The 72089-nt window shown below is 42.2% G+C and overlaps 1 protein-coding gene across 1 annotated transcript; it reads left to right on the top strand.

The window, feature by feature from the left end:
• Positions 1-30317: 30317 nt before the first annotated feature.
• Positions 30318-69963, top strand: LOC126335744 (uncharacterized). Its single transcript, XM_049999202.1, has 3 exons — positions 30318-30432; positions 69168-69490; positions 69640-69963. The coding sequence occupies exons 1-3, from the start codon at positions 30318-30320 to the stop codon at positions 69946-69948; spliced, it is 747 nt and encodes a 248-aa protein (XP_049855159.1). The 3' UTR covers positions 69949-69963.
• The last annotated feature ends 2126 nt before the right edge of the window (positions 69964-72089 follow it).

Raw genomic sequence — 72089 nt, 5'->3', positions numbered from 1 at the left:
GCTCTCCTCTTGCTGTATGGAGTATAGCTTGCAGTCCTTCAACTTTGAATGCATTTTATTGCTAAGCTTCAAAGCCATGTAATATGGAGTATTTTCTAAAAATGTTTATCTGTGGCAAGGTAACATATAATCTTGTTTTTTCCTTGTTTCATAAGCATGTGTAAATGAATTTCCCTCAAAAAGATGTGGGCTTTTTAACTCAAAGAGAAGTGTTTCATGTATAAACTTGGAAGGAATTGTCAGTAAGACAAGTCTTGCAAAGAAAGGTTTGCATGATTGTCTATTGTTTGTTCCAGTCACAGCTCTGATAATTTTTTCTGTTGCTTGTACACTCTCAGGAGGCTTCCTTTCTCAGCTCCCCAGAAAATTATGCCATATCTCACAACTGATATAAAATATGTATGATAAATAATTTTCCTAACAGCTAAGTCAGTTACTTAACCACTTCAGTAAGCAATCCACATTATCAGTCCATGACAAGTTTTTGTTTATGGTCACTCCCAGAAATTTAACAGATTCTGCAGTTATCAGTTCTCTGCTTCATAACTTAACTGTGTTACATATTGAACAGTTTGCTTGTTCCTGAAGTGTACAGTTTGTGTTTTTATTAGGTTTAGTTTCATAGCATTATTATTAATCCAATTTTCTAATTCTCGAAGTGTCTGTTTCGTTTTATGAGCTAACTCTTCGATGTTTTGACAGCAAACTACTGCTGTTGAGTCATCTGCATACAAAATTGTATCTGAAGTTAGCTTACCTGACATGTCATTTATAAAATATAGGAATAGTTATGGGCCTAGTATGGACCCCTGGGATACATCTGCTTGTATTTCCTTTCAACTAGAGCAAGCTTTCTTGCCCTTATGTTGTATAACTACCTTCTGTTCCCTATTTTTGAGATAAGACATGAACCATTTTAAAGATTTTTCTTGGAAGCCATAAGAAGCTAATTTGAAGAGCAACTGCTTTTGGTTTACCATACCAAATGTCTTACTGAGGTCATAGAAGATACCAGATATGCTCTCCATGCTATTGAGGCATTCGCTTATTTTAGAGATTAGTTCATTAATAGCATGCACAGTGCTTTGGCCCTTCCTAAATCCATACTGATTATTAAGAATAACGTTATGTTTTTTGTTATATTTTTCTAGTTGGTTACACACTACTCACTCAAATATTTTAGAAATAATTGGTAGTATTGATACTGGGCAAAAATTCCCTTTCTCCTCTTGTCTGCCCTTTTTGTGTGTAGGTCGAACTTCTGCATACTGCAGGCCTGTCAGGAAAGCAGCCCTCATCAAACGACTAATTTATTATGTGACAGCGTTAAGGTGCAATATTATCACATCCTGCCTTTGTTATTTTTGATGGAACTTCATCCCAGCAGACAGATTTGAGACTTTTTACGGATTTTATAATGTTAGACACTTCATAGCAGGATACAAGAGTGAATCTGAATTCTATGGGTCTGTGGATTTTACACTCCTGGAAATTGAAATAAGAACACCGTGAATTCATTGTCCCAGGAAGGGGAAACTTTATTGACACATTCCTGGGGTCAGATACATCACATGATCACACTGACAGAACCACAGGCACATAGACACAGGCAGGCCGGCCGCGGTGGTCTCGCGGTTCTAGGCGCGCAGTCCGGAACCGTGCGATTGCTACGGTCGCAGGTTCGAATCCTGCCTCGGGCATGGATGTGTGTGATGTCCTTAGGTTAGTTAGGTTTAAGTAGTTCTAAGTTCTAGGGGACTGATAACCACAGCAGTTGAGTCCCATAGTGCTCAGAGCCATTTGAACCATTTTTGAACATAGACACAGGCAACAGAGCATGCACAATGTCGGCACAAGTACAGTGTATATCCACCTTTCGCAGCAATGCAGGCTGCTATTCTCCCATGGAGACGATCGTAGAGATGCTGGATGTAGTCCTGTGGAACGACTTGCCATGCCATTTCCACCTGGCGCCTCAGTTGGACCAGCGTTCGTGCTGGACGTGCAGACCGCGTGAGACGACGCTTCATCCAGTCCCAAACATGCTCAATGGGGGACAGATCCGGAGATCTTGCTGGCCAGGGTAGTTGACTTACACCTTCTAGAGCACGTTGGGTGGCATGGGATACATGCGGATGTGCATTGTCCTGTTGGAACAGCAAGTTCCCTTGCTGGTCTAGGAATGGTAGAACGATGAGTTCGATGGCGGTTTGGATGTACTGTGCACTATTCAGTGTCCCCTCGACGATCACCAGAGGTGTACGGCCAGTGTAGGAGATCGCTCCCCACACCATGATGCCGGGTGTTGGCCCTGTGTGCCTCGGTCGTATGCAGTCCTGATTGTGGCGCTGACCTGCACGGCGCCAAACACGCATACGACCATCATTGGCACCAAGGCAGAAGCGACTCTCATCGCTGAAGACGACACGTCTCCATTCGTCCCTCCATTCACACCTGTCACGACACCACTGGAGGCGGGCTGCACGATGTTGGGGCATGAGCAGTAAACGGCCTAACGGTGTGCGGGACCATAGCCCAGCTTCATGGAGACGGTTGCGAATGGTCCTCGTCGATACCCCAGGAGCAACAGTGTCCCTAATTTGCTGGGAAGTGGCGGTGCGGTCCACTACGGCACTGCTTAGGATCCTACGGTCTTGGCGTGCATCCGTGCGTCGCTGCGGTCCGGTCCCAGGTCGACGGGCACGTGCCCCTTCCGCCGACCACTGGCGACAACATCGATGTACTGTGGAGACCTCACGCCCCACGTGTTGAGCAATTCGGCGGTACGTCCACCCGGCCTCCTGCATGCCCACTATACGCCCTCGCTCAAAGTCCGTCAACTGCACATACGGTTCACGTCCAAGCTGTCGCGGGATGCTACCAGTGTTAAAGACTGCGATGGAGCTCCGTATGCCACGGCAAACTGGCTGACACTGACGGCGGCGGTGCACAAATGCTGCGCAGCTAGCGCCATTCGACGGCCGACACCGCGGTTCCTGGTGTGTCCGCTGTGCCATGCGTGTGATCATTGCTTGTACAGCCCTCTCTTAGTGTCCGGAGCAAGTATGGTGGGTCTGACACACCGGTGTCAATGTGTTCTTTTTTCCATTTCCAGGAGTGTATAATGTTAGACACTTCATAACAGGATACATGAGTGAATCTGAATTCTATGGGTCTGTGGAGGAGGGAGATCATAAATTTTGTTAGAATTTATGAAACTATTGTTGAATTCTTCACAAATATGTCTGGAGTTTGTAATTATTTCCCCATCTATTTGTAATTAACGATTAAAACTTTTTTTTTCTCTTCCCCCAGAACCTCTTTCAGTCCTGACAATCTGCCATACAGCTTTTGATTTATTTTTGGCACCTGATATGTATTTAGTGTTTGCCATTTGTTTTGACTGCTTAACTACTCTACCAAATATTCTTTTGTATTTGTTTACATAGCTGACAACCTCTGCATCATGGTTGTTCTTTGCTTCCATGTGCAGTTTCCTCTTTCTCTCTTTCTTATTTATTTATTTATTTATTTATTTATTTTATTTTTTTTTTTACGTGCTGTTATGAAGGGGAAGCATTCATCGGAAACACTCATGAATTCTGATACCAAAACATTGTAGTTTGTGTTTACTGAGTACCACTGGCTGAACGACCAGGATGTTTCATTTAGTCTTGAGACAAATGTATTCACATTGTGTTGGCTGAAGTTCCTGACGTGTTTCACTGTTAAAGTTTTATCTAAATTTGGCAATGAGATAAAAAGGGCTGAATGGTCAGATACACCTAATTCTAAGATAAACTTTTCTGTAGCACCATAGTTGATGCTGCTCACTATATTATCTATACATGTAGCAGAAGATGCTGTTATTCTAGTGTACTCACTAAAGTTTAATGTTAAGCCATTTGTAGTTAACATGTCCTTCAGAGAAACAGCAAACCTGTCTTCAGCTCTTACATTTATGTTGAAGTCAGCATTAATGATGATCTTTTTACTTAACTGTTCTACCTGCAACCTACACAGCAAGGTTTCAAATTTGTCTAAAAATGTACATGTAACCGAATAGTCTGGACATGATATATATGATATATGGTAATAATTAATATGCATATTTCAATAGTTCAATGCACCAGCTTTCAAATAATAGTTCATCATTCAAGCTATTAAAAGTCTGCCTGACTTCAAAGCTTAGTGATTCTTTTACTAGAAAGCACGATCCTCCAAAACCATTTTTTCTACAAAAATAACCTGAAAGTGAGTTTATCAAGTTTATATTTCACTTTTAACCCAGTGCTCCTTTTAGCATATAACTTTTAGAGAACTTATGTTCTTCAGAAATACTTCTAGTTCACACAATTTGTTCATCATTCCTACTGATAGACCACATATGTTAAGATGCATTATGAAATTATTAATAACTAAATCAGAGAATCATTTTAATTGGTCATCAAATGTGGCACTTGGGTGGGTCTTTAATTCTAAATTTCATTCCATTAGTTTGTTTCTTGTGGACCAAATTCCATGGGAGTTGATACACTCTGTTAGTTTCGCTGTGAAGGATCACCCAGCACAATAACAGACTTATTTATACTTTCGTTAATGAGAGAGATCTCATCAAGAGAATTGCTTATGTTAGAAGCTAGCATCCTTATACTGTATTTGTTGAGATGCATTCCATTGTATGTAAAACAGTTTCTTTCATAGATACTAATGGCTATCACCTTAACATTCACAAACTTGGCACAGAAGTTTTTCATCTTCAGATTAGTAAGTCTAATTCCTTTGTTAATGCACAACCAATGTGGTAAGTCATACCTTAGTGGCAATGTTGTTATGATGACATTCGTTAAATGCAGGAACCACAGCACTTTAAACAGCCTCTTAATAAAGGCACAGGCTTCAGTCTTGTAGATGTTATTAGCACCCCTTATGAGCAGACACAGTTAGTCCTTGTGAAATCAGAACATTCTTCATTAACACTCTCTGTTATACTATTTAAATTTGCTCCAGTTTTTACGATGCCAGAAACTTGAACACTGCCATTCACATTGTTTGTCAATAATTCCAGAATGTTTCATGCATGACTGTCATCAAATAGTTTCACTTTCTTCTTTTGTAGCCATTTTTCCACTGCTGAGCCATTGTTTGACATACATTTAGCATATTACTTAGAAAAAACTGTTATTACATGATTCTGAGATGTCTTTCTCAGTTCTACATCTACATCTACATTTATACTCTGCAAACCACCAAACGGTGTGTGGCAGAGGGCACTTTACATGCCACTGTCATTACCTCCCTTTCCTGTTCCAGTCGCATATGGTTCGTGGGAAGAACGAATGTCTGAAGCCTCCGTGCATGCTCTAATCTCTCTAATTTTACAGTCATGATCTCCTCAGGAGCTATAAGTAGGGGGAAGCAATATATTTGATACCTCATCCAGAAACGCACCCTCTCGAAACCTGGCGAGCAAACTACACCACAATGCAGAGCATCTCTCTCACAGAGTCTGCCACTTGAGTTTGTTAAACATCTCCATAACGCTATCATGGTTTCCAAACAACCCTGTTATGAAATGCGCCACTCTTCTTTGGATATTTTATATCTCCTCCATCAACCCAATCTGGTACGGATCCCACACTGATGAGCAATACTCAAGTATAGGTCGAACGAGTGTTTTGTCTGCCACCTCCTTTGTTGATGGACTACATTTTCTAAGGACTCTCCCAATGAATCTCAACCTGGTACACGCCTTACCAACAATTAATTTTATATGATCATTCCACTTCAAATTGTTCTGCACGGATACTCCCAGATATTTTACAGAAGTAACAGCTACCAGTGTTTGTTCCGCTATCATATAATCATACAATAAAGGATCTTTCTTTCTATGTATTCGCAATACATTACATTTGTCTGTGTTAAGGGTCAGTTGCCACTCCCTGCACCAAGTGCCTATCCGCTGCAGATCTTCCTGCATTTTGCTACAATTTTCTAATGCTGCAACTTCTCTGTATACTACAGCATCATCCACGAAAAGCCACATGGAATTTCTGACACTGTCTACTAGGTCATTTATATATATTGTGAAAAGCAATGGTCCCATAACACCCCCCTGTGGCACGCCAGAGGTTACTTTAACGTCTGTAGACGTCTCTCCATTGATAACAACATGCTGTGTCCTGTTTGCTAAAAACTCTTCAATCCAGCCACACAGCTGGTCTGATATTCCGTAGGCTCTTACTTTGTTTATCAGGCAACAGTGCAGAACTGTATTGAATGCTTTCCGGAAGTCAAGAAAAATAGAATCTACCTGGGAGCCTGTATCTAATATTTTCTGGGTCTCATGAATAAATAAAGCGAGTTGGGTCTCACACGATCGCTGTTTCCGGAACCCATGTTGATTCCTACAGAGTAGATTCTGGGTTTCCAAAAACGACATGATACTCCAGCAAAAAACATGTTCTAAAATTCTACAACAGATCAACATCAGACATATAGGTCTATAGTTTTGCGCATCTGCTCGATGACCCTTCTTGAAGACTGGGGCTACCTGTGCTCTTTTCCAATCATTTGGAACCTTCCGTTCCTCTAGAGACGTGCGGTACATGGCTGTTAGAAGGGGGGCAATTTCTTTCGCGTACTCTGTGTAGAATCGAACTGGTATCCAGTCAGGTCCAGTGGACTTTCCTCTGTTGAGTGATTTCAGTTGCTTTTCTATTCCTTGGACACTTATTTTGATGTCAGCCATTTTTTCGTTTGTGCGAGGATTTAGAGAAGGAACTGCAGTGTGGTCTTCCTCTGTGAAACAGCTTTGGAAAAAGGTGTTTAGTATTTCAGCTTTACACATGTCATCCTCTGTTTCAATGCCATCATCATCCAGGAGTGTCTGGATATGCTGTTTCGAGCCACTTACTGATTTAACGTAAGACCAGACCTTTCTGTCAAGTCGGTACATAGAATTTTACTTTCGAATTCAATGAACGCTTCACGCATAGCCCTCCTTATGCTAACTTTGACATCGTTTAGCTTCTGTTTGTCTGAGAGGTTTTGGCTGCATTTAAACTTGGAGTGAAGCTCTCTTTGCTTTCGCAGTAGTTTCCTAACTTTGTTGTTGTACCACAGTGGGTTTTTCCCATCCCTCACAGTTTTACTTGGCATGTACCTGTCTAAAATGCTTTCTGTATGTGCCCGAGGCCATCTAACCTAAAAAAACGCCCAGCCCACACCACACAAACCCTGCTACCCATGTAGCTGCTTGTTGTGTGTAGTGGAATCCTGACCTATCCAGTGGAACCCGAAACCCCACCACCCTATGGTGCAAGGCGAGGAAACTGCAGCCCACACAGTCACAGAACTGTCTTAGGAATCTCCCTCACAGTGCCATCTTGCCACTCCAGTGAGCTTGTCATGCAGAGCACAGAAGAGATAAGAAGTAAATCCACACAAATATAACATAATAATCTAGTCTTGTCTGTCATGTTGTTGTTGTGGTCTTCAGTCCTGAGACTGGTTTGATGCAGCTCTCCATGCTACTCTATCCTGTGCAAGCTTCTTCATCTCCCAGAACCTACTGCAACCTATATACTTCTGAATCTGCTTAGTGTATTCATCTCTTGGTCTCCCTCTACGATTTTTACCCTCCACACTACCCTCCAATACTAAATTGGTGATCCCTTGATGCCTCAGAACATGTTCTACCAACTGACCCCTTCTTCTGGTCAAGTTGTGCCACAAACTTCTCTTCTCCCCAATCCTATTCAATACTTCCTCATTAGTTATGTGATCTACCCATCTAATCTTCAGCATTCTTCTGTAGCACCACATTTCGAAAGCTTCTATTCCCTTCTTGTCCAAACTATTTATCGTCCATGTTTCATTTCCATACATGGCTACACTCCATACAAATACTTTCAGAAATGACTTCCTGACACTTAAATCTATACTCGATGTTAACAAATTTCTCTTCTTCAGAAACGCTTTCCTTGCCATTGCCAGTCTACATTTTATATCCTCTCTACTTCAACCATCATCAGTTATTTTGCTCCCCAAATAGCAAAACTTCTTTACTACTTTAAGTGTCTCATTTCCTAATCTAATTCCCTCAGCATCACCCGACTTAATTCGACTACATTCCATTATCCTCGTTTTGCTTTCGTTGATGTTCATTTTATATCCTCCTTTCAAGACACTATCCGTTCCGCTCAACTGCTCTTCCAAGTCCTTTGCTGTCTCTTACAGAATTACTTTATGTCTAATCCCGATGTTTCATTAGTGAAGTTATAGTTTGACCTCTAGCATGTAGTATGTGACCAGATAAGAAGAAACACAGTTCCAACAAAAAATGTGAAAAACTATTCCACTTGCGACGGATTTTTTTATTTTATATTTTTAATCTTATAATACTCTACCGGCTTACGTTGCAGCCCACATACATTCTGAAGTGAAGCTTTTAATAGACATATGGGCGATCATGCACTAATTGTGATGCTACACACCTCCTGAGGAACTAAAATTTTTAATTTCTTAACAAATTTTTGTTTCTTTATATTTTTCTATTAATGATTTACTTTAACCGTTATTATTTGCCATTTCTGGTTCTGTATATATTTCATTCATCAATATCTAGGGCTGATGACCTACAATCAGTTAACTCTAGACATATACACGCCTGGAAATTGAAATAAGAACACCGTGAATTCATTGTCCCAGGAAGGGGAAACTTTATTGACACATTCCTGGGGTCAGATACATCACATGATCACACTGACAGAACCACAGGCACATAGACACAGGCAACAGAGCATGCACAATGTCGGCAATAGTACAGTGTATATCCACCTTTCGCAGCAATGCAGGCTGCTATTCTCCCATGGAGACGATCGTAGAGATGCTGGATGTAGTCCTGTGGAATGGCTTGCCATGCCATTTCCACCTGACGCCTCAGTTGGACCAGCGTTCGTGCTGGACGTGCAGACCACGTGAGATGACACTTCATCCAGTCCCAAACATGCTCAATGGGGGACAGATCCGGAGATCTTGCTGGCCAGGGTAGTTGACTTACACCTTCTAGAGCACATTGGGTGGCACGGGATACATGCGGACGTGCATTGTCCTGTTGGAACAGCAAGTTCCCTTGCTGGTCTAGGAATGGTAGAACGATGGGTTCGATGATGGTTTGGATGTACCTTGCACTATTCAGTGTCCCCTCGACGATCACCAGAGGTGTACGGCCAGTGTAGGAGATCGCTCCCCACACCATGATGCCGGGTGTTGGCCCTGTGTGCCTCGGTCGTATGCAGTCCTGATTGTGGCGCTGACCTGCACGGCGCCAAACACGCATACGACCATCATTGGCACCAAGGCAGAAGCGACTCTCATCGCTGAAGACAACACGTCTCCATTCGTCCCTCCATTCACGCCTGTCGCGACACCACTGGAGGCGGGCTGCACAATGTTGGGGCGTGAGCGGAAGACAGCCTAATGGTGTGCGGGACCGTAGCCCAGCTTCATGGAGACGGTTGCGAATGGTCCTGGCCGATACCCCAGGAGCAACACTGTCCCTAATTTGCTGGGAAGTGGCGGTGCGATCCCCTACGGCACTGCGTAGGATCCTACGGTCTTGGCGTGCATCCGTGCATTGCTGCGGTCCGGTCCCAGGTCGACGGGCACGTGCACCTTCCGCCGACCACTGGCGACAACATCGATGTACTGTGGAGACCTGACGCCCCACGTGTTGAGCAATTCGGCGGTACGTCCACCCGGCCTCCCGCATGCCCACTATACGCCCTCGCTCAAAGTCCGTCAACTGCACATACGGTTCACGTCCACGCTGTCGTGGCATGCTACCAATGTTAAAGACTGCGATGGAGCTCCGTATGCCATGGCAAACTGGCTGACACTGACGGCGGTGGTGCACAAATGCTGCGCAGCTAGCGCCATTCGACGGCCAACACCGCGGTTCCTGGCGTGTCTGCTGTGCCGTGCGTGTGATCATTGCTTGTACAGCCCTCTCGCAGTGTCCGGAGCAAGTATGGTGGGTCTGACACACCGGTGTCAATGTGTTCTTTTTTTCCATTTCCAGGAGTGTATGTTCGTGTTCAATCATCAGTACTAAAATAAAAAAGTTACAATCTTCATATGTTTCTCTCTCTCTCTCTCTCTCTCTCTCTCTCTCTCTCTCTCTCTCTCTCTCTCTTTCTCTCTCTCTCCCTCTCTCTTTCTCTCTCTTTTTTCAAGTTGCTGAAAAAGAAACAAACCTACAATACACTCTTTTTCATCACACGCACACTAACAACATAATCACTTTGGTGAGCGTCACCTCTGAACACCTACACTTTTCACCTTTGCTAGCACTCGTTGTCCGACTTGGTCCTGCTTTGGAGGTCCATATGAGTCTCGTGCTACTACAACCTTATGCCAGCGCACCTGACACAATAACCCTCTCAAAATTATTTTAATCATAGTTTTCATGACTCTTACTGAATAACTACTTTTCCAAGTCATCATGCAAAATTTTCTTTCCAATATTTCCATTTACAAATAGCCATTTTTTTAGTTAAAAGTGAACTAACTTTCCTACCAGCAGTACCAAAGTGGCACATTTACTATTGATTTTTCTTTAATTTTTTTCATCGCAATGAATCAAACAAGTTACTGTTACATATAAATATAAACAAATTATTTCTAACAAATAGTACACAAATACACTTCAAATTTCAGCCAGTGCTTATGGCTCTCCAAATCTGGTACACCATGTAACCTTACAAAACACAAAATTATTCATATATATACAATTTTTCTCCAGGAACTCTCCTGCAGTCCTGTGCAAGAAAAACAACATCTGAAAACACGTATAAACACTACACATTCCTTAAAAATACTAATCTTAAAATTGTTCTATTGACTTCTGGGGCACTTGAATGGTTCAAATTTATATATGGGTTCCTCTTGACTAAAGTCAACTTAGGGTTTCTCAAGCCAGCCTTTTGCTGCTCTGTTACAATAATCTCCAACTCAGATTTCACAAAATATTCAACATCAGGTTTCTCTAGCCATATTCAGTATTTGTTACATAGTCATATCCATACTACACTCACTCAGGTTAGTAATGGTTAATAACGTCTCAATTTATTCTGGGTTATGTCAAGTTCCTTCTCGCTTCTCTCATTTGTACATCCACCTGTTTTTAAGATTTGATCCCGTTTTTGTTTACTTACATTACCTCACTCCATTTACAAACATAGCCTCTCCTTTTTTTACCAACATTGAGCAGGCAACACCTTGCCTCTCACTCCTTTGTTTATTATTTTTTAGCAGGCAACACTTTTACTGCTCTGTTACACATTACCATCATTTTACATCCAGCCTTGCTGCTCTGTAATTATTTGCTCACATACATTCTTATTGAAACATTTTCTCATTACCTTACACAAATATTCTTCTTACAACATATTACCATTATTTTACAGACAGCCTTCCTGGTCTGTATCTTACCTTAACCTCCCTTACCAAAACAACCTCCTGAGGTTTTCACACCATTTATTCACATACTTAATGCTACGATTGAGCAGGCAACACCTAGCCTCTCACTCCTTTACTGACATTATGCAGGCCACATCCTGCCTCTCTTCCCAAAACAACCTCCTGGTACTCTCTCTAACGCTAGATAGTGAAGAAAGAAAGAAGATAGTAAAAAGTTCTGAATGAAATGAAGGGGAAGGTTGACAATACAAATGAAAGGAAACAATATTGTCATACGACTCAAGACCTAATGCTCGTCAAGCACTTAGCTCTGTAAAGAGTGCAAAGCCCTCTGAGGTTTTGTCATCTCTTTAATGCTCCCTGATAGTGAAGAAAGAAAGATGATAGTAAAAAGTTCTGAATGAAATAAGGGGAAGGTTGACAAAATGAAATGAAAGGAAATAGTATTGTCATATGACTCGAGACCTAGTGTTCGTCACACACTTAGTTCTGCAAAGAGTGCAAAGCCCTCTGAGGTAATTTCATCTCTGACGCTATCCAACTCAGATTGATCCACTTCTTTACCTCCACCGTACTCATTGTAGCCTTCCATCAGTTTTGTGGTCTTGCAAATACGGATTGGAAAGTCATTCATTTCTGTATTGTCACATGGTCTCTTACCTATGAAGGGTATTGTTATAAGGTCACCATTAATTCTAACCACTACATCATTTGTCCCAAAATTTACCCATCCTTCATGTTTACTAAGAAAATCAGCACCCACCAGCATGTCTATGCTTAGTCCACTTATTACTAAGAAGTTCTGCTTAATTACTACCCCCTTTACAACTATGTGTAGGAATACTTCTTGCTTTACCACCTTCTTGGTTTTTCCTGTTGCTACAATTATATTTAAGCCACTTACTGGCATCTTTACTACTTGTTTATTATCTGGGAGTCCATTCACAAAAATTTTTTACACAGCACATATCTCTGATCCTGTATCTATTAAACACTTTACCTTTTTATTTAATGCATTTAACTCTATTATTGGCTCTCCTAAGTACTCTTTTTTGATTTCAGTTTTTACTTTGTCTAATAAATGCTGAACCGTTTACCCTCTGTCAAAACCTGTCTTCTGGGTGGATATCACATTCACGCTTACAGGATCTCCCTCATGCTTAATATTATCCCTATTATTAGTGGCAGCTCCTACCTGTCTGTCACTAGTGCTAAATCGAAACATCTCTCTAGTGTTTCTCTTCCTTTACTCACCTCTGTTTCTGTGACCCTAACCCAGGTGTCATCAGCAATATATATATCCTCCACTTCTTCCTTCTTCTCTTCTTCTTCATGACACTCAACTACTTCAAATAATGTATTAAGCACATCTTTGACCTCTGCTTCATTTCTGTTTCCACCACTGTCAGACAGATCCTCATCTGTTTCGCTGTGCAGATTTACCTTCACCTCCTGATTCAAAACCTTATTATCAGCACTTACTTCTTTGACAAGCATGTTCTTTTTCTTATTGTCAATATTACTGTTCTCCATAAACTCTACTTTAATTAATTCTGCTGTCTCTTGTTGCTCCCCGTTATTTTTCCCTTCTTTTGTAGCAACTATATTAATGCTAGGTGGTTTCACTGGTGCCTTTCTCATGAATGGTTTTGCCAGCAGGTTTAACTGGGAGTCCCATTGACTACAAACACTAGCATAATCGTAGACAGCTACATGTTTTCCAACCACAGTGCGTCACCTCTAACTGACGTCCTTCACCAGCTGGTTGCGTCACCTCCTGATATCTGTCGGCCGTCTCCATACTGCCCCCGGTCACTGACCCAATTATCATATGTCCTGCCTCTCCCTCATGACCTACCTTGATATTCGCCTCCTCTCTGCACACTCATTCTGCTTATGTTTACATCAGTGCGATTGTCATTCTGCCTAACAGGAGGGCGATACTCTCTTCTCGCACTTTCCTCCTCTTTAAGTACTGATTCAATGCGTTCTAGATATTGTACAAATTTATCTACTTTGTCTCTAGGTGCAGATATTATTTTATTCTTCCAATTCCAAGGTAACTTATTTTCTACCCCCAAAATGATATGCTCCATTTCTACTTTATTATTAAGATAGGATAGAGTAGTTACCCACTTTTTTACAAATCTTTTTATTCCTTCTTTCTTGGAGTCGTATTTTTCCCCAGACCAGAAATGGTTAAGTACATCCATTTGCTTTCGCTTACCCCAGTACTCCTCAAAGAAAGCGTGTTTAAATTCCTGTAATTTAATATATTATTCTGAGGCCAAGTTCCCCCAGAATCTTGCCTCCCCCATTAAGTTTGAAGTAATAAATCCAATCTTCTGCTTATCACTCCACACTTTAGGCATGATATCCTCAAAGTCATTCCAAAACTCAGCTGGATGTACACCTTTATTGGGATCAAATTTGAGTAACAGTCGATGGGTGACATAAGCAATCTCAGTGGATTCTACTATTCCACTAGACATAGTGCTATTACTATTGTTAGTAACACACTGTTCTACTTTTGTTAGCCAACAGCCATGATCACACAATTGCTCATTCATACTTTCACTGAATTGATTAATATGAGTTTCTAAGCCAGTGACTTTATTTATTACCTGAGCCCCAAGCTTCTCACACTTATCTTTATTTTCCTTCAATTTACATTCTAAGGCAGCGTGATTTATTTCACTATAATTTTCTATCCCTTTGATATATTCACGAGCCTTGACTATTTCTGTATATACATGCACTTTAAATTGCTGGCGGTCATCAGTAACTTGTTCAATTTGTTTAGTTAATTCACTTTTTACTTGAACAATAGTTTGCATACATTCCTGTTTAACCTGATTTATTTCAATTTTTACATTATTACTAAGCACTGCCATGTCATGCTTCCAACAATCTCTTAGATCTGAAATTTTTGAATCCAGCTTAGATTCTATTTCCTCACCCATATTACTCATTTTGGCTCTAACCCACTCATTTTTGAATCTCAGAACCCATTTTTGTCATATGAGAACCTAATTTGGTCATATTAGCTTCCATCTCCTCACTTAATGAGATACCCATTTTCGTCATTTTAGCTTCCATCTCATCACTTAATGAGGTACCCATTTTCGTCATATTAGAATCCATTTTCATCAAATTAGCATCTAAACCATTCAATTTGACCAATAGAATCATTAACATACCTGCCACACTATCTTTCGCCCCATCATTTACTGATACAATGTCTCCATTAATATTAGCTACTGCCACAGGTAGATGTGAAACACTGGGATCTGATACATTTGGTTCCATCTCCAATCTATAATTAACACTTAATGACTCTGTCAAACTACTACTGAAATTGGTTTGGGACACATCCAAGCTAAAGTTCATGGGATCAAAAACCTCTTCCCCTTGTTCTTCCCCCTATCTACCCTCAGTTCGTCCTCTACATTTGTTTGCTTACACTCAGCCATTTTATTCAGTTTTTTTTTCACAATGCACTGGGCCGCCGTACCAGTTTACGAGCCACCACTCAGGTCAGCGCTGCCAATTGCTTCCACTTCCACTGTCGTCTCGTAGCTCGTAGTCTGCCAGATGTCGCCGTTATCAGCTACTTCAGTCGGCGCCATATAACCGCAAAATTCATCCGCCAAGCACATCAAACACACTCAAGTTCATGGGCCATCACTGTCTTTCTGTCTAAGTGGCAATAGTTCACCCTTAATATTTGTCCTTTCCCCAGTTCCTATTTATTCGCGAGCACTTTTTTATCAACCGGTTACACACACATTACTGCTTTCAATGAAATGTTTCATTATCTTTCCCGGCCAATGCACCAATTGTGATGGATCTTTTTTTTTTTTAAATCTTATGATACTCTACCGGCTTACATTGCAGCCTACATACATTCTGAAGTAAAGCTTTTAATAGACAAATGGGCGATCGCGCTCTAGTTGTGACGCCACACACTGAAGATGCTTTAAAGTGAAAGGCGACATATGTCTGAAGCAATAACATGTATAGCAGCAAGAAAAGGTATTTTATTTACAAAATAAATATTTCTGTACTTGCTGCAGATGATGGGCATACAAAAAAATCTCTTCTTTTTCTTTTTAAAAAGAAAAACATCCGATTAAATTTTCTCATTAAACAGGCAGTAGAATTACTATGAGATTACACATTAGCAGTAAACACCTTAAGTTAAAGCACCAAATACTCATATCCTCTTGAGAGGGAAGAGGGAAAACATGAGTGGACATGCATAAAGGTTGTCAGATGAGTAGAAGAAAACCAGAAGTACGAGAGTATGAAAATTTGGAAGAAATACTGCTGTGGCTAGATCCCTGACTGTGCCATGCTTATACTGCATACAGAAAACACAATCCCCTGAGGACTCAATTAAATTAGGCACAAGTATATCAAAACCACATTGAGATGTCATCATACTGTGCTCATAATTATTACTCACCCTTCCAACATAATATTCTGCTAAGTTCTCACAGTTATTTAAATATACCTCCTTTGAAGCTCCCTTCTTGTATTTTTCTGACACTTAACCAAAAGCCTTGTTCCTCCTGCCACCGAACTTCACTAATTCCCACTGTATCTAACTTTAACCTATCCATTTCCTTTTTTAAATTTTCTAACCTACCTGCCCAATTAAGGGATCTGACATTCCAAGCTCCGATCCGTAGAAGGACAGTTTTCTTTCTCCTGATAACAACATCCTCTTGAGTAGTCCCCGCCCAGAGATCCGAATGGGGGACTATTTTACCTCCAGAATATTTTACCCAAGAGGACGCCATCATCATTTAATCATACAGTAAAGCTGCATGCCCTCGGGAAAGATTACAGTCGTAGTTTCCCCTTGCTTTCAGCCGTTCACAGTACCAGCACAGCAAGGCCGTTTTGGTTAGTGTTACAAGGCCAAATCAGTCAATCATCCAGACTGTTGTGCCTGCAACTACTGACAAGGCTGCTGCCCCTCTTCAGAAACCACACATTTGTCTGGCCTCTCAACAGATACCCCTCCATTGTGGTTGCACCTATGGTATGGCTATCTGTATCTGTAGCTCTGAGCACGCAAGCCTCCCCACCAACGGCAAGGTCTGTGTTTCATGGGGGGAGGTTGAAAAAGATAGTATGGCCATATTCACTAATTTGACTAGAAATAGCTTTTAACAGTTCTGCACACATAGGATTTCTCACTTCTTCTGAACCACTCATACACTGATTTAATGCATCTTCGTCCACCCCACTGTTATCAAGAACTTTTATTATTTTAGCTTTCTTCATGACGAGATACTTAAATTGTAATTTTACATGCTCAAAAAGTACTTTTAAAAGTATTTCACTGTATGTAATAATAGAGACACAATACTTATCTCTACAAGCTCCAGTTCAGATCTGATATTGTTTTCAACAATGTGGTGTAATGTCCCTCCTATGATTGTTCAGAAATTTTCAATTTTCAATCACAATGCTCTATTCCAGATATCATCCACAATTTGGTTAATTTTGAAATTGAAAAATAAAATTGCTGAAAAACAGAATATTTGTTAATATTTTAGTTAAAAATCAAGCAACCCTAGCAGGCATACCCAAAAACAAACTACCTTTCCACAATGGTGTTACTGGCAATAATGGTAAATATTATGCATCTTGCATTTAAATGATATCATCACAATTTTTCAGAATAAAAATAGTCAGTTGAAATGTAGTTATAAAAAATATTCATCACTACTTACCTTTTATTTTGATAGCTTTAGTGGTTTAGGAGCTAAATTTCATTTATCAAAGCTTTTAGTGCCATGTGGTCTTGCCGTGTGGTGTTTTTGAAATCATTCCACCTGCCATGTACAGCAATGTTGTTGAAGCGATACTTGCTGGTGGCTGTATTCACAACCTGAGGCATGCAACATCAGAGACCTGGTCTTCTCTCAACTAGCATGGAGTAGTGCAGGAGTGACTAGCATTATCAGCTGCATCATGTCCTTGTGGTGACAGCTTTTCCTCCTTGCATTGCTGAGACATAAAGTCATGTATTTAGAGGTTGTTGTGACTGCTTTCCATGGAGCTATTATGGTCAGTACAGTGGAATTGCTTACTACTTAGTATTCTTCCATTTGGCTGAAGTGCTTCCTGTATGTTGCCCTGTCATTTGATATTGATTTATCATTTATCAAATGTCAGGTGTGTGGGACAGAATTCGTATCTTCTTCTGTCTATAGTAAGAGCTGACATTCTCATGGTTTGTGGTGAATGTAGTGTATGTTTGTGTTACTGACCAACCTAGAACATTGTGTTCTGAAAGTCATTGACTCCACTGGCAGTGGTTTAGCAAATGACATGTGATTAGTGATTAGGAGTACATGTTGTGTTCATTTAGTGTGCGTCCACATCTAGGCATAGTTTTTAATGTTGTGTCAGTCTCATATTTTGAACCCATGAGTGTGTATATTGCCAATAGGATTTGGCACCAAGTCTAGTGAAACTGTTTTGATTAGTTCCTGTAGTTTCCAGCCTGATGTGCCATTACTAATAGGACATTTATACGTGTGTCTGGAAGTGGAAGTGTTGCTGAATTGTTTTTCTCTGCTGTTGCAGTGCTTGGTAATGTATTATGAAATGTGAAGATACTGGCTAACCTTCATTATGTTCTATTGTCATCAGGTTAGGGTTTGTTACTTGCTGCAGGCACTGACAAGGTGTTGTCAGAGTTTGTTTGTAGTGAGCTTGGTTGGTGTTTGTGTTCCTGGTCTGACATGTAACACATGTTTGGGATTTGGTTATAGCTCCATTGTGAGTGGTCCCAATACAATATGTGAGCAGGGATTAGGTACACACATGTTGTTTGTATTTTGGTACTCCAACTACTTGAAAGATTAGTGGCTTACAGTTCGTATGTCTGGTATATTAGCTGTTGTTCTGAGATTCTTGTGATATTTAAAATATGATTCTGTATGTTCTGGCATAACCAGAAGCACTGGAATGTAGATGATGAAAGCAAGACCAGAGAAGGCGGTGAGGAAATGTCAGCTAATGGTGCTTGGAATTGGACTAAGCCGCACTAGGAGCATCCCCTACAAGAAGTGAATATAAGCACTGCTCCTGCCAGCCTCGGCTGCTCAGATCACCTTAGTGTACTGGCATTAGTGAAGTGTATTTGTAGAGTGTGCTAAAAGAACAATTAGTTGTGATCCTTATCAGTTACTTGTCTGGCTTTGACTATATTGAAGAATCCAACTGTTTGCACGTTACTTGCGACAATAATGTAACTCCAAAGATAAGTATTGTCAGCTGCTTTATAGAACTAAAACTACTAATGTTGTTTGTTTGAACTGTTGCATAGCATTCTGAAAATGCTGCATCTAGCAGGCACTCTATAAGCAATGAGTGGGCCAGATCCGACAACTGGCAACGAGGTGTTAGAAACAATCCCTGTGCCTGATGGCCACCATCTTTTTTGTGTATATTGTGCTGGCGCCTTAGTTCTCTCTTTTCTTTACTTTGCGGGGGTGTTCGCTTTGCTTTAACAGTTTCTTGTCATTTTTGCTAATCGTGTTTTCAGGTGGGCATTTCAGGATATTTCTTTTCTGTTGTACATATTTTTATCTATAGCCCACCAATCCTGTCCCGCCCCCTGCTCAGGTGCAAGAGCCACAAGCATTAGATGCCACACATGTAATGCAGATGTTTCAGTTCCAGACTCAACAAATCTCCATGTTACTCAACATGGTGCACCAGCTACTGGCCAACATTCCATGCCAGACAGAACAAGCACAACAACTGCTATACCCACTTCCCAACAATTTAGTGTACAAGATGAGGAATGGCTTAAGTCGTAAACCTACTTTGAATTGCATCTCATTGCCCTCTAGTCCCAGGTACTGTGAAACTTCCCTACATATTATCAATGATAGGAAGTGCAGTGTTCAGATTAATTCAAAACTCTTTCCTAATGCCACTTTGAGTGAACTTACTTGTGAACAGGTGTTACAGGCTCCAACAAACTATTATGGCCAATAAGTGAATGTTGTAGCAGCTAGATATCAAATTCTTTAACTGCAAAAAATGGCCAGAACAAACCTATCATGAATGGGTAACAGATTTTCAGTATATAAAAGGTAATGCAAATTGAAATGTGCTTGTGGTGCTTTATATTTAGATATTATGTTGTGAGATGTGATCATGTACAATGTATCTGATATCAAAATTAGAGAAAAAATTTTGAAACAGTTCAATCCATCATTTCAGCAGGTAGTGCAAATACTAGATCAGTATGATACTGGTGCCTTGTCGGCTCATGCATTTGAGCAGCCAGCTATTTGCCAGGCCAAGTCCTTTGTTTGTGATCGCTCCATTCCGCACTAGCAGCATGCACTAACCACACCAGGTAAACAACCTTCCATGCCACACTAGCTGTTCAGTAAACAGGTGGTTACACAGGTGAACAGAATTAAGTCTTCCTCTAGGTGTTACTCATGGCACGAACACCAAGACTGCCATTCCTGACAAGTTCGGTGTTATGCTTGTGGTAGGATAGGACATGTGCAATCCATACAGTGACTTTTACAGTGCTACAATCACATCCGTGTGAGAAAATTTTTGGTCTTGATTCTTTTGATTTGTTTGGCATTAACATTCAGGACAATGTGTTGTCAGTTTTGCATTCAATATAAAAGACAGTGTCACTAGCTTCCCAAAAGAATTCCCAGAAGTTTTTTCTGAAGGTTTAGGTAAAGCTAACTATTTTGTTTGTACATATTACTCTGAAAGACAAAGCCCAGTCGAAATTTTGCCAGGCCAGACCTGTTCTCATTGCTTTACAGGACAAAGTCACTGCTGAACTTAAAGAATTACAAGTTAGCGGAATTATTGTGCCCATATCAGCTAGTCAGTGGGCAAGTCCACTGGTTTTGCTCCCCAGATCATCAGGTCGCATTTGCCTCTGTGTTGACTTTAAGTCTACAGTCAACCAATGAACTGTCATTGATACTTATCCATTGCCATGCCCAGAGGATCTCAGGGACACTAATTTTCAAAAACTGATTTGCACAACGCATATCTTCAAATACCACTCTATGAAGAATCTCAAAAAGTGTGTGTATTGAACACTTATTTGGGCCTCTTTAAATATATGTGTTTGCCTTTTGGCAGTGCTTCCACACCTACCATTTTCCAGTGGCTGACTGCACAAGTGCCAAGTTGTTAAAACTATTTGGACGACATTTTAGTAGCAGCTCATACACCTGAAGAACATATTACAAATTTATGTGCTTTGTTTCATGTGTTATGTGATTCAGGACTAAAGTGTAGACTGGACAAGTATGATTTTTTTTAAAAACGAATTTGAATTACCTTGGTCATGTAATAAAAAGTCCAGGTGTACATCCCCTGCAGCCACAGCTTACGGGCCATGTTTTTTTTTGGGGGGGGGGGGGGGGGGGTGCACAAGACCAGAGAAGGTAGTGAGGAAACGTTGGCCATTGTTGTGCAGAATTGGACCACGCTGCACCAGGAGCTTGCCCTACAAGAAGTGAATATAAGCACCACTCCTGCCAGCCTTAGCCACTCAGATTGCCTCAGTGGAACATATTTGCAGAGTGTGCAACAAGATATAGGAAAGAATCTAAGTGTTTGCATGTTACTTGTGACAATGATGTAACTTCAAAGTTAAGTATTGTCAACTGCTTTATAGAAATAAAACTACTAATGTTATTTGTTTGAATTGTTGTATGGCATTCTGAGAATGCGGTATCCCTTAGACACCCTACAAGCGACGAGTGGGCCAGATCCTACACTGTAACTCAGTGAAATGATAAAAGTACTGAGAGTATTGACAATGAAATGAGTGTTACATGTCATTTGAGAGGAAGTAGTAGAGTGTCTCATGTTTTGTGTCAAAGGTTGAGTATCTAAATTAAGACTGTGTGTTAAGTTGATCTTTCTGTGGTGTTGTTCAATAACACATAGTTTGTGGTAGCTGTGTTCCACATAGTATTAAATATAACCAACTGTGTTTTATTATTTTGTCATGATCTTGTTGATTGTTCAGTTGTTGAATGGATGCGGGTGTTCTTAATAGCATTGTTGCCTCATGTTGCTCTGCGTTTGCTTTGAGCATTCTCATCAAGATTTCAATTCTGCTTTTGTATTCAACACATGCCTGTGCATTTATGTTAAGTGGGCAATATGTCCTGATCAGTATATGGATTGAGATTTCTGTTGTGTGTTTTAGCTAATAGTAAAGAATCGTGTCCTTGTTGGTTTTGTTATGTGGTATACTGGTCCATGCTGCTCATCTTACAGAGAGGTGCATATTTATTAAGTTATGCCCCAGTATGGGATTAGGAAAATTCAAAGTGTGTTCATTGTTGCAGTCACTTATTTGTCTCAGTGGCTCTACTGAGCTCTCATGTGCAAAGTGATACAGTGAGAACTGTTCTATTTCTTTGGTGTTAAATTAGTCTAAAGTGCAGATTACTATTAAAGATACTGACATACGCTGGGATTTACTATTAGTGTTGATCAGACTAGCACTTTTTAAGTTTTTTGATTGGGCTAGTGCCTAAATTGAAAATCTTGTTTAAGCTATGGCTAGTGAATTACTTCAGTCACATTTTAGCAGAAGTGCCTACTGGCATAGTTTTAAGTGACATTAATAATGGTAAAGTTAATAAGTGAGTGCCTTAGCTTAAGTAGCTGTGGGTGTGGTCTGGAGAGTGGCCACTAGTAGCATCAAGTAACTTTTATTACTTACTGGGCACATGGAAAAATCATAAGTATGGAACTTCTTGATTGTGAGTGCTAGTTTTTGAACTACTGTGCATGTTGCTATCATGTTTAATGTTTACTGAATGCCATTCTGATTGAATTTTAGGACAATGTTCAACTGAATGTTTTGGTGTGATTTTAAATGTTGTCAGCTGATGGTGATGCTGCTTGAAAAGGTATCAAGTTGCTTACCCAGAACTCTGTTTCAGAATAAGATTGCTTTCTGTGGTAGTGTTATCAAATCTGTTGCCCACCTCACTCCAAGGACATCAGGTCCCTACTTGGCTTCACATCAGAAGGATTTGCTTTTATTGATATTTAAGTTGGAAGAATTAATTGTTGTTGTTGCTGTGGTCTTCAGTCCAGAGACTGATTTGATGCAGCTCTCCATGCCTCCCTATCCTGTTCAAGCCTCTTCATCTCAAAGTACCTACTGCAACGTACATCCTTCTGAATCTGCTTAGGGTATTCACCTCTTGGTCTCCCTCTATGAGTTTTACCCTCCACACTGCCCTCCAAAACTAAATTGGTGATCCCTTGATACCTCAGAAAATGTCCTACCAACCAATCCCTTCTTCTAGTCAAGTTGTGCCACAAATTACTCTTTCCCCAATTCTATTCAGTACCTCCTCATTAGTTACATGATCTATCCATCTAATCTTCAGCATTCTGATCCAACACCACATTCAGAAAGCTTCTATTCTCTTCTTGTCAAAACTATTTATTGTCCATGTTTCACATCCATACATGGCCACATTCCATACAACTACTTTAAGAAAAGACTTCATGACACTTAAATCTATACTCGATGTTAACAAATTTCTCTTCTTCAGAAATGCTTTTCTTGCCATTTCCAGTCCACATTTTATATCCTCTCTACTTCGAACATCTTCAGTTATTTTGCTCCCCAAATAGCAAAACTCATCTACTACTTTAAGTGTCTCATTTCCTAATGTAATTCCCTTAGCATCACTTGATTTAAATAGATTACATTCCATTATCCTCATTTTGATTTTGTTGACATTCATCTTACATCCTCCTTTCAAGACACTGTCCGTTCCCATTCAACTGCTCTTCATCTCCTTTGCTGTCTCCATAGAATTACAATGTTATGTTATGTTACAATGTTTTTATTTCTTCTCCATGGATTTTAATTCCTACTCAAAATTTTTATTTTGTTTCCTTTACTACTTTTTCAATATACAGATTGAATAGCATCAAGGATAGGCTACAACCCTGTCTCACTCTCTTCCCAACCACTGCTTACCTTTCATGTCCCTAGACCTTCCCTACCTATCTCATTTGCTTTTTTCCACCTCAGTCTCATTCATCAAGTCTCATTATTTTCCTGGTAGCCACATTCTAGTTCAACTTTTTTAAAATTAAATAACTTTTATAATGTGATGTTCTTTTTCTTTCTTTTTTAACAGGAGAGGGAAATATTATTGCTGGCTCATAATGAAAATCTCACATCTCAGAAAAGTTATACATGGTTTTCTCACTTGATGTGGTTGCCCATCAAAATACAAGGCATCTTTTTTTTGTCACTAATGTGCTGCAAATAGGTGATTTACCTCTCACGAGTTATTGAATTCCTACCAAAAATAAACTATGACTCTTGGGGATGCTTATGTTTCAAGTTTGGCTGTTCCTTTAGGCTACCTCCTAATTTGCTTGTTTCACACACACACACACACACACACACACACACACACACACACACACACACACAAAGAGCTGTGCTTCATTTGGCTCAGTTGAAAAAGAGGAAGGGAGTCTCTTCATTTGAAAAGTTGTAGAATGGTATAAAATCTTAATTACATGACACAGTAAATCCCTTCTTTAACTTTTCACTGGACTGAACTAAAAAAAAAAAAAAAAAAAATTCACATTTTGCCTATTTAAAAATCTGAAATAATTAATTGTTTTTGTTTATTTCTGACAACAGGTAGATATTTGCTTTCACAAAATCACATTATAAAGATATTCATGTTCTAATGTAAGACTTACTAGTAATGACTATTATAAAATTATGGTAAATTAAAATTGTAGTACAATATTGATTAAAACACTGAAGTTGGAAGTCCTTGTAAACAGAAAACAATAAGCATGAAATCTACAGCTTGTTGCCAACAAGACATTCACTCAATCTAGGGATTTCCTGGGTGAGAAAGAGGGTGTAAATTTTCATGTTATAGAGTGTCTTGAGGAGGAATGACATCACTTTGTATCAATGTAAGTCAATGTAAGATGGTGTTCATAGTATAGATTAGCATATTTCACGAAAGTAGCAATGATTCATGAAAGCCTATCACAGAGAGGACCATCTTCAAAAGTGATGTTTATTTGTAAAAATTACTGTAAAATTAAATTATAGCCCTTGCAATAATGTGCAATGAGCAGAAGGGAGGTTGCTACTAGAGTCATTATTGTCACATTGTGATTATTATTAAGGCAGTGACTTAACATACTTTCACACCCTTCTAAACACTACAGACTGATAATAGAGGCAGCTGTGGCCCAAGATACTGACAATGAAAATCTTGCTTACGTGACAAATGCTACACTGCATGATCAATGACTTTGGCTAGAGTCTCTGTTTTCTGGATTGTTCCAAGGCTGACTTTGAGTGGGGATATGATGCATGTTTTGCACAAATCTGTATGAAAATCAATGATAATGGTCATGATAACATAAAAGGAAACTTTAAATGTGAAACATCTTGTAACATGGAATCGTTAATGAGAAGAAAGCATTGTATTAAGAGAATAAGACTTCTGTTGGGGCTGACAAAAATGAGCATAAAAAGTAAAATGTGGGAATGTAAAAAAGAGGTTTTATTGCATCTCAAGAAATATTGCTCAGAAGCAGCTTTTCAATTAAAAACTTCATTACTTTCTATTTAGTTATTAATAACATATTGCTGCATTAACTTAAATAATGCAACCTGTAAATTTACTGAACTGATGAACAAAACTAGTAACAGGTATTAAGTACATTGCTGGAGGAATGGAACTCATTACTGCAGAATCCCTTACCAATTTTGTGGCCAGTACAAGATCACATTGCAGAGCATGTACTACCATCTGTAGTGATCACATACATGCTATTAGGAACCATGTACTACCTTTTGCGAAGTCCATTGAACCATCAAGTTTCACAATGACTTCAGTATAAATATTGACTTTAAATAAAAGTATCACTTCTGTTTGTCTCAAAAAACGTATATTTTTTCAGTTACCTTCTGTATTACACTGTAGCAATACTTTCTATGTATGATGGAAGTTTCATTAAACTATGTCTCTCAGCAGTGACACATTAGGCAAAAATTTATTTTGTCTATGAACGTCAGCAGAAATATTTCCCTGAGGGGGGCAAGATTTGAAAGTTGCCACTTTGGATATAACTAATTCAGTGAGACTGTAAACATGTTGTGGCCCAAGAATAAAATTTGTCAAGAAGCACACAACACTAGCTGTACATAAAAAGTGCTTGTTATTTACTTATTTTTTAGATAGATTACTTTTGTACGTAGACAGTATGCATATTTAAATGGTATACATATTTTTATGTTATCAGAATGAATTTTCCTGCCACCCATTTTATTCAACAATCTGAAATTACATCTACACTGTATGATTAAATTCAAGCTATCAGATGAAATATGAAATAGAGCTAGAAAATATTCGTAAAAATAGTTTAATCATACTCTCACAATGTTAAACTGAAACTGAAAAATCAAAACTAGAAATAAGAGTCAGAATGATTGAGTAAATCCTGTTGGCTATAAAAAAATGCCATGTTAATACCCTCTAAGTGGAGAAACAGAGAATATCTACAAAAAGATTATTCAACTTCTATGCCATCTATAAGACCTTCTTTGTTTATGAACTTCGTATCTGTTCACATTGTCTTTACTGCATTTCTTTCTTTATTTTTATTTCATAATGTTGATCATTATAACTAAATTTGAACAAAATGTGTTCTGAAAGCAACCTTTTTTTTTAACTGGATGGGTTTGTGGCCAGGTTTGACTACAGTAGTAAGTAGGCATAGAGTGTTTATCAGTCATTGTTCTCATGTCACGGAGAAGAATCTGTCTCAAGAAACTTGTCATTCAAATCAAATCTGTTTAAAGATACTCTTATTTTATTGTAAATAAATCTTCAGTACCATTAGTCATTATTTTTCAGATTTGATTGATTACTACTTGAATATATATGTATTTTTCTGCTTCACAATTGAATATAGTGACTATATTCAGTTTTAATTCAGGAGATTAAGGCAACAGAACAGAGGTCAGGAACCACAAATGGTTTTTCAGTGTTTGTAAAGCCACAGGTGGGATATCACTACCAACTCCTGATACATCTAGGATAAACAAAGTTTTTAAGGACTTCTTTAATCTAAATATGGTGCTCTGGCTTCTGAAGTGCACTGGATAATGCTTTGATATATGTAATAGTAAGGGAAATACAAATAGAACAAACTGTAGTCTCATTAAAATTTATTACAAATTTGTCACAGTTACAGTAGCCTATTTTAGATGACCACAATTAAGATTATGCACTTTCAGTGCAGCCTCAGTATGTATGATTTGAAAATGAACTGGTTAGTTCAAAACAAGTCACCATAATGTACGTACTGCAACTGTGACAGATGTGTGATAATCTTTCCAAAAAATAAAACAGTTGCAAGCCCTACACCAAAATAATGTCAGAATTGCATAAACTGCAGTCTTTTCTTGTGGTTGTGATTCAACTTTGTAATGGATGTACATGTTTTCAATACATAAATGGCTTTCACCATCCACCTTGCCTGATAGAAAAATACTCTATCAGATGGTTCTTTGAGAAGAGCATTCATAACTAATTAAAAAACCATCAATATAATCCTTTGTATATCTCATATCAGGAAGGTATCTACAAGAGATCTTTTTCAAAAATATTCCCAATCAAAATACTTGCATCCATAACAGTGGTCATATTTTGTGTTGCTATTGCAGAAACTAATGATTTGACTAAAAAGCCACCCAGCATAAGTTTAATAGGCCACTTTTTCTTTCCCTTTACCATAACAAGTTGAACAACCACAATATTCACAAAATTACTAGTATTGAACAAGTGGATTGTTTTGTTTTATTTCTAAACACACCTGTGTGTAAAATTTAAAGTACATTACTGAACTGCTGAATTTAATATTAATGGGTGTCTACTTCTTAAGTAGTGGTAACTGATGAATGATTCTATGCATGAAATTTTTGACCAATTTCAACTGCTGACTGATCAAAAACTGATTATGATTTTCAACTGAAAAGATCTTCAAAGCAATGATGTATGCCATGTCATAAAAGTCTCTCTCTCTCTTTTATATATATTTACTTATTTTATTTCTTTTAACCTATGGACTTCCAACAATTTCCCAGCATATTTATGTAACTGCCACCATTGCTGGTATAAAGTTTCTAATTTTAGCATGCAGTCTCTCAGTTGTTGTGACAGAAGTAATGAGCTTTCCAAGTAAATCTTCTCTTCCCACACAGATGGTATGGGACTGATGTGTAAGTACTATACACTTGTGGAAACTGTAACAGAAAAGCGTCAATGTGAATTTGACAGATAATAATTTACTTCCAGTTATTTCATGCTAGTAATGCCCATGTAAATAAATATTGTTTTCTGTAAATAAACAGAAAATGAAGACATTTTACTTGCTTCAACTGTGAGCTTCCCTTTAAAATGAATGAATACGGGGATTGCGAGGGGGGGGGGGGGGTTAGGTAAACAATTAATTTATCATGCGGAGTAATATTTGTGCATAATTGGAACTTTTTCTGGAAATGTACCTAAAATCCATGTAGCATGTTCAATTAGCTAGAAAATAATGCATGAAAATAATAAGTCCCTGAAAGAGATGATCTCCAGTGAAACAGTTTCTAAAGATGAACAAGTTCTCATCTCTAATTCATATACAAGGATAAGGCTAACAGACTAAGTAATAGTGCGCAAAAATTTAACAGGACATAGAGAATGCTCCATTGAACAATTTGAGGCAGGGAACCTGGGGTCAGCGAAGGAGATAATAGGAATAATATCACTTTACTGTGAACTTTTTTTATTTACATTTGTTACAGTTAACTGCAAATACCATCATTGACACAATGAATGTACTATTTGTACTGTATCTTACAAAATGTGCTGAAGATGACAGCTATCAACCTCAGTGCAAGCATTAAATTGGCAAACAAGATTCTGATGCATCTCTGGTGTGTTTCAAATCACATCACTGGCAACTACAATTCCGGCAACTAATTCCATTTCCATGTCCACTGGGGTCTCTTACACAAGTGACTTTAGATATCCCCATAGGAAATAATCAAGGTGATTCAGGTCAGGTGATATCAAAGGTCATGGATTAGGACCTGCCTTTCCAATCCAGCAACCAGGAAATGCAGCATTGAGAAGTTTACAGGCATCTACACAGAAGTGAGGTGGTGCACCGTCAGGTCGTATTCGCATCCTCTCATGAACAGCCAAGGTTACGTTCTCCAATAACTCAGGTAGAACTTCTTGCATGAATCTCAAGTACAGGTGACCCATTCAGATTGCCAGGTAGAAGATATGGCCCAATTATATTGTCACCTACAGTGCCAGCCCAGATATTCACAGGAAAATGTACTTTACAGTGTGACTTAACTACAGTGTGAGGATTTTCTTCATCCCACACATGACTATTACTGCTATTCAAAATACCATCATGATCAAATGAGGCCTCATCACTAAACAGCATGATTTGGAGGAAATCTAGTCAATCAGTCCATTGTTGGAGCAACATCTGACAGAATGTGACCCTTGGTGCAAAGCCAGTCCCAGGCATTGCATGGACTCATTGTGGGTGATGTGGGTGTAATTCTTGAAAAATATTTTCTGAAATGAGGATATTTATATTAAGTGCATATCAAAGATGCATAATATTCATGCATAATGTGTTAATGATAAGCACTTAATTTTTGTGATTTTTTTTTTTCTGATGTTGACAAAATGACAGTTTTGCCTCATAGATAGGGTAAAACATACTCCCATAAAATTTTAATGTAAAAAAGTTTATTCCAAAATTTACAAAAAATATGCTATACAAATGTATTTTTTAAAGTAAAGAGATATTTATTAACATGAAATAACTTCAAGTTTTAAGAACAAAAGTCACAAACGAGATTATCATCTTCTTCTTCACAATTTGTGCAAGCTTCATGGGCCCATCACTTATAGTTCACACACTGAATCCACCTCTTTCTGTCTTTTGAGCTAGAATATAATTCCTTACAGATTATGCAAGTGTCTTCATCTCCAATCAAGTCATTGTCATCTTCATCTTCATTAACATTCATTTTCTTTTTCTTTTCTTTTAGCTTAATATTTTCACATGTTATTTGGAAAGATTGAAAAGAAAACTTTTTCTTCAGGCACTGTTTATTTTTAGTATCTTTGTCCAGTGCTTAATTGCTTTTAGCTTTCATTCTTTCCTCTTTAATTTTCCCTTGCTCTTCTTTTTTCTTCTCCTCTTCCCCCAGTTCCAATTTGTAAGGTGAGGATGTGAGAATAGCTGTCTTTAATATTTTTCTTGCATTTTTCTTGTGATCCTGCTCCTTTTCTTGTGGGGATAGCATTAGTAATTTAGGTTATATTATAAATACTCTTGTTTCCTGTGGTATTTTTTGTAGAACTAAAAAATAAGAAGTTGTTAGGTCAGTCAGTCCTTGTAGCAGCCAAGGACTGGTTTATCATAAAGAAGGGGTAGGTGATTACATCATGGGATGGAAAGCAATAAACATGATGCATGTGATGACAAGGCATCCTGACGACTGAGTAGAGTCTTACCAGGATTGTGACTTATATAGCAAAGGGAATACTGACGTGGCAGCAGAGTGCTAACAGCATGCAGCCTCACTGCCTCGGTTACATGGAGATAACAGCAGCCAAGGTTGTCAGCAACACAGTGCATTGCCACTGATTACATGTGTTTACACTCAGAGATGTCAAGGAACAGGTTAGTGGGTAATGAAACTTGGCCCCAATCACATATGTGCTAAACTTGATGCTCCAGAACTGGAGGGCTGCTTCCCTTCTTCATTTTGTGCTTCAGAAGTTAAAGGCTGGGAACACATAGCATCAGGTATTGCAGATGTAAAAGGCTGAGGACAATTGTCATCAGGTCTTCTACAATCTAGATGCACAAGGGGTGCAGAGCCCTGGGATCATGCAGCACATGGTGCACCAGAAACTAAATTTTGATGCTGTGCAGTGTTTGAAACTTCTGTAGAAGCTGATGGCTCACATATTGTAGAAGCTGATTCTTCTAGTCAAGCAGTAGTTTTAAATGGAGCATGCAGGTGGTCAGGAAATATGTTTCTATTGAATGAGTGTCTTCCAGTCTTTTCAAAGTGGTTTATGGCAGTTTGCATAAGAGCAGCTCTTGTAAAGCCCTGTTCACAAGTTTGCTGATTTGGTAGATGGTGATGGAATGTCGAGTATATGCCTTTAACCATTTCCTAGCTTCTTGCTCATAGTATGCACTCAAAGGCACAAGAAAAAATATCTAGGGACCGAAGGTGATGTGCGGGTATGTTGTGGAAAACAAGTAAAATGACTCTGTGTTTCTGGGGCTAGGTCAGTAAGACACTAACTGTTAGATTGTAAATCATGTCCATCCAAATTAGCCAAAGCAGTTTTTCCAGTGAAGGGTTAGAAAATCCTATGAATTTCTTAAACCAAATTAGAAAAGTTCCCTTATTTAATCCTATCTAATTCATGGTGACAGCTGAAAATCCCAGAGGAGCATCATCCATTAACGTTGGTTTTTCCTTCTGCCATGGGAAATACAGACATCGGTGGCATAAAGTTCTCACATGCACTCATACAAATTTCTAAAGTAATGACAGCACCACATTCTCCAGAAGATAAACATCCAACTTGTTTTTTACTCCAGAGGAGGAAAGCATCTTTGAAAGTTTGTTTAGGACTGAGAGAATCCCTGTCTCATCAACAGTGTATATATTCTTTGTTTTAATTTTGTACTTTGTGTAAATTGACTGCAAAAGGACCAAATAATTTCCCAGTAGCAATTCTGTTAAACCATTGAGCTAAAGCTAAAGATATATGCTCTGGTGACCTTAATTTTAATTCAGAATTTTGGTTAACAAATGCATAATACCAGTCTTTACTTGCCTTTTTTTTTTTTTTTTTTTGCTCTATTGAAGTTATGGTTTATGATATTTTTTTGAGCTAAATCAGATGCCAGCCAGTGTGGGTCAGAAATTGTCAGGCCAAAGAGTCTTTCTTCCATGAATAAGATGTATTCAAGTATTTACTTTTCTTGAGCTTCAGAAAACACATTATCATAGTGACCCAATCACTTTTCAGAAGCCAGCTTGGGCATCAGTTCATTTTATTGTGCTTTTTTCACCCTGTAAACCATAGTTGTCCTAGATACATTAAAAGATCAGATGCTGCAGTGTATCCTAGTCATCTGTCAAGGACCACATTTACTGCCTCCTTCACTCCTTCTAGTGACCAGCTATGTCAAGTTGTCTTTTGCACATGGTTCCTAACCATATCTGATATGAAATTGTGACTGCATTAATTTTAGGAACATAAAAAATTACACATACCATTGTTTTCTGTGAGTACTAAAACATTAAAGAAGAGGTTTATTAATTTGAAGAGAACATTTTATTTGAAATAGATACTTACCTTATGCCCTAATAAAAAGAGACCAATTTCCTGTAGTTTAAATTTTTTGTGTAGCAACTAAAACAACTTTTGTGTTAAGTAAAAAGTGAAAAATGTGCTCAAAGCTTTTTTATGTCATGTTTAATTTCATTCCCATCTAGAGAAAATGTAATGAAACACTTTGTATTATTGATGTAGAGTTTTAATTATTTTGTAAAGTGTAATGAAACACTGAACTATGTAGTTTTAGCATTGTGCCAAAGGTCAGTTTCACCCACCATCAATTGTCAGTTGGACCATGCGGCACACAACAAAACAAATATAACAATTTCAGGTTATCAGTCAACAGTTTCTAGGTTATGTTTCCTATAAAAATACAATTAAACTCACTGAATACTCATATTTACTCACCAATGGTAAAGCAGATTGGCATGCATAATAATTCTCAAAACTGTAAACAAAATATGTGCATTTTGGAAAAGAGACTGTTTAAAACCTTAAAAATTCACACACTTCAAACAGCAGTCAATATACAAATGAAATCAAGCTCAAACTCATCATAATTGCTACCACATCACTAGTTCATAATGTTGCCTGCTCGACTGCAACACCTAATGGGAAATCTAGAAATTGGTTTGACCTGCCCTGTCAGTTTTGTCTCACTCTCCCCTAATAATAATTTAAAAAAAACACAGTTTTTACAGTTTTGTGAGTTAAATTGCTGGATAGTGCTCTGATTACATAATTAATTTAGAGATTAGTTAGTTTAAGAATGACAGGTGAGAGTTCTATTTTAGATTTTCTTGCAGGCAAAGTCATAGAAACTTGGTCTCACTGACATTTTGAATTTCCCCATTGTTCATATGAACTACTGGTTTGTCTGTATTTTTACTCTGCTGGGTCTGTAAGTGTAAAGTAGAGATTTTGTGGATTTAAAATGAGTCTGTGCCTTTAGAGCTACTGGGCAAAGCTGCAATGACACTTGCAGCAGTGGTATGATACCAATTTTTTGTTTCAATGAGCCAACTGGTATTGTCTGCAAATAGTACTGCTTCTCCATTCTTTACAATGATGGAAGATCATAAATGTACATATGTTGGCAGGTCATTGACAAAGACTAGAAATGGGCTTAAGACACAGCCCTGTAGTACAATGTGTGACAGTAAGGATGACTCTGAAAGGTCTGGTAGTTCTGTATGGTACAGTCATGCTTTTGTTTGACATCTGTAATCTGAGATTGATTACTTAAAGTAAGAGCTATGTGACATGCCTTCACCCCATTCTTTACAGCGTCCTATCACTGGAACAGATGACCGCAGGTGGTCAGGTGAGTATGTAGACAGCAATCAGTGAATATTGTGATGAGATAGCACTGGCCATAGAGTGCCAGCTCTGGGGAGCTGTGATCACAATAAACTTCTATATCACATATGACAAAGTACATCATAGTTTGGTACTCTCCATGGTGGCTCTGGTGGGCTTCCCACGCTGGTTCTCCAACATCATACACATCACATATGACAACATTAGATCCCACATGCAAGTCAACTGTTACTTAAAGAGTCCAGTTCTGATATGACAACAAGGCTGTTTACTGTCGAGCCTGCTGTATGCCTTTGCACTGGGACCCCTGAATGGGAACCTCAAATCTGTGCTAATGGGAGTCACTCTACAACAACACACTTTCTGTTGTTGAGCATATGTGAAGGATCTCTCTTCTTGGTTTGCTTGAGAGTGGAAACACAACAGACCATTGAAGCAGTTGTGACATGTGACAGAGCAGTTGGCAGCTCTATGGATGTGAATAAATCAGCAGCACTGCCAATACACTGCACTGTCCCCATTGCCAAACTAGCATCCTTCCTACATGTGCAGGTCATCAAATACCTGGGCAGTGGGTTCACCCCCAATACATCCCATACAATGACCACAAACTTTTGGCACTCTTTGCAGTGTGTTCACACTGAGATCTACAACAATTAACTGTGACATATTGTGTTGCATCTAGTTTACCTTAAAGAGGAGTAGACGTAATATAATCTGCATTTATCATAAATTAAATCTGTTTTCAAGTTTCCTAACAACTATAATTAACATCAAAATGTTTTATGAAACCCATAATTATTGTAACAGTTTTTGGGTTGCTTTAATAGGAAATTTGTTTTGTGTATCTGCTTCAATTCTTATTGGGAAAGATAATCAGCAGGTTTAATTGAAAGTCATTTGTTCACTGCTATTCTCAAACATAGGATGAGTTGGTTGACATTCATAAGTAGCTGGAAATCGCCCTGACTACTGCCAAACAATTGGCACCTGATGTGACTCGGTGTGTTGGAAAAGCTCCTGAGAGTCATGTACCTGTGTTACCCATACCAGAGGTACCTCAAGTACTATCCTCTCCTCTAATCCTGTCTCCTCTGCAGAAAGTACAGGATCTGTCGTTACCCATCCACTTGACTGTGAGTGGCATGTCAATGATAGATCTAGGTGTCCATACAGGGTGGACAGGGACCATGGAGAACTCACAGTCTAGTACTGATCCCCTTAACCAACAAGTCTGACACTGTCTTTCACTGAAACTGAAATGGAGCCAGTGGGACTCATGTCACCTGTTTTGGGGAAACCTGTTTTGTCGGATATCAGGAAGAAGCAAATGCCAAAGGGTAGGCATCTAGTAATTGTTGACAGTTCAAATGTGCAGCAAATGATGGCACCCCTTAGGGAAATGGCAGAAAGAGACAGGAAAGGACACCAGTTACACTCAGTGGGTATGCCTGGGAGCCTCATTCAACATGCTGAAAAGGCTACTCTGGCAGCCATTGGGGGAACAATGTGTAGCCAACTGTAGATTGTGGTGCACTTTGGAACAAATGATACCTGTTGTCTGGGCTCTGAGGTCATTCTTGGGTCATTCCAATGACTCGCTTAGAAGGCTGAGAAGACCAGCCTTGCACATTGAGTTTCAATGAAGCTCACAGTTTGTGGCATTGTCCCCAGACTGATCATGGGCCTCTGGTTCTGAGTCGAGTGGAAGGACTGAATCAGAGACTTTGAATGTTCTGTGACAAGCTAGGCTGTGGCTTCCTGGACTTGTGCCACAGGGCTGAGAACTGTAGGGTTGTCCCACATAGGCCTGGTGTACATCACACATCAAAGGCTGTGTGTTGCGTGTACACAATGGTTTCTCAGATTAGGCGATGCTCCATCCAATCCACATAATGATAGCTATAGGAAACCAAGAAGTATCAGTGAGGTCACATAATAGTAGGTACAGAAATCAGGTTGAAACCTGAACCTTATAGAGTGAGATTTTGGGGGAAAATTTAAGTTCATATCGAAGTGATAGGCAAATGGGACCCTTCCATCCACCAGATTCATCTCCTGAAGCAATCCAAAACTTCAGAGAAAACCTCAGTTCACTTGTACGTAAGTTCCCTAATCATACTGTAATCATGAGTGGAGACATCAATCATCCAACTATTAATTGGGAAAATTACAGTTTTGTTAGCGGTGGTCATGATAAGACATCCTGTGAAACTTTACTAAATGCCTTCTCTGAAGTTGGCAGGGGTGGTCGAGCGGTTCTAGGTGCTACAGTCTGGTACCGCACGACTGCTACAATTGCAGGTTCTAATCCTGCCTTGGGCATGGATGTGTGTGATGTCCTTAGGTTAGTTAGGTTTAAGTAGTTCTAAGTTCTAGGGGACTGATGACCTCAGAAGTTAAGTCCCATAGTGCTCACAGCCCTTCTCTGAAAACTACCAAGAACACATAGTTCAGAACTGCATTAATGACAGAAATGTGTTGGATCTAATGGCAACAAGTAACCCTGATCTCTTCAAGGATCTCTGCATCCAAAATGGTATCAGTGACCATGATACAGTTGCGGCAACAATGATTATTAGAGCACAAAGGATAGCTGAAAAAAGCAGAAAGATATATCCACTCAGTAAACTAGATAAAAAATCAGGCACGTCATATCTCAATGAGGGACTTGTAACACTCAGCACAGTTCAAGAACACGTAGAGGAACTCTGACTCAAGTTTAATACAGTTCATAATGGGAGGGACCCCCCCCCCCCTCCCCCGGTATACAGTCAATGTAAAGAAACTTCTAAAGAAACAAAGATTACTGCAATTACTGCATAATAGATGTATAATACAGCATAGGGCTATAGATAAAGAGATACTGAATGAAATACATTTGTCTGTCAAGAGAGGAATGCATGACGCTTTCAATGACAACTCTAGCAGAACATTGCCAAATGACATTTCACAAAACACAAAGAAATTCTGGTTCTATGTAAAGGCTGTTAGTGACATCAAAGTTAGCATCCAGCCCTTAGCGAATGAGACAGGAACTGAACTGAGTGCAGTAATGTAAAAGCTAAAATTATACACTCCATTTTCAAATGTTCCTTTACAAAGGAAAACACAGGAGAATTGCCCCAATTTATTCCTTGTACCACTGAAAAGATGAATGAAATAAGTATTAGTGTCAGTGGTGTTGAGAAACAGCTGAAATAGCTAAAGCTGGACAAAGCTCCAGGCTCCAACAGAATCCTTCTCAGATTCTTTACTGAATTTGCAGCTGAGTTAGCCCCTCTTCTCACCATATTCTATCATAGATCCCTCAAACAGAAAATCGTGCCCAGTTCTTGGAAAAAGGCACAGGTCACACCCATCTACTAGAAAGGTTGCAGAAGTGATCCACAAAACTACTGTCCTGCATCCTTGACACCAGTTTGTTGTAGAATCTTAGAACATATTCTGATGTCAAAGATAATGAGGTATCTTGAATGAATGAACTCCTCAATGCCAACCAGCATGGATTTTGGAAACATCGATCATGTGAAACCCAACTCGCACTTTTCTCACATGACATACTGAAAGCTTTGGGTCAAGTCATCCAGGTGCACACAGTGTTTCTTGATTTCCAAAAAGCATTTGAGTCAGTATTGCACCTATGATTATTATCAAAAATACGATTATATGAGATATCACATGAAGTATGTGACTGGATTGAGGACTTTTTAATAGAGAGAACACAGTGAGTTATATTGAATGGAGAGTCACTGTCAGATGTAGAAGTAACTTAAGGTGTGCCCAGGGAAGTGTGTTGGGACCCTTTCTGTTCATGTCATATATTAATGACCTTGCTGACAATATTAATAGCAAAACCAGGCTTTTTGCAGATGATGCAGTTATCTATAATGAAGTACAGAAACAAACCTAACTTCAGGTGTGCCCCAGGCCTGTGTAATAGGTCTGCTGCTTTTTACGATTTACATAAAAAATTTGGTTGATGGTGTTGACAGCAGCTTTAGACTGTTTGCTGATGAATCTGTAGTCTACAGGAAAGTAGTATCTCATGAAAGTTGTGAACAAATCAAAGAGGATTTGCAGAAAATAAATGCATGGTGTAATGACTGGCAGTTATCCCTCAATATTAGTAACTGTAACCTACTGTGTATAACAAGGCAAAAATCCCCATTAATGTATGAGAATAAAATAAATGCCCAGTCTTTGGAAGTGGTAACGTCTGTCAAGTATCTGGCTGTGACTGTTCAAAATGATCTCAAATGGAATGATCAGATTACACAAGTAATGAGCAAGGTGAATTCTAGATTGCAGTTAAATGGTAGAATCCTAAGGCAATGCAGTCCTTCAACAAAGGAAATTGCTTACAGTACATTAGTTCATCCAGTCTTAGAGTATTGTTCATCTGTATTGGACCCTTACCAGTTGGGTCTGATTCAAGAGATTGAAAAGGTCCAAAGGAGAGTGGCAAGATTCATGATTGGTACATTTAGCCATCATGAGAGCATAACAAATCTCATAGAAAATTTAAGTGGGATACACTTGCAGACAGACAATATGCTAAACAGAAGGGGCTGTTCACTAAATTCTGAAATCTGATCTTCGCCGAGGGTTATTACCACCAACTTTCAAAGCACACTGTGATCACCATTCAAAGATGAGGGAAATTAGAGCTCAAACTGAGGCATTCAGACAGTCATTTTTCCCTCATGCGATCTGCAAGTGGAACAGAGGGGGAAATATGACTTTGGTGAAAATTGTGCCCTCTGCCACACACTGCTTGGTGGCTAGCGGAGTATATATGTAGATGCAGATGTACTATTTGAGAGAAGCTGCAACAATATTCAGTCAGATCTTGATAAACTTATCAACAAGGTGCAGAGATTGGCAACTAGCTCTAAATGTCCAGAAATATAAAATTTTACACTTCACCAAATGAAAAGACATAGTATCTTATGATTGTAATATGAATGATTCATTGCTAGAATTGGCCAACTCATACAAATACCTGGGTTTAACATTTTGTAGGGATATGAAATGGAATGATTACTCAGGTCCAGCCATTGGTAAATCAGGTGGTACACTTTGCTTTATTGGTAGAATACTGAGGAAGTGCAATCAGTCTACAAAAGAAATTGCTTACAAATCACTCATGTGACCCATCCTGGAATATTACTCAAGTGTGTGGGCTCCGTATGGGATAGGACTAAGAGGGGATATTGAATGTATACAGTGAAGGGCAGCATGAATTGTCACAGGTTTGTTTAACCACTGGGAGAGTATCACAGAGATACTGAAGAAACTGAACTGGCAGACACTTGAAGACAGACGTAAACTATCCCAAGAATGTCTATTAACAAAGTTCCAAGAACAAGCTTTAAATGATTACTCTAGGGATATACTACAACCCCCTATGTATCACTCACACAGGGATCATGAGGATAAGATCAGAATAATTACTGCATGCACAGAAGCATTTAAACCATCATACTTCCCATGCTCCATATGTGAATGGACAGGAAGAAACTCTGTTAATTGGTACAATAAGATATACCCACTGCCTTGCACCTCATGGTGGTTTGCAGAGTATAAATGTGGATGTAGATGTAGACCCTCTTGAGTGGGTCATCTGCCTCAGTCGCCATGTTGCTTTGAAACTGGTGCATGTTACAGAAGTCCTACCCTTACGACACACAATTAGACTTCAGGTGCATGCAACTTTTGGCCACTGTCTAACAGCAGGAACAGTCTTGAAGTGCAGTATAAAACACTTACCCTTCCCTCATTTGAGGGAGGAATTGGTCTATTCAATGTACAACACTGTGCTGATGTCTGTATGTCCGAATGATGCAGAAACGTTGGACTGAATCAGGAGCATCCATCACATGCAATGTGGTAGACTACTTCATTTCAGCATCCATCCTTCCACTGATGCCCATTGGTTCATTCATAGCTCCTTATCACATATTGAAGCATTCGTTGTGCCTTATAGTTATGTGCATTCCGCACTCCACACCATTCATCCTCCTACAGCCAAAGAATTCTACCTCAACATTCTACATCATTTTCATGGAACATCATCAAACAGACATACCCTATGATCCTTGGTCAAATGTGTGGCATCATATCCACCAAATTTACCTCTGCACATACATTTGAGTGACTTGGTTACTTGGTTGTGTGCCACCTGCCAGCACACTCTTGACTTCTGAATTCCTCTGATCATGGTTGAACATAAGGCATACATATTTCCTGAGGACATGTATTTCCCAGCTACCAAAACAACATTCCAGACTCAGGATAAAAGGTTAAACACTCAGCTGCCTCCATGGCATTGGTGACAAATCAGGCCTTGGCTTTCAGTGCATGTTACAACTTGGAGTACCAGTTCAATTACTCGACCCCTTCGTCAGGTACTAGCATGGAGTATTCATGTCCCCCCCCCCCCCCCCCCCCCCACTTCCTTCCACTCTTCCTCCCACTCTTCTCAATGCATCTGCATATCTCATCCATGCCTTCTGAGGACATCACAAAGGCAAGTGCCTCTTACGCACTGCACAAGGCAGCCCACAGAAAATAGGACCATCACAATTTACCCTCTCCCCCAACGTCACCCAAATCATGATTAAATAAAAGTAAGTCTCCTCCACCTCACCCTAACAAACACATGCACTCCCATCCTGTGCATCAGGTGGGAGAGTTCTGGGGGCACCATGAGCCTCAATTACAACGCCTGTCCTTGGGCTGTGCCGATGGATGGATGTACATCCTTGCTTGTTCTCCTCTCCCCCTCCTTCCTTTTGATGAACTGCTGTAAGTAGGCTGTTTAAGTATTTTTATTGGTAACGCCAACACCACGTAGCGCTCTGTATGAAAAATCACTGGCTGTGCCGTGTGCAGTCAGTGGCTGGTTTGCATTGTTGTCTGCCATTGTAGTGTTGGGCAGCGGCAGCTGGATGCTAACAGCGGGTAGCATTGCACAGTTGGAGGTGAGCCGCCAGCAGTGGTGGACGTGGGGAGAGAGATGGCGGAGTTTGTTTCACAAATCACTTACCTGACAAAAATCTTCGTTACTCAAGCTACTGCAATACAGCGAACACCACCACTGCCAGCTAAATAAAAGATTCAAACTACGGAAGGCACTAACTACTGATAGGCATAGTTAGCAAATGAAAGATTTTAATAGAGAACAAACAATGTATTTACCTCACTAGTCATAATATACACTCCTGGAAATTGAAATAAGAACACCGTGAATTCATTGTCCCAGGAAGGGGAAATTTCATTGACACATTCCTGCGGTCAGTTACATCACATGATCACACTGACAGAACCACAGGCACATAGACACAGGCAACAGAGCATGCACAATGTCGGCACTAGTACAGTGTATATCCACCTTTCGCAGCAATGCAGGCTGCTATTCTCCCATGGAGACGATCGTAGAGATGCTGGATGTAGTTCTGTGGAACGGCTTGCCATGCCATTTCCACCTGGCGCCTCAGTTGGACCTACGTTCGTGCTGGACGTGCAGATCGCGTGAGACGACGCTTCATCCAGTCCCAAACATGCTCAATGGGGAACAGATCCGGAGATCGTGCTGGCCAGGGTAGTTGACTTACACCTTCTAGAGCACGTTGGGTGGAACGGGATACATGCGGACGTGCGTTGTCCTGTTGGAACAGCAAGTTCCCTTGCCGGTCTAGGAATGGTAGAACGATGGGTTCGATGACGGTTTGGATGTACTGTGCACTATTCAGTGTCCCCTCGACGATCACCAGAGGTGTACGGCCAGTGTAGGAGATCGCTCCCCACACCATGATGCCGGATGTTGGCCCTGTGTGCCTCGGTCGTATGCAGTCCTGATTGTGGCGCTGACCTGCACGGCGCCAAACACTCATACGACCATCATTGGCACCAAGGCAGAAGCGACTCTCATCGCTGAAGACGACACGTCTCCATTCGTCCCTCCATTCACGCCTGTCGCGACACCACTGGAGGCGGGCTGCACGATGTTGAGGCGTGAGCGGAAGACGGCCTAACGGTGTGCTGGACCGTAGCCCAGCTTCATGGAGACGGTTGCGAATGGTCCTGGCCGATACCCCAGGAGCAACAGTGTCCCTAATTTGCTGGGAAGTGGCGGTGCGGTCCCCTACGGCACTGCGTATGATCCTACGGTCTTGGTGTGCATCCGTGCGTCGCTGTGGTCCGGTCCCAGGTTGACGGGCACGTGCACCTTCCGCCGACCACTGGCGACAACATCGATGTACTGTGGAGACCTCACGCCCCACGTGTTGAGCAATTCGGCGGTACGTCCACCCGGCCTCCCGCATGCCCACTATACGCCCTCGCTCAAAGTCCGTCAACTGCACATACGGTTCATGTCCACGCTGTCGCGGCATGCTAGCAGTGTTAAAGACTGCGATGGAACTCCGTATGCCACGGCAAACTGGCTGACACTGACGGCGGCGGTGCACAAATGCTGCGCAGCTAGCGCCATTCGACGGCCAACACCGCGGTTCCTGGTGTGTCCGCTATGCCGTGCGTGTGATCATTGCTTGTACAGCCCTCTCGCAGTATCCGGAGCAAGTATGGTGGGTCTGACACACCGGTGTCAATGTGTTCATTTTTCCATTTCCAGGAGTGTATATAGCAGTTCATGACACCAATTCTTACAAATTTCAAAACTCCGCCATCTCTCTCCCCACGTCCACCACTGCTGGCGGCTCACCTCCAACTGCGCAACGCTACCCGCTGTTAGCATCCAGCTGCCGCTGCCCAACACTACAATGGCAGACAACAATGCAAACCAGCCACAGACTGCACATGGCACAGCCAGTGATTTTTCATACAGAGCGCTACGTGGTGTTGGCGTTACCAATAAAAATACTTAAACAGCCTACTTACACTGCCAAGCTAAAAAATAGATGGTAGAGGAGTTGCCCAGCCACTCCCCATTGTTGAGTGAAAATTCAGTCTGGAAGTTTTAAAGTACTTGGTTTTTGACTCAGTCTATTACACCACAGAGGACAAGACAAGGTAGTAGTATGGGATAGTATGTGAGGCTGAGTACTTGGTGCAAGAACCAATAACCCACACAGAGGAGCTTTGTAACAGCAAAAGGGTACTCTTCAACAACAACAATAGCCAACCCAGCCTCATGTCCGGTTTTCCAGTATATTTTGTAACCGCATCACTGTGCCATGTTTCACGATGTTGTTAGAACAACTTACAGCACACATGTTATTAGAATTTCCAGTTTTCAAATGATTTCAACGTTGTCCACCAACAGATAGCTTAGTGGCACAGCCACCAGAGTGCCATCTGTGTCCACCCCTTGATAGGGAATACTCACAGCCAGAAGGCTCATTGTGGTGCACAAGTGTGAAGCAAGCAGGCAACTGTGCCATGGAGACACGCTCGTGCTTCCTACAGCCAGTTGAGCAAGTGTGAAAGAGGTCATACTGCGGCATTCCGAGTAGCTGGATTGTCCTTTCGGAGGACTGCCACAAGAGATGGATGTGCTGCATCAATCGTTTAACGTTGCTGGTATCAGTTATCACATGAACATTCTCTCTGGATGTCCACGCAGCCATGACGACCCTCCAGGATCATCGTATTGTGAGGGCAGCAGTGGCAGATCATACAGCTCGATAGCACAGGTGAGAGGGCTTGTGAGCCCAGATATGTCAACATGAACTGTTGCAAACTGGTAGCTAGCAGTGGGACTACGTGCTCGCACATCTCTTGCTCGTCTTCCACTCATGCCGCAGCATCGACATGCAGGGCTAAACTGGTGCTATCAGTGGATGACTTGGAAGATAAAATGGCTCACTGTGCTCTTAGGCAATGAAAACAGATTCTGTCTACACGCAAGTGATGGTCGCTTGCGTGTATCACGTGGACCTGGTGAAATCTATCTCACAGAGTGCATTCTTCCAAGACACAGCGGCCACACCCCAGGCCTTAAGATCTGGGGTGTAATAAGCTACAACACTCGTTCACATTTGATGTTCCTGGCTTTAACCATAACGTGCAGAATGTTGTTAGATCAATTCTTTGGCCGTTCTTACAACAAGAAAGTGATTAGCTGTCCAACAGGATAATGCTCGCCCACACACTGCTCATGAAACTCAACGTGCTCTGCAAGACATGCAGCAAATTTCCTGGTGAGCATGATCTCCGGACTTTCTCCAGTCGAGAACGTGTGGGATGTTATGGGACGAGAAGTGACTCAGGCGTCTCGTTAGCTAACAACTTATACAGAACTACGTGAACAGGTCGAGCGGGCGTCCCATAACGTATTCCAGGACAGTATTAACCATCTGTACTATCGAGTGTATGTCAGAGTCAGCTGCTGCACTGGCGCCTGTAGAGGCTACGCCACATACTAGCATGGGTGTTTCAGCGTGGGTCGATACCTCATACCTCAGAACCACTTGTGCTATTGAAATGAGAATGTAATCACTTCATTTACTGCATATGCACTGTGGCAACAATAAATCCTGAGTGAACTGGAAATCTCTAAAAGGGTGCACTAACTTTTACTTCGCAGCGCATAATTTGTAAATGCCACAATGAAATGCGGTTTAAGATATTGGGGGTCCTTTTATTAAATATGCAAATACTGAAGACAAATGCAATTGAATGTAATTAAATCATCAGATGCCTAAAGGTTTCGACCAATGCAACCTGAGCTTTGAATTGGAACTGTGTGTGATTGTGTGTTGCTTTTTAAGATGTTAGTGGTGTTGTACATCAGAAATCATTTGAGCTCACGTGACTTGCCCTCGTAACGTTCAATTTTTATTGCGTTTATTGTTATCGATTTAATGTCGATTTTGCTTTCAACAAGGTACGTGGTTTGTAGCAGTGACCTATCTGGATCGTGCCCGATTATGAAACAGAAATGTTCACCTCGAAATATCATTTCTTGTGATGGGGCCACTGGCAGATAGGAGACACGTCAAAGTCAAAGCTGAGAAGGAATTAAATATCTTCCCTGTCTTGCTATAGATATGTTAAGCAAAATTTACTAATAACAATTTTGGCACCCGCAAAGTTCAGATAAGAATTGCCAAGGACTTAGATGCTCGATAATGAGTCATATTTCCTGTTATCTACTCGACAAATACTACTGCGCTCCATCCCTGTCAAGTTCTGTGCCTATTGCAGCCGCCGGAAAGGTGATACCGCCAAGTCATTGGCATAAAGTAGTTTCGGCGAAGGAGGTGTTTTAGGCGATACTCGGTGCGGAATACCGCACGATGAATTTTTTGTAGTGATTACACTATCATGTACGAGTACACTGGATTGCAGAGCAATGAACGTGTCTCGGTTTTGCTTGCAAAGAGACAGCAGAATGTATTAAAATAGATGGATATTTTTCGATGTGTTACGTTAATCCAACTACAAAAAAATGTCAACTCGTAAAAGTGTGTTAAGTTTATTACGACTTAAGAACAATAGCATTAGCCATATGCATGGACAAAATGCTACGTCGAAGTCGCACCCTAATGGAATTCCAAGCAACACGAAATATTTCCTAAAACACATGAAAAAATATCAGATCTTGGCCTGTAGGGTAAGAGAAGAGTACAAGCAGCGATACTCACAATAAGAAGTACATGTTACAATACGCGAGAGTGTGCGACAGTAATTAATTGTGAGCGCGAGTTCAGAAAGCCTATGGTACATAAACAAACAATTAGACACTATTTAAACTTCAGCTTGCAGATAAACCTTCAATACTATAGCTATGCACCAACTAAATGAAACTTTTACTATGTAAAACAGGTAAAATAGCGAACAAAATACGATTAAAAACTTATTTTTATACGAGCAGAGAAATCTCAGTGGGCACTTTTATTAATTATACCGAATACGATGTTTTCGTAAAACCTGACTTAATTTAGGTTGAATTGAACTTAATTAGGGTTGAAACAAAGAAAATATTGTGGGGAAGGTGAACGAAAGACTGCATTTTATTGGCAGACACATTGGTAATGTAGTAATGTGATCCGCCCAAGTACTGGTAAGTATTTTCTGTTCGAATTGCGAAATCATTCAGATAAGATATCTGTATGATGCGAAAAGTGGCAACTGATCATAAACAATAAAAAAGTGTGTCGTTCTCTACATGAGCACTAAGAAGATCTGTTAGATTTCGGTTTCGCGATAAATCACACAAATTTCCGTGTTGCCCACTCAACTAAATACCAAGATATTGCAGTTACAAACAACTTAAATTAGGGTTGAAACAAAGAAAATATTGTGGGGAAGGTGAACGAAAGACTGCATTTTATTGGCAGAACACTTAGCTTGTATGTATCGCGAATCTCTTGCCCAAGGTAAAGTCCCGAGAGACTGGAAAAAAGCGCAGGTGACGCCTGTATATAAGAAGGGTAGAAGGATAAATCCTCAAAATTACAGACCAATATCCTTAACATAGGTTTCTTGCAGGATTCTCGAACATATTCTCAGTTCGAATATAATGAATGTCCTTGAGACAGAGAAGTTGCTATCCATGCATCCGCACGGCTTTAGAAAGCATCGCTCCGGCGAAACGCAACACGCCCTTTTTTCACATGATATCTTGCGAACCATGGATGAAGGGTATCAGACGGATTCCATATTCCTGGACTTCCGGAAAGCGTTTGACTCGGTGCCCCACTGCAAACTCCTAAGGTACGAGCATATGGGATTGGTACCCAAATATCTGAGTGGCTTGAAGACTTCTTAAGTAATAGAACCCAGTACGTTGTCCTCGATGGTGAGTTTTCATCGGAGGTGAGGATATCATCTGGAGTGCCCCAGGGAAGTGCGGTAGGGCCGCTGTTGTTTTCTATCTACATAAATAATCTTTTGGATAGGTTGGATACGAATGTGCGGCTGTTTGCTGATGATGCTATGGTGTACGGAAGGTGTCGTCGTTGAGTGACTGTAGGAGGATACAAGATGACTTGGACGGGATTTGTGATTGGTGTAAATAATGGCAGCTAACTCTAAATATAGATAAACGTAAATTAATGCAGATGAATAGGAAAAAGAATCCCGTAATGTTTGAATACTCCATTAGTATTGTAGCACTTGGCACAGTCACGTCGATTAAATATTTGGGGCTAACATTGCAGAGCGATATGAGTGGGACGAGCATGTAATGGCAGTTGTGGGGAAGGCGGATAGTCGTCTTCAGTTCATTGGTAGAATTTTGGGAAGATGTGGTTCTTCTGTAATGGAGACCGCTTATAAAACGCTAATAAGACCTATTCTTGAGTACTGCTCGAGCGTTTGGGATCCCTATCAGGTCGGATTGAGGGAGGACATAGAAGCAATTCAGAGGCGGGCTGCTAGATTTGTTACTGGTAGGTTTGATCATCACGCGAGTGTGACGGAAATGCTTCAGGAACTTTGGAGGGTGTCTCTGGAGGAAAGCAGACGTTCTTTTCATGAATCGCTACTGAGGACATTTAGAGAACTAGCATTTGAGACTGACTGCAGTACAATTTTACTGCCTCCAACTTATATTTCGCGGAAAGACCACAAAGATAAGATAAGAGAGAATAGGGCTCGTACAGAGGCATACATGCAGTCATTTTCCCCTCGTTATGTTTGGGAGTGGAACAGGGAGAGAAGATGCTAGTTGTGGTACGAGGAACCCTCCGCCAAGTACCGTATGGTGGATTGCAGAGTATGTATGTAGATGTAGATGTAGATGATGCAACAGACCTACTAAAGATAATGCCTACTCTATGATTGTCTGCCCTCTTATGGAGTACTGCTGAGCGATATGGGATTCTTGCCACATAGCATTGATGAAGGACATCGAAAAATTCCGGAGAATGGTTGCTCCGTTCGTATTATCGCGAAACAGGGAGAGAGTGCCAGTGATATATGAGAGTTGGGGGTGTCAATCATTAAAACGGCTATCTCGTTGACGCGAGATGTTTTCACGAAACTTCTACGAGATGCTGTCCAAAATTTTCGGGACTGGTGCTGCTATCTGTTGGAAACCTTACCTTTGGACTAATGGTCACCATCACCCTCGAAGTAGTTCCCATCAGCACGTACACACCGGTCCCAGTGCTTCTGCCACTGGTCAAACGTTTTCTGGAAGTCCTGTTCTTTGAGGGTGTTTATGACCGCCAGCGTTACTTCTCGAATCCTCTTTAGAGTGTCGAACCGACGACCTTTCAACTCGAATTTCAGTTTTAGGAATAGCGCGAAGCCCAAGGTGCCAAATCTGGCGAGTACAGTGGGTGGGGTACAACCGCCATGTTGGTTTTTGGCAAAAAGGTCCTGGTGAGCAAGGACGTGTGACAGGGCGCGTTATTGTGATGCAGCAGCCAGTTCCTTTGACGCCAATGTTCGGGTCGTCGTCACCGCACGTTTTCACGGAGCCCTGCAATACGTCACAGTAGTACCCGGAATTCACTGTTTGGTTGGGTGGGACGAATCCTTGTGCACAATTCCCTTGGTATCACAAAAAACGTTGATCATGCTCTTCACTTTGCTCTTCACTTGTCTCGCTTTTTTGGGTCTTGGAGAGCCCGGGCTCTTCCATTGGGACTATTGTTGCTTTGTCCCCCAAACACTTGTTGACTCATTGCAAGGGTCTCCGTTGCACTTTTCCCGATATTCGCACAAAATTTGATACACACGAGCTGTTCTGTTAACGGATCAATCGTAAAATCGCCACACACCAAACACAGAGTATTACAGAAATCACTATGGACACGCAACATATCCTCCCAGCTGAATGCCACTCTGCACACCGACTCATCAGATATGCAGCTCTCGTCATCTAGCGGTGCAAAGATCTACTAGTCCTACTTTTCAGATGGCAGCACCACTCCGAAAATTTTGGATTCCACCTCGTATCACCGAATTTCTCCTTGGAATGCAGAGACATAAAAAAAAAAAACGGTCAAATGGCTCTGAGCACTATGGGACTCAACATCTGAGGTCATCAGTCCCTTAGAACTACTTAAACCTAACTAACCTAAGGACATCGCACACATCCATGCCCGAGGCAGGATTCGAACCTGCGACCGTAGCAGTCACGCGGTTCCGGACTGAAGTGCCTAGAGCCGCACGGCCACCGAGGCCGGCTCAGAGACATTTAGTTGACTCCCACCTACTTAGGGAGAAATGACTATCGTAACGAAATAAGGGAAAAATTTAGCTGTTCAGTTTTTTCACGCGCTGTCTGCGAGTGAAACAGTAGAGTGGAACAGTCTGATAGTGGTTCTATGAATGCTCTGTCAAGTACTTAAGTGTGAATTGCACAGCAGTCACTTAGATACGTAGCAGCAATGGTCTAAGAATTACCTTGTGCGCTTCAGTGTACGTACATATACACGTCTTCGACAAGTTTAGTATTAATTTTTAAATGAAAATGTTTATTTTTTTAATTATTTGACATATTTGAGGATCATTTCGTTATCATATGTGTGGTGTGCCTCAACGCTTTGTTCATCCTTGAGGATCTCCTCATTATGGAATAAAAAGGATATCTATCTATGCGCATTCTGACTGTGAAGAGTGGTGGGTGGCAGTTGCACCCTACCCCCCTACCTCTCGATGGGTACACCTTTTGTAAGATGGTTATTCGATGGTTTTGGCGCATGACAGCAAGGTCTTCACCGTCTGCACTAAAATTAATATGAGAATAGTGCGGTTAAAAGTGGCTGAATGGCAAAACTTCAATCAGATCTAATGCATAAAAATGTCCTGAAAATGTATACACACACACACACACACACACACACACACACAGAGAGAGAGAGAGAGAGAGAGAGAGAGAGAGAGAGAGAGAGAGAGAGAGAGAGGCGAAAATGATGTACACTGGCCAGTTATTTTAATGTGACCATCTGACAAAACTCTGAATAACTACCTTTTTCAGCGTAGACCACTGTGGGACATGCAAGAAGACAGTCAGTGAGGTTCTGGAAGGTACCGACAGGGATTTGGGGCCATGCCGACTCCCGTGTCGAGGGCAGCTGAGCCAAGTTCGGTAGTGGATCCGTGCCGCGAGGAGCCCGTCGAGGTGGGCCCAGAGAATCACGATTGGTTTTAAATCGGGGTCAAGAGAGTACAGTTAACTCACCGTGACGCTCTTCGAACCATGCATCTACACTGTGAGCTGTGTGACATCTTACATTAATCTTCTGGTAAATGCCATCGTGACGAGGGAAAAGAAACTAAATGTGGGTGTGGACACGTTCCACAAAGATTGCATATGTTTGCCAATGATGCTGTAGTCTACATGAAATTAGTATCACACGAAAATTGTGAACAAATCAAAGAGGATTTGCAGAAAATAAATGCGTGGTGTAATGACTGGCAGTTATCTCTCAATATCAATATCACCTAGTGCGTATAACAAGGCGAAAATCCCCATTAATGTACGAGTACAAAATAAATGCCCAGTCTTTGGAAGCGGTAACATCCGTCAAGTATCTGGGTGTGACTATTCGAAATGATTTCAAATGGAATGATCAGATTACACAAGTAACGGGCAAGACGAAATCTAGATTGCGGTTTATTGGTAGAATCCTGAAGCGATGCAGTCCCTTAACAAAGGAAATTGCTTACAATACGTTTGTTCGTCCAGTCTTAGAGTATTGTTCGTTTGTAGGGTACCCTTACCAGTTGGGTCTGGTTCAAGAGATTTAGAAGGTCGAAAGAAGAACGGCAAGGTTCGTGACTGGTACATTTAGCCAACGCGAGAGCGTTACATATATCATAGAAAGTTTGAAGTAGAGCACACTTGCAGATAGACGATGCGCTAAACGGAAGGGGGTGCTCACTAAATTCCGAAATCCGATCTTGGACGAAGATGTAGAGCATATATTATTACCACCCAACTTTCCAATCGCTCAATGATCACCCATTCAAAGACATGGAAATTATAGCTCGTACTGAGGGCGTTCAGACAGTTGTTTTTCCCTCACGTGCTCCACGAGTGGAACAGGGGGGGGGGGGGGGGGGGGGGGGGGGGGGGGGGGGGGGGGGGGATGTGGGGGGGGGGGGGGGGAGGGGGGGGGGGAGGGGTGGGGGGGCGTGGAATATGACTTTGGCGCGAATTGTGCCCTCCACCACACACCGCTTAGTGGCTAGCGATATGTAGTTGTAGACGTAGATTGTGTCCTCCAGAGTGACGAGATCATTCAGAGAACGCCACAACATTCCGCAGACCATACGATCAGTTCTCTGACCTGGGGCCCTTCCGACAATTATTGCAGGCTGTTTGCTTTCAGAAATTTCACGCCACGCGCGCCAACGGCCGACTGTCCGATGGGAAATAAAACGTTAATCATCTCAAAAGGGCCGCCTGTTGCCACACAGTAGAAGTTAAGTTGCTGTGTGAGGTGCAAATGCCAACCTTTGTCGCCGATGAATCGGGCGTTGCTCCGGAAGCCCATACCCAACAGCCTTCGCTGAACGGTTGTTGAGGAGACACAGTTGGTAGCTCCTTGGTAAACTTGGGTGGTCAGTTGCTCAGCAGTTGCACGTCTATTCGCCCATTTATTTCTGTGCAGCCGTCGTCCACCCTGTCATCTGTGGCCCGTGGTGCAACATAGTTGTCTCGGAGCCGGTTGCGTATAGCGACATTTTGCCATGCACGATATACTTTACCACAGCGGCACGGGGAACAGTTTACAAACCCCCCCCCCCCCCCCCCCCCCCCCTTGACACGCGTCGAATACCCTTCATTGCTAGCACCGCACCCACGTCAATGTGACTGGATAATGTAGTACACTACCGACCATTAAAATTGCTACACACACGAATATGACGTTCCGCAGACGCGAAATTTAACCGATAGGAAGAAGATGCTGTGGTATGCAAATTATTAGCTTTTCAGAGCATTCACACAAGGCTGGTGCCGGTGGCGACACCTACACCTAGCCGACATGAGGAAAGTTTCCAACCGATTTCTCATACACAAACAGCAGTTGACCGGCGTTGCCTGGTGAAACGTTCTTGTGATGCCTCGTGTATGGAGGAGGAAATGCGGACCATCACGTTTCCAACTTTGATAAAGGTCGGATTGTAGCCTATCGCGATTGCAGTTTATTGTATCGCGACATTGCTACTCCGCGTTGTTCGAGATCCAATGACTGTTACCAGAATATGGAAACGGTGGGTTCAGGAGGGTAATACGGAACGCCGTACTCGATCCCAACGACCTTGTGGTCACTAGCAGTCGAGATGACAGGCATCTTATCTGCATGGCTCTAACGTTTCGTGCAGCCACGTCTCGATCCTCGAGTCAACAGATGGGGACGTTTGTAAGACAACAACCATCTGCACGAACAGTTCGACGACGTTTTGCAGCAGCATGGGACTATCAGGCTCGGGGACCGTGGCTGCGGTTACCTTTGACACTGCATCACAGACAGGAGCGCCTGCGATGGTGTACTCAACGACGAACATGGGAGCACGAATGGCAAAACGTAATTTTTTCGGATGAATCCAGGTTCTGTTTACAGCATCGTGATGGTCACATCGTGTTAGGCGACATCGTGGTGAACGCCCATTGGAAGCGTGTATTCGTCATCGCCATACTGGCTTATCACCCTGCGTGATGGTATGGGGGTGCCATTGGTTACACGTCTCGGTCACCTCTTGTTCGCATTGACGGCACTTTGAACTGTGGACGTTACATTTCAGATGTGTTACGATCCGTGGCTCTACCCTTCATTCGATCCCTGGGAAACCCTACATTTGAGCAGGATAATGCACGACCGCATGTTGCAGGTCCTGTACAGGTCTTTCTGGATACAGAAAATGTTCGACTGCTGCCCTGGCCAGCACGTTCTCCAGATCTCTCACCAATTGAAAACGTCTGGTCAATGGTGGCCGAGCAACTGGCTAGACACAATACGCCAGTCACTACTCTTGATGAACTGTGGCATCGTGCTGAAGCTGCATGGGCAGCTGTACCTGTACACGCCATCCAAGCTTTGTTTGACTCAATGCCCAGGCGTATCAATGCCGTTATTACGGCCAGAGGTGGTTGTTCTGGGTACTGAGTTCTCAGGATCTATGCACTCAAATTGCGTTAAAGTGTCAGTTCCAGTGCAATATATTTGTCCAATGAATACCCGTTTATTATCTGCATTTCTTCTTGATGTAGCAATTTTAATGGCCAGTAGCGTATGCAACTACTAAAACTCACAGTGCAAAGCAAAGCAATGTTTGGAACGAATTAATATAGTACTGCAAATAACTGTGGCTGGCTGATAGCTCGAATAGAAAGATGAACTCGCCACCCTGCAACACACTAAAATGTCCAGCTTCAATGTTTTAACAAGGATACAGACACTACACAAAAGTTTGAAATGTTTATTCATTAAAATGCAGAGTACGTATCAGCTGAAATTTGCTTCGTGCTTCTCATTAAAGACGAGTCGAACGGGAGGGGAGAGTGTGTTTCAGAGGGGAGCGACGACGAGTATTCCTTTCGTCGGACTATGAACTCATGTGTTAGGGGACAGTGCCCCTTCCGGAGTTGAGTTAGATTACTTCATACTGTGGGCGTGGCTGATGTGAGGGACGCCACGAACGGATAGTTTGCTTCACCGATCTCAGTTTATTGCCCTTCACAGTGAGCTACTCCTGCTCCCTGAGTTGCAAGGCTGTCTGACCCAAGAGTGAAATGACAGCCCGCAGGGGAATGGTAAATCGCGTCACATCACGTGCACTGCTGGTTTCATGGTATCCTTGGTCTGCTTGCTCATTTCCCCAGGTTCCCATGTGGTCTGATACATAGCATTTTCATTTACAGCCACCAAAAACTGTTAAAATATTTTTGGGTTTGCAATTAGTTTCTACAGCATGTCATCATCTGACAAACTTTAGAATTTTAAAGCGGTGTGTGCCGCATGTATATAATTTTAAAATACGGAATGTCCACAACGTCTCATTACCATTTCAAAAAACCATAACGCGGAAAATACTGGAGCATAGTGCTTTCCGTTATACAAAAAGGTTGACAGCTCTCAAACGTTTTATTTTTATGTACTTTTTTATGTTGGAATTTTAGTGAGTGCTCCACACATCTCTCGTAGAGTATCAAGACGATATTCAAATTCTGCATTGCAGCATCAACAGTTCTGATTTCTTCATTAATTCGTGCACAAAGTTAACAATGTCACTGACTGGTGTTGTGTACAGGCTATTCTTAAAGTAATCCTTCAAAAACAAGTCAAATAGTGCGACACTGAGAGAACGCAGTCATGTGATGGGACCATCATAACCTATCCACTTCTCAGGAAATGTGTCATCGTCCGCAGCTCGTGGTCGTGCGGTAGCGTTCTCGCTGCCCACGCCCAGGTGCCCGGGTTCGATTCCCGGCGGGGTCAGGGATTTTCTGTGCCTCGTGATGACTGGGTGTTGTGTGATGTCCTTAGGTTAGTTAGGTTTAAGTACTTCTAATAATTTCCGGGTATGCCGCCGGATCCCGTCGACATTCTGCCACGATATTTCGGCCCAGAGACGTCCGGCCATCATCAGGTGAGTACACAACTACTGAAGAGTCCAGGTGCAGTCGCGGTATTTATACCGATTCTCGTGCACTTGCTGACATGCGCGGCATAGCCGAGTTGTACGTGCTGCCCTCGGTGGTGAAAGTAAAAGATCATCTAGTCATTGAGTATCGAATGACGCTGTCTATTCCGCTGTGAATGTATAATTTTAATAACAGGATTCCAAGTTTTATCCAGTTGAAAGCCGTTGTCACGATTTATAAGATTATCGGCAAGACTTATTTCCACTGATTCCTTGATTACGGAATCCCAAAATCCGGAAACCGGAGCTAAAATTTTTGTTCCATTGTATTCCATTGAATGTCCCATTGAAATACAGTGCTCTGCTACTGCCGATTTTGACGGTCCACCAGCAAAGAACCGGGCCCTGGTTGGATCCGTTAAAGACGATTTACAACTGAAGAAAGCAGGCGTCTACAAAATTCCCTGTGAATGTGGCTCTGCATATATTGGCCAGACGACAAGAACTGTCCATGAACGATGTACAGAACATGAAAGATACACCCGTCTGCGGCAACCGTCAAAATCGGCAGTAGCAGAGCACTGTATTTCAATGGGACATTCAATGGAATACAATGGAACAAAAATTTTAGCTCCGGTTTCCGGATTTTGGGATTCCGTAATCAAGGAATCAGTGGAAATACGTCTTGCCGATAATCTTATAAATCGTGACAACGGCTTTCAACTGGATAAAACTTGGAATCCTGTTATTAAAATTATACATTCACAGCGGAATAGACAGCGTCATTCGATACTCAATGACTAGATGATCTTTTACTTTCACCACCGAGGGCAGCACGTACAACTCGGCTATGCCGCGCATGTCAACACGTGCACGAGAATCGGTATAAATACCGCGACTGCACCTGGACTCTTCAGTAGTTGTGTACTCACCTGATGATGGCCGGACGTCTCTGGGCCGAAATATCGTGGCAGAATGTCGACGGGATCCGGCTGCATACCCGGAAATTATTAGAAGAACAAATACGCCGGGAAAATTTCGGTAGGTTTAAGTAGTTCTAAGTTTTAGGGGACTGATGACCTTAGAAGTTAAGTCCCATAGTGCTCAGAGCCAATTGAACCAATTAAACCACCAAGTGCCGTCAAAACTGAAATCTAACAGATTGTCACAGATTTTGGTTCTACATACTACATTCCAAAAAATTGGAAAAGGGTACAGGCCATCCCCGTTTTCAAGAAGAGGCGTCGAACAGATTAGCAGAACTATAGATCTATATTTCTAACGTCGATCAGTTGTAGAATTTTGGAACACGTATTATGTTCGAGTATAATGACTTTTCTGGAGACTAGAAATCTACTCAGTAGGAATCAATATGGGTTTCGTGTGAAACACAGCTCGCGCTATTCGTCCACGAGACTCAGAGGGCCATAGGCACGTAGATGCCGTGTTTCTTGACTTCCGCAAGGCGTTCGATACAGTTCCCCACAGTCGTTTAATGAACAAATTAAGAGCATATGGACTATCATACCAATTGAGTGATTGTATTGAAGAGTTCCTGGATAATAGAAAGCAGCATGTCATTCTCAATGGACAGAAGTCTTCCGAAGTAAGGGTGATTTCATGTGTGCCGCAGGGAAGTGTCGTAGGATCGTTGCAATTCACAATATGTATAAATGACCTTGTGGATAACATCGGAAGTTCACTGTGGCTTTTTGCGGATGATGCTGTAGTATAACGAGAATATGTAACAATGGAAAATTGTACTGAAATGCAGGAGGATCTGCAACGAATTGACGCATGGTGCAGGGAATGGCAATTGAATCTCAATGTAGACAAGTGTAATTTGCTGCGAATACATAGAAAGAAATATCCTTTATCATTTAGCTACAATATAGCAGTTCAGCAACTGGAAGCAGTTAATTCCATAAATTATCTGGGAGTAGGTATTAGGAGTGATTTAAAATGGAATGACCATATAAAATTAATCGTCGGTAAAGCAGATGCCAGACTGAGATTCATTCGAAGAATCCTAAGGAAATGCAGCCGGAAAACAAAGGAGGTAAGTTGCAGTACACTTGTTGGCCCACTGCTTGAATACTGCACATCGATGTGGGATCCGTATCAGATAAGGTTGATAGAAGAGATAGAGAAGATCCAACGGAGAGCAGCGCACTTCGTTACAGGATCATTTAGTAGATAAACTCCAGTGGAAGACTCTGCAAGAGAGACGCTCAGTAGCTCGATACGGACTTTTGTTGAAGTTTCGAGAACCGACCTTCATCGAGGAATCAATCAGTATATTGCTCCCTCCTACGTATATCTCGCTAAGAGACCATGAGCATAAAATCAGAGAGATTGGAGTCCACACAGAGGCATACCGACAATCTTTCTTTCCACGAACAATACGAGACTGGATAGAAGGGAAAACCGATAGAGGTACTCAAGGTACCCTCCACCACATACCGTCAGGTGGCTTGAGGAGTATGGATGTAGATGTAGACACATTCCGTCTTCTCTTGGGCTGACGTCATTTTGATGCACGCTAAGTCAAATCAGCAATAAAGGACAAAAGAAAAATACTTTTAGAATTGGCAAACGTTCTACAACATACCATGATTCTCAGTCTCCAATAGTTTCCAAATTACGATTTTTTAAATATTTTTTTTATTCGGCAGCAGGTTTATATGGACATCCTGTGAGTTACACTGTGTCTAAAGGCGTAGCAGTTACTGGGTCGATAGCAGGCACGAAATCTTCTGCACTGGAACACAACTCTGCATAGAGGGCTTATCTTAATCAATGCTTACATAAATTTTTAATGGATTTGCTCGTTTCAACTGAATAGTCATTATCAGTAGCCTATGGCTGAGCCAAAGCGTGCTGGGAGTCAACATTTCCATTATGCTCCTACTAGAGGACAATGCGAGTTCGATTTGTGTAGAGGGTTTTGCGTTAGCTGCCGTTGCCTATGCTGTTACCCACCGGACAAGTACGATTGCGCCCAATCCCACTTATTTATTGCAGTATTCAGAAGGGTGATATCATCAGGTCGTTCGCATACAAAAGGTTTCATGAAGGCAGACTGTGTGTGATATGGTCAGACACTTAAGTATTACATATCTCTCACCATAGCAGGAATCTCTCGCTCAGACTGTAGGATTCTAGTAGGAGTATTACATAAACGCTGACTCCTGGGTAAGTTTCCGTCCTCAGCGGATACAGCTTGACATTAAGTAAACACATAACAGAATGCAACTATGTGTAGATGTCTGCGATCCCATGCCAAGAGCAAGGTGAAGCTGTTGTTACAAACAATAGCCAATAGAAGTAGACGTACAGGTGAAAGTAAAGGTCTGAGGGAGGGTTGTAAGTCTGAACTAAACTTGATTGTTCAAAATTATGTGCCCATTTATGTTCTTTGCCAGTAACTTGTTAGGTATCAATAACTGTGTGTGGTCTGGACCACACAGTGCCGTGCCGTACACCACGCCCACTAACTTTCACAGTTTTAAATAGATATACACTATCTCATCAAAGGTATTTGGACACCTGCTGTGGACATTAATACGGGATATGTCCACCGTACACCTTTACGTCGTCTTGAATTGTGCTGGAGGCACTGCCAAAGACGTTTCTGAATGTTTGTGTCTGTTTTTCTTCAAGAGCCGAAACCAGAGAAAGTAATGATTATGGACATTGGGAGTTGGAACGAAGCTGACATTCTAACTCTTCCGAAGGTGTTCAGTTACTTTCAGGTGGGGGCACTGGCCAGGCCGGTCAATTTCGAGAACGATATTGTTCACAAAGTATTGTCTCACAGATGCTGCTTTACGACGGATTAGATTAGATTAGATTCAGTTTTCGTTCCTTAGACCCAAAAAATGACATAATCCTCGTGGGTGTGGAACATGTCAGAAAATGAAACATAAAAACATAAACCATTTGAATATAATACCTACTACCCTGATCATTTGTCAGGAGATTGTCAGAATAGGTGAATACAATGCGGTAAACTGGAACAGCTAATATTTGGAGAATTAACTTGATGTCAGAATGAAACACTGTTACGCACTATTAGTAAATTTATGATACACAAAATACCTAATCTTGACTATTGTGACCAAGTACCGTGCCGGCAGGTGTGGCCGAGCGGTTCTAGGCGCTCCAGTCTGAAACCGCGCGACCGCTATGGTCGCAGATTCGAATCCTGCCTTGGGCATTTATGTGTGTGATGTCCTTAGGTTAGTTAGGTTTAAGTAGTTCTAGGTTCTAGGGGACTGATGACCTCAGAAGTTAAGTCCCAAAGTGCTCAGAGCCAATTGAACCAATTAAACCACTAAGTGCCGTCAAAACTGAAATCTAACAGATATTTCTACTTAAGCTGGCTTAACAATCTCTGTTAAGATATTCATCTATGGAGTAGAAGTAGTTGCCTTCAAAAAGTCTTTCGAACTCTGTCTAAACGGTGCTTTATCTGAAACCAAGTTTTTAATGGTTGCTGGCAATTTACTGAAAATTTGTGTTCCTGACTGTTGCACCCCAGTTTGGACCACGGTAAGTGATTTTAGGTCTTTATGTAGATTGTAGATTTAGAGTGGTTGATACGATGGCTTTGTTACTCAGGTGACTTCCAACGGCTGTTCCAAGTTCGAAGTGATTGAGTTCTCTTGATCAACCCATTCTGCTGTTAGTGCTTCTCTGCTGGTAGCACAATAATCTCCTCCTTCTTCTATAGTTGGGGTGATGGCTTATCGTGACATCTAACGCTCAATTCTGCATTGCATAGGAGCGTTCGGGTACTTTAGATCAGATAGTGTATAACATACTCTGACATTATGTACAACATACTATGAGATTACGGACAGAAAGCATGCAGTACTAAAAATTTCTGAAGTCTGAAGATGATAACATATTGCTGGAAGTAATAGCACAACAGTAAAGATTTTAACAGCTTTATGGTGGTTATGTGTAAACAATGTCTTTTATAAAAGTTGTGGAGGACAACTTAAAGAAAATATTAGAGAGGCATACACGTTTAACTCTTGTTGAAGAAAGAGAAGAATTTGCATAATGTTTTGCGTCATTTTTTTTCCCGCCGTGTAGATTTGCCTCAGTGCCAGTAGAGCACTAAGGGAATCGAGGCGTACGAAAGACTTTGCCCTTTGAACATGCTTCATGTGCTCCTCTGCCTTCAGGACTGTATGTAGCTCTGCACTAAATACGCCCCCCCCCCTTTTGTTAGGGATGGTTACCTGCAGTAGCAGACGATAAAGAACACAGCGCAATGCTATTAGAAGTAAAGCCGTGAAGGCAGATCGTGAGTCGCGCCTAGGTACTTCAATCTGCAGGAACGTTATCCGCTAAAGGGAAGGTTCCGTGCTCGATTCTTGATCCGGCACACAGTTTTAATCTGATCAATGAGGAACTTTCAAAACAGTTTACATACCGGTGCAGAGTAAAGTGTTATCCACACTCCGCAAACCACCTTACGGTGTGTGGCGGAGGTACGGATTAAGCAGTAGAATACCTTACACACATCACGAATGCCATACTTAAACACTAACACTTCCGCACCTTTTGGAAGACGGCCAAGGTCCTGACGTTCAGGAAGCCGGGGAAAGACCACTCCCTCCCACAAAATTACCAACCCATCAATCTGCTGAGCGCGCTCAGCAAGATCGTTGAGAAGGTACTATTAAAACGACTCACTAGGCACTGCATTACAAACGACACCCTGAGGCCGGAGCAATTCGGCTTCAGTAATCACCACTCGACAACACAACAACTCCTCCGCGTCGTTGAATACATAACACACGGATAAACCACAAACAAAGCAACTGGGACAGTGGTCCTGGACATCGAAAAGACCTTCGACCATCTGTGGCACAACGGCCTCATACGCAAACTCAGTGACGCAGGGTTCCCCGACGGGCTTGTACGTCTCATATACTCATATCTCACGGACAGGGGTTTCAACACCGACCTGCAGGGCAAACAATCAACACGACATGGTATCCAGGCTGGAGTACCCCAAGGAACCATCCTAGGGCCCTTACTGTTTAACCTCTACATTAATGATATCCCAGCTACACGGAACACGACGGTGGCAATCTACGCGGATGACACTGCTATCCCCGAGCAAGACTGGAAACCGTCTAACATTAACTCACGACTACAGAGTGCACTCAGAACGGCACAGCCTTGGTTGGTGAAATGGCGTGTTAGAGTAAACGTCGACAAGTGCGAAGCCTTTCTGTCCACTAGAACGAAACTACTGCGCAGACATCAAGACTGCAACCCAATAACACTACATGCACGCCCAATACGTTTCCGTGAAAAGCTCAGATACCTCGGAGTCTGGCTGGACCGGAAACTACTCTGGGGGGACCACATTCAACACATGACCAAAAAAGCAAACGCGAGGCTCAAGCAACTCTATCCTATGCTTAACAGGCGTAGCACACTGAATAGGAGGGTGTCCAGGTCAATGTACATCACACTTATTAGACCTCTGATGACGTATGCTGCTCCGGTCTGGGGATACGCTGCGCCCACACGGCTGAGCCGTCTGCAGTTCATACAGAACAAAATACTCAGAATCATAAACAATGCTCCGCGTTACACACGCACCGCGGATCTTCACCGGGAATATTGGGTAGATACCCTCTTGCAGGTATTTCAAACACTCTCCACACGACTGTACAGAAACACGAGACACTCGCATAATCCGTTTATTTTTTCTCTGGGTACCTAGGATCACAACCATAGATGGAAACATAATAGACCAAAGACACTACTAGCAAGGAACTAAACATATATGACCCATAGCACGATAACACAACAGTACTGGGGAGCCCCTGCAACGCAGCTACTACTGGCAATCACAGCTGCTCCATCCACTGAAAAAGAGGCAGTCGCAGGGAAGCCGTACTGTACACAACAAACAAACTAGCCACGTACACCCACTACACTGCGAGCTGATCTACGGCCGATCGACCTCTAATGTATGACGACCTCGGACTGTTACAGAGACGAAGCCGCTGCAGAAACCCCAGGAAAATTCACAGGAGCCCGGCTGCAGCGCCCGGACTGTCCCATCTACAATGACCACCAGCAGCGACAAAGGTAACGGTGCACGATACCTCGCACTAACATAACCTCACCTTGCATCCACTGTCGCAGCTAGCAAGCCGCTGCTGCCCTTGCTACACGTCCTATTGTCGTAGAGGATTTTTCCCTTGGCGCTTGCCTTGGCACTTTTCCCCTCTGCCCTTACAAACCGCTACCCTTCGATCGCTTTCGTCTACTTTTTGTCTCCTGTTGGACCATGTCAATGAGTAATCCTACCCAGACGCATGGACAACATCACAGCCCGCATCCTGTGACTCTTGATTCGAAAACTAACATGTTATACGAAGGTGACAGTAGAACTTTTGGTTTGGTAAACACGTCGGTGTGGGCGTGGAGGGGTCCCACCTTATACGGAAAAAACTGGTGTTCCTTTTCCAGTCGCGAAAGGTTCGCTAGAAGAGCGATTGTTGCTAAGCCTTCGTTTGAGCTGTATCTCTCTAATTTAACGTTCATGTTCCTTTTTCGAGGTATAAGCAGGAAACGGCAAGCCATAAATTGTCTCTTCTAGGGACATACGTCCTAAAAATTTTAACAGTAAACCACCCCGTCGTGCAGAACGCCTCTCTTGTAGCGTTTGCCACTGGAGTTGACTAAGCATCTCCGTCACAGATTTACACTTTCTAAATCACCTTGTAATGAAACTCGCTGCTCTTCTTTGGATCGTCTCTGTTTCCTCTATCAATCGTATCTGGAACTGATCCCAGACTGATGGACTATATTCAAATGTTCTCGAGGATTCTTCCAATGAATACTGACATCTGGATGACCTGTTACTCGTTTTAATCGTCCCGCACGCATACTTCTAGATATTTTATAGATGAGTTTGCTTCTAGTGAAAGTTTTACAATCGTGTAATCATACAATAATGGGTCTTTTTGTCTATTTATGTGGTGGTGGTGGTGGTGGCTAGTGTTTAACGTCTCGTCGACAATGAGGTCATTAGAGACGGAGCGCAAGATCGGATTAGGGAAGGATTGGGAAGGAAATCGGCCGTGCCCTTTCAAAGGAACCATCCCGGCATTTGCGTGAAACGATTTAGGGAAATCACGGAAAACCTAAATCAGGATGGCCGGAGGCGGGATTGAACCGTCGTCCTCCCGAATGCGAGTCCAGTGTGCTAACCACTGCGCCACCTCGCTCGGTCGTCTATTTATTTATGCTTGATATGCTACATTTGCTTACTTTACAGGTCAACTGCTAATCCCTATAAAAAGCATAGATCCTGAGCAGGTCTTTCTGCATTTTGGTACAAATTTCTAGCGGTCCGATTTTTCTGTTTACAACAACATCGCCCACGAAGAACCTTATGGACTTTCGACGTTATCCAACACGTTCTTTATATATAATGTGAAACGTAATGGACCCATAGGACTCCACTGAGAAACGTCCGAAGCTATTTTTAGGAATGAAGATTTCGGTGTTTGAATCCCAGCCCGGCACACAGTTTTAATCTTCTAGGCACTTTCAATACAACATGGCTGTGGCCTCACTCTAAAGAACCGTTGACGGCACTGCACCTTACACGGCCTTTAATATGCGTTTGTCATCTGAGCTATCCGAGGTTTTAGCAGATACAGCACAGGCTGTAAAACGAACTCTGGTTCTTAATCACCTTCGCAACGTGATGAAAGAGATTCAATTTGCGATCACGGACACTAGTTGTTCTAGAAATTCTTACCGAATGGCCTCTTAGAAAACGGGGATCGTTGTAATTGATTATTTTGCCTTGTTACGTAATATGCCTGTTGCTTTTAACCGAGTGTTCCATGTTGACTCTCACTAATCATTATAAAATACATGGCAAAAGAAGTGAAGCACCCAAAAGATACGGTTGAATATCAGTATAACGTCGCACTCATACACGTAATCACCAGATATGTAAATGATTAGATTGCAGTTCTCTGCAACGGATAGAACGGCCGACGGAATGCATTAGTGTTATTCGTTTTAGCGCTGTTACCAGGTCTAGTAAGGTATGTTAGGGGCGTAAGTGATCACTGTGAAGTACCGCGGCTCGTGTGAGATAGCGTTATCAGCACCTGACAGAGGTTGAAATGGACCTCATTGTGGGCCTTCATTTGGTCGGTTGGTCGAATCGCGCAAACTCCAGATTTGAGAGGCATTAGAATGTCACAGTGGTCCGACGTTGGACTGCTTGAGAAGATGTCGTCAAGGCTCCAAACGGCTACATCTGACCACCACAAGCGTGGATCACCAAGCGCATCGTAACCTCCTTACATCTTCGCCTGCCATCCGGAAACAAGTAATGGATTCCCTGTAAAATTCTGTGTTATCTCATACATCGATCGTAGATTACCAGTAGCCGCTCTCGGCATTAACCGCCCCAAGACTAGGCTGCCGTTAGCACCACAACACAAACAGCATGGACTGTTGATGAATAGTGTCGCATTGTGTTCAGCGATAAGTCACAGTTCTGCTCTATTCCGGATAACCATCGTCGACGAGTGTGGTACCGGCCTTGGAGAGGTCTGATTCTTCCAATGTTTGGAGAGACACAGCGGCGTTACTCCTGTCGCTATGGTGTGGACGAACATCGGGCATTACTACAAGACTGGTAGTAATTGGGGGAAGAGTGACAGCACAACGCACACCCTGCTTCTTCATGTGTCAGCTCCTATACAGTAGACTCGTGGTGCTATTTTCCAACGGGCCACTACTCGTCCGCAAGCAGCACATGCTTCCCTGAACTGTCCGCGTGATGGCCAGAAAGATCCCCAGATCTGTCCCCCATAGGACTTGTGTGGGACCAGCTGCGACGCCAACTCCATCCCAGTGCCAGTCTGGATATTAAGGGCGAGCTACAACAGTTCTACTTCGACATCAATACTCCGCCAGTCACCTGACGGTGTGTGGTGGAAGGTACTTCTGGTACCACTGACTCAAGACCTCTTCCGTGCTCCACTCTCAAATGGCTCGTGAGAAGGATTGTCGGTAAGCCTCTGTATTAGCTCTATTTTCTGGAATTTTCTCATCGTGGTCATTTCGAGAGATGTATTTTGGCGGATTAAGAAAAGCTAGATTAAGAAAAGGCAAACCTACGTTTCTAGCATTTGTAGACTTAGAGAAAGCTTTTGACAATGTTGACTGGAATACTCTCTTTAAAATTCTGAAGGTGGCAGGAGTAAAATACAGGGAGCGAAAGGCTATTTACAATTTGTACAGAAACCAGATGGCAGTTATAAGAGTCGAGGGGCATGAAAGGGAAGCAAGCAGTAAAGGAAACAAAAGAAAAATTCGGAGTAGGAATTAAAATCCATGGAGAAGAAATAAAAACGTTTGAGGTTCGCCGATGACATTGTAATTCTGTCAGAGACAGCAAAGGACTTGGAAGAGCAGTTGAACGGAATGGACAGTGTCTTGAAAGGAGGGTATAAGATGAACATAAACAAAAGCAAAACGAGGATAATGGAATGTAGTCGAGTTGACTCGATTGATGCTGAGGGAATAAGATTAGGAAATGAGGCACTTAAAATAGTAAAGGAGGTTTGCTATTTGGGGAGCAAAATAATTGATGATGGTCGAAGTACAGAGGATATAAAATGTAGACTGGCAATGGCAAGGAAAGCGTCTCTGAAGAAGGGAAATTTGTTAACATCGAATATAGATTTAAGTGTAAGGAAGTCGTTGCTGAAAGTAATTGTATAGAGTGTGACCATGTATGGAAGTGAAACATGGACGATAAATAGTTTGGACAAGAAGAGAATAGAAGCTTTAGAAATTTGGTGCTACAGAAGAATGCTGATGATTAGTTGGGTAGATCGCATAACTAATGAGGAGGGATTGAATAAAATTGGGGAGAAGAGGAGTTTGTGGCACAACTTGACAAGAAGTAGAGATCGATTGGTAGGACATGTTCTGAGGCATCAAGGGATCACCAATTTAGTATTGGAGGGCAGCGTAGAGGGAGACCAAGAGATGAATACACTAGACAGATTCAGAAGGATGTAGGTTGCAGTAGGTACTGGGAGATGAAGCTTGCACATGACAGAGTAGCATGGAGAGCTGCTTCAAACCAGTCTCAGGACTGAAGACCACAACAACAAGAACAACAACAACATTTGGTCCGAAGCGATACGTTGTCCGACTCTTCCCAGAAAGTATTCTCTCGGAGTTTCAACAGTAAACCTCTCCTCGATGCACAACGACTCTTTCGCAGCGTCTGTTACTGGAGTTTGTTGAACCTTTCTAAAACTCCCTTGCGCAGACCAAATGATCACGCGAGGAAAAGTTCAGTTCTTCATTGAACCTTCTCTGTCTCTTCTATCAGTGAAACCTGGTATGGTTCCACGGTGATAAAAATTCTCAAGAATCGATCGAACAAGCGCCTTGTTAGTCACTTTTTCCATGGATACGTTACATGTCCTTAAGATTATTCCTAATAATCTAAAACTGGCACCTGCATTTCCTACTATTTGCTTTATGTGGTCATCCGAATTTAAGTCTCTCTGGATAGTTACTCCTAGATATTTTACAGTAGGTGCTGCTTTCAGTAATCTCTCTTCAATAGTGGAGTCGTACGGCAGTGAATTTCTTTTACTTTGTATGCTCAGTATAATACATTTATTTACTTTCAGGGCCAACTACCAGAGCCTGTATCATTCATCATTTCTGTGTAGATCATTTAGCAAATCGATACTGTCTTGTGGGGGTTGCTACTTTCTTATAGACAACCGCGTCATCTGTGAACAATCTTCATGAGCTTCCTACGCTTTCTATTTGATTATTTATATACATTGTAAACAGTAACGGTCCTATCACAGTTCCTTGGGTACTCGGGAAATTACTTTTACATCCGTCGATTTTGTTTTATTGAGAGGGATGTGTGGAGTTCTATCTGCAGGGATGTCTTGAATCCAGTCGCAAATCTGGTCTGATACTTTGTGATCTCGTATTTGTTTCGCTAAAAGGCAGTGTGGAGCGGTGTCACGTGCCTTTCTGAAGTCAAGGAACACAGCATCAGCCTGAGCGCCGTTGTTTACAGCGACGGCTCTCATGGAGGAACAGAGCGAGCCGAGTTTCGCAAGATGTCTGTGCGCGGGATCCACGCTGAATTTTATAGACGAGATTTTCGTTCCCTAAAAACGTCATAATTCTTGAATATAAAACATGTTCCATAATTATACAACAGATTGACGTCAACGACATAGGCTTTAATTATGTTAATCTGTCCTACGACCTTCTTTAAAATGGGAATGACCTGCGCTTTTTTCTAATCGCTAAATACCGTTCATTGCCCCTGAGAGCTATGATAAACTGCTACTAGAAGGAGAATAAGTTATTTAGCATAATCTTTGTAGAATTATACAGGTTTATCATCTGATCCTGATGCCTCTCCACTATTAAGCGATTGTAGTCGCTTTTGTATTCCGCTGTCAGTTATCTCAATATGTGCCATATAGAATTTCGTATGGTGATTGAAAGAAGGCACCGTATTAGGATCTTCTGCGGTGAACAATTTTGGAAGACCGAATTCAGTATTTCGACCCTCTCTGTGTTATCTTCCCTTTCGATGCCAGCATGGTCTCTGAATTCGAACCGCTCACTGGTTTTATGTAAGATCTTTTGGGGCTTTCGGTCAGATCGGTTGACAGAATTTTACTTTGACAGTCACTGAACGCTTCTCTCATTGCTTTCCTTACACTCATTTTCGCTTCGTTAAGCCATTGCTTGCCTGCCAAGTTTTGACTTCTCTTCAGTCCGTGACGAAGCTCTCTTGTAGGCTAGCCTCCCTCGGGAGGGCACACAACGGCCTTATGGCAATCTTCCTAACCGAATCAGTGCGCATGGAACCAAGCCGGGGGGGGGGGGGGGGGGGGGAGGGGAAGGTTGAGACATCGTACTGGTAAGTGGGATCATGGGATCGTACTCCAATTTCTTTATAATCGTGACTCGATTCTGTATTCTCTGATACACCATCACATCCCCTCTCACCAGTGTTGCTTCATTTCGTTACCTCTTTCCCTTCTGGGTAACACACTTTTTTTCGGTCAGGCGATGTAATTTTAACCACCCGTAATGCCGTTTCGGCTGCTGTGTGTTCACTAACCTCAAGACTCATTGAATGCCTTCTCTAATACACACAATCCCTTTTACTGCTGATTTGGTCGATTATGTCATGGACTGTTTATGGCAGAAAATAAAATAAAATTGTCACCCTCCCCCCACGCTCCCTCTATCTTTACAGAAGTGCTGCATCCTTTGAAGGCCGGACTTCGTTGTACGCATTTTGTTGGTTGATAACTTTAACAAGCGTCCAACTTTAGCAGTACTTGGACTCACGTCCGATTGCCCTGATAGCTGAGCGTTTTTATTATTCTATGTTTTCTACAGATGGTCTTCAAATTTTGATCTAGGTACTCGTATCCTGTGTCATCTCTCTGGACTGACTGTACCCCTATATTCAAGGTTTCGCTTAGTTGGCCCAATTGTGTCCACTTTCTGAATTAAGTTCATGGTATTTCTTTTTTTTATGTCCGGTGTCGTTTCTGTGTTTAGTACAGCGTGTATGTCTCTGATTCTAGAGCACCTTGATGCTCTTAATATTAATCTAAAACATCTATTTGGTAGTACTGGTAATAGCTTTGTGTTAGATGGGCAGGCAATCTCCCAAGTCAAACATCCTATAACAAGGGTGGTGCATTCTAGTTTTATACAGTTGTATCATAGAATTCATGTTACACACTTCTAGAGCTTGTAGAGGGGACATAGTAGCTAAAGTTTTACATAGGAACCCACGTCCGGAAACGTCAGAGTGTCAGAGATACAGGCGGCGGTACCTGTTAATGTATGTACATTCGGGGTCATTCTGTAATGACGTTACAAACTTCCGAGGACGACGGAGACAGATAAAGGTATCAGTTTGAGGTAAGGGCGTCTGGTTCGGAAACGAAAGAGTCGAAATATATTCTGATACCTCTGACAGTGGAATACTGTTGTTTCTATGAATGTGGGACACACCACTTTCACAGGTGTTAGTGTGGACCATAAAGCCGGCCGCTGTGGCCGAGTGGTTCTAGGCGCTGCAGTCGGGAACCGTGGGACTGCTACGGTCGCAGGTTCGAATCCTGCCTCGGGCATGGATGTGTGTGATGCCCTTAGGTTAGTTTGGTTTAAGTAGTTCTAAGTTCTAGGGGACTGATGACCTCAGATGTTAAGTCTCATAGCGCTCAGAGCCATTTGAACCATTTTTGGACCATGACAAGAAAGGTGTCCAATAAACATGACCTCTAAAATGCATACCTGAAGAGCTATGAGCACTTGTTTATCTTCGCTAGTCTCAAACACATTTCCTCTATTGATCAAGTGCCCGTAGCTCTTATTTTAGAGTCCATGTTTGGTGGTCATTTTTTCTTGCATTGGTGCATTCTACTTCCTCTGAAAGTTGCGTACCCTACAATTTTAGCAACAACGGCACCATTACATGGATTCCACTGCCAGAAATATCAGAACGGTTTTCGCTTACAACTTTCAACCCGTTCGTTTTCAACACAGGGACGTTAACTTCAAATTGATACATTTATCCTTCTCCCGTCTTCTATAAACTTTGTAACATCCCCACGGAATCGCCCCGTACGCACATACATTTAGAAGCGCCGGCGTTCCTGTAACTCTGACGCTCTGTAGCGTCGTTGTATGTCGTTTCCGGACATGGGTTCCTGTTCAACAGTTGATTTGCGTAGTCTCTTCTACAACCTCTAGAAATGTGTAGCATGAATTGTGAAACACCCTGTACGGCTGTCTGCAACAATACAGGAAGGCCAGAAGGTCACAAAAATCCATGACGTCATACATCATTGCTGTGGAAACGCCGGTCTCCATTGTTAGAAATGCATAAAAGAAAAGCAGGATGGTCGCCGGGTAACAATTAGGCTTCTTACCTCCAGGCAGTAGAGACGCGCTTCGGTCGCGGTGCTGGTCCGCGCAGTTGAACATCCCGCCGCCGTAGCAAGATGCCAGCCGCCGCGCGCAACTCGGGGACGCCTCGCCGCCGCCGCCTGCTCACCAGAGTCGTGCAGGCCGTCAGAGACCTGCACGAAACTCGTGGCTGCTCTGCTAAGCAGATCCTCGGCCGTCTCAATGTAGACCCCCACGCGCGGACCGAGGTAAGGTGCTGCTCCGATGTCACTTGTGTACAAATTACGCAGGAACGTCAGAGGAAATTTAGCAACGGTTGGTGATCCGTTTGCGCAGGTCGACAAGTCGCGCCTGGTGCACATCCTGAAGAAAGGTGTCGAGGCGGGGTTGCTGACTTACCGCGGAGGCCGGTACCGGGTGGCGAAGGTCCAGGGAGGCAAGGAGCTGTGCTCCAGGAGGCGACGCCCCAGCTGCAGAAGGCGACGCCCCAGCTGCGGGAGACGGCGTCGCAGCTGCGGGAGACGGCGTCGCAGCTGCGGGAGACGGCGTCGCACCTGCAGGAGGCGGCGGCGCAGCTGCAGGCGGCGGCGGCAATCCTGCAGGCGCAAGAGGCGGCGTTGCAGCAGGCGAAGGCGTCGCTGTGTCAGACGGAGGCGAAGGTACCTGAAACTACCACTTCGTACATTCACTGTGCGCCACTTGGGGCATGCGCCACTTGGGGCATGCGCCACTTGGGGCATGCGCCACTTGGGGCATGCGCTCCTCAAACTATTGTGCACACACGATTCTCACTGGACTGTCGCTGCAGGTCGTGCAGACGCCGCCGCCGCCGCAGCGTCTGCTGCCGTCGCAGAAGGCGCCGCTCGCGCTCGTGCAGGAGGCGCCGGCGTCGCTGCAGCAGTGTGGACGGGCTGTCCGACAACGGATCGGTGCGGCGCGGCATCAGGAAGGTCGTGCTGAACGACGTGGAACCCATGGACGTCGAGAACGACAAACTGGTGGCTGGCGGGCTGGAGGAGCACGTGCGCCAGGACTAGTCGGACCGGAGCGACCTGCCCGAAGTGGCTGGCAGTCTCTGCAAATTTTATGTGTATCGAAATTTGATTTGTCTGAATAAAATAGTATGTGTGGACTTCGTCTTCTCCATTGCTATACATGCTGTCCCATTTATCTTCAAGTATCCTTCAGTCCAGTAGCAAAAAAGTATCAAGCTACTAGGACGTTACTAAAAACAAATTAATACAAAATAGGGAACATTAACTAAAATATAAAAACAAATTAATACAAAATAGGGAACATTAACTAAAATATGACGTTACAAATTAATACAAAACTTTTGACTTCGAGTCGAGTCGTCTGCACTGCCACACTGTGCAGGGGGCATCTGGGGTAATGTAACTTTCTCACTTGCTGCAATATACGTTTATGGAAACACAAGGAAAATGCACACCGATCATTGAGTGAATGAACCGTCTTCAAAAAAATGGTTCAAATGGCTCTGAGCACTATGGGACTTAACATCTATGATCATCAGTACCCTAGAATTTAGAACTACTCAAACATAGCTAACCTAAGGACATCACAGACATCCATGCCCGAGGCAGGATTCGAATCTGCGACCGTAGCAGTCTCGCGGTTTCCAACTGAAGCGCCTAGAACCGCACGGCCACCGCGGCCTGCAACCGTCTTCAGCTGAAGGATTGTGCGAGTAAAATGTGCACTAACGGAAAGAAGGCAGAAATGTTACTCATCCACGGAAAATGTACCACACAGTCAGGGGGGTATGTGCCACACAGTCCAGGGGGTACCTGGGGTAATGTAACTCGCCGGCTTGCTGGAATAGACGTTAAACAAATGGAAACACCAGGAAAATGCACACCGATCATTGAGCGAACAGTCTTTAGCTGAAGTTTTGCGTGAGTAAAATGTGCACCAACGAAAACAGGGTAGAAATGCTACCCATTTACGGAACTGTCGTCGCATTGGAATGTGATGTACGTTATCTGTTCACCTGCCTCCGTAGACGTGGTCACCATCGCACGCCCTTGCGGTGGCTCTCCACTCGGCATAAGACGGTTCAAATCGTGGTGGCGGGAAATATTTCACTTTCGGTATTTGGCGTACAAGGGCTGAGAAGTGATAGCGTAAAGTAAGCGATCATCAGTTTCTCTAAAGTCTTGTATTAAATTCATAAGGGCCGGCCGCGGTGGTCTCGCGGTTCTAGGCGCGCAGTCTGGAACCGTGCAATTGCTACGGTCGCAGGTTCGAATCCTCCCTCGGGCATGGATGTGTGTGACGTCCTTAGGTTAGTTAGGTTTAAGTAGTACTAAGTTCTAGGGGACTAATGACCACAGCTGTTGAGTCCCATAGTGCTCAGAGCCATTTTTTTAAATTCATAGGGTATCCGCTGTGTCTCATGACCTGACGGCATGTGACTTGTTAATGGTGGTCATTCGGATGCAGACGTTACGCTAGACGGCCCCTTTGGCGCCAATGGAGAAGAGTAGGCTATGTGCCAGCAACGGGTTTTGCTACATATATACTCCTCAAGCGAAAGTACGGTACGTGACGGAGGGTAACCTGTACCACTATTATAGAGCGAGGAAAAAACGGTTCTATATGCCTCCATATGAGCCTTAATTTTTCGTATCGTGTCGTCGTGGTCCTGGTCCATTTGGCCATAGTAGATTCGTTCTGCAGTCAGCTTTAAATGCCGGTTCTCTAAATTTTATCAATAGCGTTCCTCCAGAAAAAAAAATCGCCTTCACTACAAGGATTCCCATTTGAGCTCCTGAAACATCTCGTAATACCAGCGTGGTATTCAAATCTACCTGTAACAAATCTATAGGGTACGGTATATAAAAGTGGCGTGGACGAATTGATACGAACGACGTGAACGTAAGCATATAACCACACCCCTTGATAAGCACACTATGCGTACGCCTGCCACGTGATCCACACAGATTCAGAGCGTAGTGCGAGCTGTGGCAGTGTGAGTCGAGCAGTGCGAAGAAGACGATGGTACTCGCAGTGGAGCAGCGGGTGTTCGTTATGGGAAATTACGTGACAACAAAGTCTTGGAAACGGTGTGGTCAGTTTAATAGTGTCAGAGTGCCAGAAAAGAGTGCCATGCAACGCTTAATCCGAAAATAGCGTCAGATAGGATCTGTTTTGAGCAAGTCAAAAAACATGTGGGTGTGGTTCAACAGAAAATCCTTCAGAGCCCTACCAAATCAACCCGACGCCTGTCGCATGGGA

The sequence above is a fragment of the Schistocerca gregaria genome, chromosome 2 (assembly GCF_023897955.1).
Source record: "Schistocerca gregaria isolate iqSchGreg1 chromosome 2, iqSchGreg1.2, whole genome shotgun sequence".
NCBI lineage: Eukaryota > Metazoa > Arthropoda > Insecta > Orthoptera > Acrididae > Schistocerca > Schistocerca gregaria.
This window is presented reverse-complemented; position numbering and strand designations above follow the sequence as displayed.

Coding starts and splice junctions, on each gene's coding strand:
- LOC126335744 (XM_049999202.1), top strand. CDS start 30,318: ATGAAACTTGGCCCCAATCACATATGTGCTAAACTTGATGCTCCAGAA. Junction 30,433..69,167: donor CTGGGAACACATAGCATCAG/GTATTGCAGATG, acceptor CCGTTTGCGCAG/GTCGACAAGTCGCGCCTGGT. Junction 69,491..69,639: donor TGTGTCAGACGGAGGCGAAG/GTACCTGAAACT, acceptor CTGTCGCTGCAG/GTCGTGCAGACGCCGCCGCC.